The following is a 72089-nucleotide window of genomic DNA, read 5'->3' on the forward strand; positions in this document are numbered from 1 at the left end:
CAACTGGAAAAAAGGCCACTCTTGTACATGAATCTGATAAAGATCGGTTTCTTTTCTCTTTTGCGCCTGAAAAAGGCCACGCGCTTGTACATAGGATCTGAAAAAGATCTTTGTTTTTCCTCTTTTGCCCCTGAAAAAGGCCACCCGATTATACATCAATCTGAAAGAGATCACCTTTTTTCTTTAGAGCCTGAAAAAGGCCCAATATATAGTGATCTGGGAAAGATCAGGATTTTACTTCTTGGAGTTCTAATTCGACGGTTTGAGCAAGATCCAAATTTTACGAGCTTGAAAAAGGCTCTGGAAGAGATCTAACTTCATGCGATCTGAAAAATATGCATTACTTGGAGCTTGATGAAGGCCATTAATTCATTAGTTGATCTAAGAAAGATCTCATGCGATCTGAAAAAGATCCATTACTTGGAGCCTGATGAAGGCCATTAATTCATTAGTTCATCTGAGAAAGATCCCATGCGAGCTGAAAAAGATGCATTACTTGGAGCCTGATGAAGGCCATTAATTCATTAGTTGATCTGAGAAAGATCCCATGCGATCTAAAAAAGATGCATTACTTGGAGCCTGATGAAGGTCATTAATTCATTAGTTGATTTGAGAAAGATCTCATGCGACCTGAAAAAGATGCATTACTTGGAGCCTGAGGAAGGCCATTATTTCTTTAATTGATCTGAGAAAGATCTCATGCAATCTGAAAAAGAGGTATCGCTTGAAGCCTGAGGAAAGCCATTAATTTTTTAATAGGTCGGAAAAAGATATCACGCGATCTGAAAAAGGCAATCAAAATTAACCCACAATTCTGGTTACAAAAGGGGAATATACAAAAATCCAACACAATTGAGTTTAGTCCGAACAACAAAACAAGGAGTCCAACTCAAGACAACAAAATGACAGAAGAATAATCTGATCTAGCTTCTCAAAAATCTCAAAAAAGAATTAAAGTTTGTTCCTACTTCTGATTCTCTATCTCATCCAGCAAAACGGAGAATTCATCCTCTTGCTCAGGAGGGGCGGGCTCATCGGGGTAAGTTTGGAGTTTGCCATCAAGAGAGGGATTTAAGCGTCGTTGATTGAAACCCTCTACGAACGCACCTAAGGTGTCAAGTTGAGCCTTGCAGGTATTGAAGTCCTTGTTGAAAAAGTTTTATAGTTTTTATCTCAACTGCAACCTGGAATGCAGGAGCCTTCATGAAATATTGAACAACTTGTATTTGAGAACTGGCAAGCAAGCTCTGGTGTTATTCTATGCTTATGCGACCAGCTCGACCTTCTTCGACACCCTCTTGATGGCCAGCTTCATAACCTTCTTTTAGGCCCTCAATGCGACCATCTTCACGACCAACAGAGAACCCATCTTTCTTGCCTTCTACGAAAGCATCTTCTTTAGCCTCCTTGACTGCAAAAGCTGATAGTTGATTCTTGAGTTCCAATACTTCTGTGGTCAAAGCCTTCTCTTGGGTTTCCTTTTCATGCATCAATCAATTCATTGTAACTAATTAAATATATTCATTATAATATCAATTCATTGTATACAATTAATTATTATATTCATATACTCATGTTCAATTCATTGAAATTACTTAAATATACATGTTTACATTAATTCGTTGTACTTAAATAACTATTATAGCCAATTAAATATATTCATGCATGATAAATGAAACATATACTATATAAATCTCAATATGAAAATAAAATAATTCATAACACCCAACCATGTCTTCGCATCTAAAAGGCATCGCAAAATCATCCATGAATGATCAAATGCGTAAAGCATTACAAATTTCATATTTTAGCAAATTGCCATAATATTTATAATTGTAATATTCATGAATTATTAATTTAGAGTTTTAATGGAACCTAATATTTATAAGTGAATTTTTTAAAAAATTATTATCTTATTATCTTATCGAATTTGATGATTTTTTACAAAGGCAATCGGAAGATTTTATTATTTTAGAGAGTTTATTAATTTATAGAGTGTTAATTTATAGAGCTTTTACTGTATATGGCTAACAGAGTTTGGAGACAATTGCATTGGGCAAAGTCGCTATCGACGAAGAGTAGAAGCTACTGAAGGAGCCAAAGGAAATCTCAAACCCGCGTCAAAGTGCTGAAGGGAAAAAGCACAGAAACCAGAGGGGGGTTGGTGCATGCGATCGAAAGACCTAGGGATCATAATTTCATAATCATGTGGTATATAATAGCGCTCTCTTATCTTATGTATGGGGAGTTTGACAGCACTAACTATAGCCGCCCAGGGATTTCTTCTCATCCTATCCTGAAATTTCTCAAGGGTAGAGGGACCAGCAGGGTGGTTCGCAGGATGTTTCGATTTAAGGGAATTACTAGCTATTTTGGGAGGACTAGGAACCGCAGCAGGTAAAGGGGCATGGTTAGACCTAAGAGAGGTCGCAGATGACCCCAAACCGGAATTAGAACTAGAGCCAGAATTAGAACTGAAGCTAGAAGACATCGTACCTTGAGAAGATTGGGCTATCTCGAGATGCTGTGGATTGAGATCGGACGCTTGGAAGGTAGGTCGGATGCTTGAAGAAGACCGAGTAACTTAGGGTTTTGAATGATCAGCCTATTTATAGGAGGACGACTTGGAAAAACGCGCCTAAAATGAAGGGCCATGATGAGGACACGTGGAAGCAACTCTGACATGATCAACGGACACGATTGTTCACCTTCTTTAAAGAGCAATAAATTGAACTTTGAATAAGTGGGGGAGTAATGATGGGGAAAACCCCAGTTTTTATGCAGAATACCTAAAATACCTTTAATGAAGGGTATTTTTGTCATTTGGGAGCTCTGGATTCGTGCGCCAATGAAGACGGGTCGGGTAATCCATAATCCAAACCTGTTCCATGAATGAAGACCCCGATACATGGAGGACCGTTCGGTCGAGGATGTCTATTATTCTGATGGCGATACATGGCCAAACAACAGGATCCACATGGGTCTTATAAATATCCCAACACGCTCCATTTTGAGGTAACTGCTATATTCTTGTTTTCGACCTATATTCATCTGATCGCACATTTTCACCTCGAACACTACTAACTTGAGCGTCGGAGGGTCGTTGTCGGGGACGCACCCAATGAGCTTCACGTTCTTGTTTTGTTTTCAGGAGCCCATCACTCAATCTTGGTAGAGTAAGCATCCAATTGAGAGGTCAACCCTTGAGGTCGCAAATTTCGTGCAAGATCAATATGTAATAAATTAACTCATCAAATACCATAAATATATGAATTGATTAAGATTTTAGAAATTGGCAAAGTAATGTGTTGATGCATGACTCGCCACTTGGTAGAGTCAATTAGTGGCAAGCTACGTGTTTCCTTCCTCATTTCCTACTTTTTGTGTGTGTGTGTTTTAATTTTAGTTTTTCTTTTTTTTTTTTAACTTTTATCAAAATTATAAATTACACCTTTATTGTTTTTTAACCCTATATAATTCAATCCAAATATTTTATGAAGATTCATTAAGTCCAATTGAAAATTTAATATATTTAAACTATACCTTATAATTTATTTTCTAGCCAATTTGTAACTTTCTAACTGGTAATTTTATCCAAAATATCCAGAATTTAAATGAGTACAATTCCAGGTAAGTTTATCAATTTATTTTCTTTAAAAATATTTTGGTTCCGTAATATAATAATTTTTGCTATTAAAAAGTAAAATTTTATTGTTATGATAATTTATGTTGTGTTTTTTACACTATATTCAAGGTAAATTTCTTGCATATGATAATTTTTTTTATTCATAATTTAAATCACATGATGTTGCTAAACGTATTTTTAAAACTATTTGATAATATTTCTTTGTTTAACATGTTTTCATTGTGCTTTTTTCTTTTTTCTTTTTTCTTTTTGAGACATATTTGGTATAATATAACAGTTTCAATGGATTGAGTTATACGCACGCAACAAACTATATATAATTCAAGGTATATTATATTGCGTGATCTGAATTTTATCTGTTTTTACATTTGGGTGTCTAAACTTTTTTTGTGTCAACTTAGTATTCGAATTTCACAAAATTTGCACTTTATTATATATGATCTTTTTTTTGCTAATTTTTTCGCCGAGAACCCATCACATGCTGTGCATATGTCAAAACATCACATAACCCATATATATCACATATGCACTACATGTGATGCTTGTTTGACAAAAAAACGTTTGAAAAAATCTCTATTTATGTCCTTTGAAATATTTTTGTGTGTTTACATAGACGTATATTCTCGTTTTTGTTTACCTAATATGAAAGAGTATTTATTGAAATGAAGAGCAATAACCTTATATTGTTGCTCTTTTGAACCCAGTACTATTATTGGAGCAAAAACGTTGCAGCATTTTCCAGTGTATTTTATTTATGTAATTGTATTAGGGCAATGATTTTGTGATTAATATTATCTAGTTTCTGGTTAAACCTCTCTGAAAATAATAATCTGGTGTAGCAGGTTTCTATTGAGATTATGATGTTCAGGAATATATTTTTATATGTTTTAATCAGCTATTACATTTCTATTTTAATTTTAACGACCACAAACTTGAGAAGTTTTGCTGAACGATGCCCCCTCCTTGTTCCGACTTTTCCATTATCTTGTCTGTGCATCTTTTTCTCTGTGTGTGTGTGCGTGCGTGCGTGTGGGGTGTGTGTGTGTGTGTGTGTGTGTGTGTGCGCGCGTGTGGGGTGTGTGTGTTGGTGTGGGGGGGGGGGGGGGGGGGGGGGGGGGGGGGGGGGGGCCTACGCATGCATGCATGGGTGAGTTCTTACGTGTAAATTGCAAACATTTCTTGTGTGAGATTGTGACATCAATGTATTTTTTCAGAGTAAATTTTAGACACCTATGTATAATTTTAGGAAAAAAATGCAAGCGTCCCCATATCATATAGGAAATGAAAAAAAAAGAAAATTTAGTAAATTATCTTATTTTTTATTTTAAAATAAAATAAAAAATACTCTAAAAGGGTTTGGAGACTACAGTGTAATGCACATATCGTTATTGTGAATATGTTGTAAAAATTAAATTATCTTATTGTATTTTTTAAAATAAAATAAAAAATACTCTAAAAGGGTTTGGAGACTACAGTGTAATGCACATATCGTTATTGTGAATATGTTGACTTTTAAAAATTAAATTTTATTTTATATATAAATATATCTAGTATATATAATACATATTTATAATAATATACGTATATAAAAATTTTATAACTTTTTTTTATCCCCATCCACTCCCCACCACGGCCAGTCCACCTTTCCCTCCCCCTCTCCTCCGTCGCTGTTGTTGCCGTCTACCTCCTCCTCTTTCCCCGATTCCTACGCCGCCCCCTCCCTTTCGCCTAGTCGGTCTGCCTGGTCAAGAGTTTATATAAGAAGCTAATTTGTAGCAGACTCATTTATCATTTCCTCGAAAATTAAAGAGTATTGAATCTTACGAACAACTGCTGCAGAAGTTCGGTTTTCATTTTGCTAGCAAGAGAAAGCAGAAAAGGTCAGCAACATATTTGTTCACAATACGACAATGGGAGGATGAGTGGCTAAAAAGTTTTATGGGGAGATTTAACAACGAGACGCTAGAGGTCCAGGATTTGAGAATAGATATGATGGTAAGCATACTCATACATAGGCTGAAAAAGGACCACTTGCATCCGCCTTGGCACGCGACCCGCCTACAGATGTTGAACAACTCATGGCCCTGGCACAGAAATACATCGACGTAGAGGAGATGAACACCATAAAAGATGGGGAGTGGCAGAACCGAGCTCGAGACAGAAATTTTAATCGGAGCAGAGAAGTGAGAGGAGAAAATCAGTGAACAAGGTATGATAAGAAAAAAGAACCCTTGTATCAACCCAAGTATCACAAGTACACTCCCCTCGCGATGACCAGAACCAAAGCTCTGATGATGGTTGAAAAGTAAAATGTGCTCAAATGGCCAAGACATACCAGATTTACACCCGCCAATAAGTTCTCCAACAAATACTGCAGATTCCATCGAGAAAAAGGGCACGACACAGAGGAATAGAGTTCTGCTCACCAATTACCCTTTGAAGTATGTTATGTCGCGACCTGAAGCGTCGGGAAAATTAGTGAGATGGGCAATAGAGTTGGGAGAATATTATATAGATTATCAGGCTAGGGTTGCACAGAAGGCACAGGTGTTGGTGGATTTTATGATCGAATTAGCTGGAAACCCGATCAAGGAGCAGAATAATAAATGGATGTTGCACGTGGATGGGTCTTCTAACTCTAGTAAGGGGGAAGCAGGAATATGGATTCAAGGGCCCGAGGGGGTAGAGATCGAAGTCGCAGCAAAATTATCCTTTCCCATCACTAACAACGAAGCCGAATATGAAGCCCTGATTCTAGGATTAGAACTGGCGTACGAGGCAGGGGCCAGAAACTTGGAGGTCTTCATGGACTCGCAGTTGGTTGTGAAGCAAATAGAAGGGACCTACGAGATAAGGGAGAGCGAAATGACTTCATATCGGAAGGCAGCGAAGACATGGATGGATAAGTTTGACAATTGTGCAATCCAACAAATTTTGCACTGTGAAAATGATAAAGCGGACGCATTATCTAAGTTCGGAGCTACCATGGCAGGTATAAAGAATCGCATAATTACAACAATAATTCATGATGAGGTAGTGATCATCGAAGGTTTGAATGTAGAGATGGTATGTGAGTCTGAGTCTTGGAAGGATGAGATCATGTATTTAGAAAATGGCATCTTACCTGACGATCCCATTCTAGCAAAAAGGATAAAATTCAAGGCCGCACGCTTCACGATCATTTCAAGACAGTTATATAAAAGAACTATAGATGGTCCGTCGCTAAAATGCTTGAATAAAGAAAGAACTGAGTACGTGATGAAAGAAGTCCACGAGGGAAGCTGAGGAAACCATTCAAGAGCGAGATCGCTTGCCCAGAAGATCGTGAGGCGGGGATATTTTTGGCCGACAATTGTGAAAGACGCGAGAGAATTTGTGAAGAGATATGATAGCTTTCAAAGGTATGCGTCACTAATACATCAACCTGCAACCTCCATGGAGCCGATCAAGATCGCATGCCCCTTCGACCAGTGGAGTATAGATATCCTGGAACTATTTCCCCCAGCCCAAGCTCATAAAAAAATTATTATTGTAGCAGAGGAATATTTCTCAAAATAGGTAGAAGACGAAGTCGTGGCTAAGATATCGAAGAAGGAAGTGATCAATTTTATTTGGAAGAATATTATTTGCCGATTTGGGATACCTAGAGTATTGGTTTTGGATAATGGAACTCAATTTCAAGAAGAATTATGGAATGGTACAAGGAGCTGAAGATCGCGCAATATTTTACCGCTGTAGGCAATCCACAAGTAAATGGACAGACTGAGGTCACTAATCGAACTATCTTGCAGCATCTAAAAATGTGCATTGTGGCTAAGGGATTGTGGGTCGAGGAACTGCCAGGAGTTCTCTGGGCCTATCGAACAACCCCGCAAACTGCAACAGGTGAGACTCCATTTTGCTTAGTTTATGGAACTGAAGCCATTATCCCTACAGAAATAGGTGAGGAATCCCAAAGGGTTATGACGTACGACCCTGAGACCAACCAAGATGAAAGGAGTTTCGATCTAACCACAATTGAAGAGAGGAGGGACACGACGTATGCGAGGATAATGCATCATAAGGGAATAATGATGAATAACTACAACCGGAAGGTGAAACCAAGGTAGTTGCATGTGGGAGATCTCGTGCTAAAAAAAGTTGAAGTGTCTCGCCATGTGGGGAAGCTCGACCCCACATGGGAAGGACCATATAAAGTGATTGAAATTAAAAAGAGGGGCACTTATAAGTTGCAAAACATGCAAGGGCAGAACTTACTGTGACCTTGGAACATAAACAACTTGAAGAAGTTCGATGCCTGAAGATCGCTTTCTTTTCTCTATTGCGCCTGAAAAAGGCCACGTGTAAATGGATCTGAGAAAGATCGATTTCTTTTCTCTTTTGCGACTGAAAAAGGCCACTCTTGTACATGAATCTGATAAAGATCACTTTCTTTTCTCTTTTACGCCTGAAAAAGGCCACATGGTTGTAGATAGGATTTGAAAAAGATCGTTGTTTTTCCTCTTTTGTGCTTGAAAAAGACCACCCGATTGTACATCGATCTGAAAGATATCACCTTTTTCTTTAGAGCCTGAAAAGGGCCCAATATCTAGTGATCTGGGAAAGATCAGGATTTTACTTCTTGGAGTTCTAGTTCAACGGTTTGAGCAAGATCCAAATTTTACGAGCTTGAAAAAGGCTCTGGAAGAGATCTAACTTTATGCAATCTGAAAAAGATGCATTACTTTAAGCCTGATGAAGGCCATTAATTCATTAGTTGATCTGAGAAAGATCTCATGCGATCTGAAAGAGATGCATTATTTGGAGTCTGATGAAGGTCATTAATTCATTAGTTGATTTGAGAAAGATCTCATGCGACCTGAAAAAGATGCATTACTTGGAGCCTGAGGAAGGCCATTATTTCTTTAATTGATCAGAGAAAGATCTCATGCGATCTGAAAAAGATGTATCACTTGAAGGCTATTAATTCTTTAATAGGTCGGAAAAGACATCACGCGATCTGAAAAGGCATTCAAAATTAGCCCACAATTCTGGTTACAAAAGGGGAGTATACAAAAATCCAACACAATCGAGTTTAGTCCAAACAGCAAAATAAGGAGTCCAACTCAAGACGACAAAATGACAGAAGAATAATCTGATCTAACTTCTCAAAAATCTCAAAAAAGAATTAAAGATTGTTCCTACTTTTGATTCTCCATCTCGTCCAGTAGAACAGAGAATTTATCCTCTTTCTCAGGAGGGGGGGGGCTTATAGGGGTAAAGTTGGAGTTTTCCATCAAGCGAGGGATTTAAGCGTCGTTGATCGAAACCCCCTGCAAACGCACCTAAGGTGTTAAGTTTAGCCTTGCAGGTATTGAAGTCGTTGTTGAAAAAGTTTGCAGCTTTTATCTCAACTGCAACCTGGAATGCAGGAGCCTTCATGGAATCTCGAACAGCTTGTATTTAAGAACTGGCAAGCAAGCTCTGATGTTCTTCTATGATTATGCGACCAGCTTGACCTTCTTCGACACCCTCTTGATGGCCAGCTTCATAACCTTCTTTTAGGCCCTCAAAGTGATCGTCTTCTTTAGCTTTAGCAGCCTTGACCGCAAAAGCTGATAGCTGATTCTTGAGTTCCAGTACTTCTACAGTCAAAGCCTTCTCCTAGGTTTCCTTTTTAGTGAGTCGCGCTCGCAGATACCTGAGCTTTTTCTCAGCGATCATGTGATTTCACCGGTACCTCGTGCATTTTAAGGCCAAGCTATGGTCGAGGGTTACAACCTCCAAAGTCATATCAGATCGTAAGAACACAAGTCCAATTCAGGAAGATCACAAAAACTTATCTACCTGCATCATGGAATGAGTTGCATGTTCCTCCAAACGAGTGTGCGGAGTCGCCAACAAGGATGCCTGATCGCGAGGGAGAAGTCAGTTACTGTACAACTCCCAGGAATCTTGCCCAAGTTCCCCATGCAGCACTGAATTCCTCGCAGATATGTTCTAGTTCAGCACAAAACGCTCTTTCATGCAACTCAGAAGTTAGGTGATGGTCGCTCTTGAGTTCTTTGCGAGCCTCCTTCCACCAAGACATAATCTCTAAGCTCAGTCATTCCTAGGCTTGCTCGGCAGCCTCCTTAGCCATTCTGCTTTCAGATCAGGATTTATTGTCTTTGCTTGACTTGGACGATCCCGACCCTTTGTCGTGGTCCTTGTGCCTCTAGCGGTTTTTAAAGCTCGTGCCCTCACCGGCCTCTTCGGCAGGAGCTGAAACTCTAGAGGGCGAACTAGCAGGTAGACGGGGTTCAACAGGGCCAAGTGAAGGAAGGGTCTCATCTCTAAACTTAGATAGGATCAGTTTAGCTGGGATTAGCTGGACTGGGCTCCCAAGCAGGTGACGGGGTCGCAGATGTATCAGCAAGGGGTGCGACCTGACCGGCTTCGGAGCTGTTCTGCAGAGTGCAAAGACGTAGCGCGATCCGTGAAATCATAACCACTTCGCCTGCAAGAAAGGAGATATACAGGTTGGAAAGTGTAAATGAAAGAGGAAAAGAATAAAAGGCATCGTATATGCGAAGTGCAAAAAGGTCACTAAAGAGTCTTTGACGCGAAGGGGTGCTAGAGAAAGACGAACGAGCCACAAAACCTCTTCGATTAGAAGTCTCTTCGGATTATACCGATAGGCTATAAGCCTATTGATTTGATCGTCTTCCAGCCCCCCTCCACCTGTTTTTGGATCAGGTTTGTGTTTGCTCCATCACAACGGAAGGGCCACATTTGACCTGGGGGAGGTCGCACAAAAAGAAATTTCTCTCGCCAAGGCCCAACATTGGATTTCAGAGTATCCAAAAACCTACAATCCTTCCTAGCGGATAAATAAAAGAAACCCCTATCGCACGACCTCTTGGAGGTAGTGAAAGAATAGAACGATCAAAAATTATCAAAACTAGGTTCGAGATGAAGAACCTTCATTATTATTATGAAAAAAATTACAGTAATAGATCTATAAATTAATAACCTTGGGACTATGAAATTTTATTAATTTAGAGAGATATTAATTTATCGATAAATTAATATTTTATTAATTAAAAGAGAGACTTTTTAAATTCAACAAATTTTGTACATATGTATTGAAAATAAATGATTCATATATGTTTCATTGATTATATTCATGCATCAATCAATTCTTTGTAACTAATTAAATATATTCATGTATAATATCAATTTATTATATACAATTAACTATTATATTCATAGACGCATGTTCAATTTATTGAAATTACTTAAATATGCATGTTTACATTAATTCGTTGCACTTAAATAACTATTATAGCCAATTAAATATATTCATGCATGATGAATGAAACATATACTATATAAATCTCAATATGAAAATAAAGTAATTCATAACACCCAACCATGTCTTCTCATTTAAAAGGCATCGCAAAATCATCCATGAATGATCAAATGCGTAAAGCATTACAAACTTCATATTTTAGCAAATTACCATAATATTTATAGTTATAATATTCATGAATTATTAATTTAAAGTTTTAATCGGACCTAATATTTATAAAGGAATTTTTTGAAAAATTATTATCTTATTATCTTATCGAATTTGATGATTTTTTACAAAGGCCCAAGTCGGGACCGGAAGATTTTATTATTTTAGAAAGTTTATTAATTTATAAAGGTTTTACTGTATATGACAACCAGAGTTTGGAGACAATTGCATTGGGCAAAGTCGCAATCGATGAAGAATACTGGAGGAGCCAAAGGAAATCTCAAACCCACGTCATAGTGCTGAAGGGAAAAAGCACGATAACCAGAGGGGGGTTGGTGCATGCAATCAAAAGACCTAGGGATCATAATTTCATAATCATGTGTTATATAATAGCGGTCTCTTATCTTATGTATGGGGAGTTTGACAGCACTAACTATAGCCGCCCTGGGATTTCTACTCATCCTATCTTGAAATTTCTCAAGGGTAGAGGGACCAGCAGGGTGGTCCGCAGGACGTTTCGGTTTAAGGGATTTACTAGCTGTTTTGATAGGACTAGGAAACGTAGCAGGTAAAGGGGCATGGTCAGACCTAAGAGAGGTCGCAGACGACCCCGAATCGGAATTAGAACTAGAGCCAGAATTAGAACTGAAGCTAGAAGACATCGTACCTTGAGAAGATTGGGCTATCTCGAGATGCTGTGGATCGAGATCGGACACTTGGAAGGTAGGTCGAATGCTTGAAGAAGAGCGAGTAACTCAGGGTTTTGAATGATCAGCCTATTTATAGGAGGACGACTTGGAAAAACGCGCCTAAAATGAAGGGCCATGGTGAGGACACGTGGAAGCGACTCTAACATGATCAACGGACACGATTGTTCACCTTCTTCAAAGAGCAATAAATTGAACTTTGAATTAGTGGGGGAGTAATGATGGGGAAAACCCCAATTTTTATGCGGAGTACCTAAAATACCCTTAATGAAGGGTATTTTCATCATTTGGGAGCTCTGGATCCGCGCACCAATGAAGGCGGGTCGGGTAATCCATAATCCAAACCTGTTCCATGAATGAAGACCCCGACACATGGAGGATCGTCCGATCGAGGATGTCTATCATTTCGATGACGATACGTGGCCCAAACAACAGTATTTATATGGGCCTTATAAATATCCCAACACTCTACAGTTTGAGGTAACTGCATCATTCTTGTTTTCGACCTATATTCATCTGATCGTACATGTTCACCTCGAATACTACTAATTTGAGCGTCGGAGGGTCGTTGTCGGGGACGCACCCGACAAGCTTTACGTGCTTGTTTTGTTCTCAGGAACTCATCACTCGATCTTGATAGAGTAAGCATTCAACTGAGAGGTCAACCTTCAAGATCGCAAAGCTCGAGCAAGATCAGTACGTAAAAAATTATCTCATCAAATACCATAATATATGAATTTATTAAGATTTTAGAAATTGGCAAAGTAATGTGTTGATGCATGACTCGCCACTTGGTAGAGTCAATTAGTGGCAAGCTACGTGTTTCCTTCCTCATTTCCTACTTTTTGTGTGTGTGTGTTTTAATTTTAGTTTTTCTTTTTTTTTTTTAACTTTTATCAAAATTATAAATTACACCTTTATTGTTTTTTAACCCTATATAATTCAATCCAAATATTTTATGAAGATTCATTAAGTCCAATTGAAAATTTAATATATTTAAACTATACCTTATAATTTATTTTCTAGCCAATTTGTAACTTTCTAACTGGTAATTTTATCCAAAATATCCAGAATTTAAATGAGTACAATTCCAGGTAAGTTTATCAATTTATTTTCTTTAAAAATATTTTGGTTCCGTAATATAATAATTTTTGCTATTAAAAAGTAAAATTTTATTGTTATGATAATTTATGTTGTGTTTTTTACACTATATTCAAGGTAAATTTCTTGCATATGATAATTTTTTTTATTCATAATTTAAATCACATGATGTTGCTAAACGTATTTTTAAAACTATTTGATAATATTTCTTTGTTTAACATGTTTTCATTGTGCTTTTTTCTTTTTTCTTTTTTCTTTTTGAGACATATTTGGTATAATATAACAGTTTCAATGGATTGAGTTATACGCACGCAACAAACTATATATAATTCAAGGTATATTATATTGCGTGATCTGAATTTTATCTGTTTTTACATTTGGGTGTCTAAACTTTTTTTGTGTCAACTTAGTATTCGAATTTCACAAAATTTGCACTTTATTATATATGATCTTTTTTTTGCTAATTTTTTCGCCGAGAACCCATCACATGCTGTGCATATGTCAAAACATCACATAACCCATATATATCACATATGCACTACATGTGATGCTTGTTTGACAAAAAAACGTTTGAAAAAATAGTTATAAATGACAAAATACAAAATTTCGTAAAGTAAGATGGTAATTTAAATCAAAATGTAAAAACGATTATAGTTCAAATGATAAAATATAATTAATCCTATAATTTCTTATATTCCTATGATTATAACTTCTCGCAAAAGAATAATTATAATGTACGTAATGTCGATAAGAATTAAAAAGTTTTAAATTAAAATTAGAAAATAACAGTTACACATAGTATTGTAGTTACATCACTTACAAAAAGTGCCTCTTCTTAATCATTATTTATTGATGGGTGAATCTTTTTAAACTTACGCAGATTTAATTCTTCTTTAGATATGTTTCTCAACGGATCCTAAATGTTCGGGAAAAGTATTATTTTAATCCGTTAAATATGTCTAATTTTAATTTTAATTCGATAACTATGTCAATTTTTGTTTAGGTTCAGTAACTTACGAAATTACTTACTTTTAGTCCTTTGGGAGATTTTCGAACAATTTTACCCCTATAAGCGCATATGGACTAAAACTGCATTTCAAAAGTTGCATAGGGGGTAAAATTGTCCGAAAATCTGTCAGAGGACTAAAAGTAAACAATTTCGTAAGTTACTGGATCTAAACAAAAATGGACATAGTTATCGAACTAAAACTAAAATTAGACATATTTAGCGGACTAAAATAATACTTTTCCCTAAATATTCTATTTAATAATAGTTAGTTTGATGGGTAATTTTTTTTTTTTTTATCTAACAGTGACTTCCCTTTTTTTTAAAACTAAAATTTAAATTTGATCCACAAAAAAATCATTATAGCTCCCAGAAATAACTCTTCGATGTTGAATTCGAATTCTGATACGCAGAAATTTAATTAAAAAAAAAAAAAAACAAAGAGACAGATTGTATGTGTGTGTTAAGAAATCAAAAGTGCGTACCCATACAATGAAAGGAGGGGATGTGTGTAGTATTTGATCCAGCATAGTACGTTATATTATTATTTGGCCTTTCTTTCCTCCTGAGAAAATTTGAATTTTTTTTGTCATCTTATTTATTTATAAAAAAAATTTATACACGTGATATATATATATATATATATTAATGAAATAGAAATTGCAACGGAAATTAGAATAGAAAATTAATGGAAGTGGGATGATTTGGACGACATCTTCTAGAAGCATATAGGGAATTTGTAACCTAATATTCCTGAATTGTCCCTCCCCTAATTCTTGCTTTTATTCATATGCCTACCTTCCTCAAATAAAAGAATGATTTTATCAGGAAAAATTAATATTTTTGATTTCATAATTTGGATCTTTTTTTCTCCTGATTTCATTGGTTACAAGATTCTTGTTTTAGTTTTTAACTTCTAAAAGTAATATTTTTTGTACCATGACGTATTTTCATGAGATATTTTAAGGGAAAATATGTGGCTCAAAGTGCACAATGCTCGGGTCGGCCCAAGACAGGGGAATAGCCCAAAAAGTTCAGTCCAGAACTGACCAGCTAATATTCATGGCCGGTTTTGAGGCGGTCCTTGGCCTCTAAACAAGCTCCAAGCTCAGCATATGAACCGGCCTGATTAGAGCCTAGAACAAGCCCAAACTAGGCCGCATCAGGTCCGAATATGCTTGGTTTTTTTTTTTTTTTTATGATATTGAGGCTTTCTTATAAATAATTACCCAAATTTATAATTATCTTATAAAATAAATAATAATAAATTAAATCACACAAAATTTATATATAGAAAAATAATAGTTAAGAATGTATAATGAACTTTAAAAAAAAGGCTCAATAAGCCCGACCGAGCTAGTTCCAAGACCAGGTGGTCTTGGGCTACTGTACTGGGCTAGTCCCAGATATTGATTCTTGAGATGGGCCTAGGATTGGGCCGGTTCTAAGCGAGCTTGGACGAATCAGCTCATTTATTTATTAATTTAATCCGATCTTGAGTTGAGTTAGCCCAACTCAATTCACTGTACATAAAAATATATCATAAAGTAAAAAATTTATAAAATTAAAAAAAGAAAATCTATATTACTAGAGGAAAAATGTTATCAACTCGATCTTATTGCATCAAATTCTTATGTGACGAAAGCGACATTTAACACTACCTAAGTTGGTTGTCAAACATCAAAATGGTATATAATGACATCAGGGTTTACTCAGTCACATCATCCCGTGAACACATTCATCAACCCCAAATCAAAACCCTTCAAAATAACGTTTAAATATGAACTAAGCAACAACATCCACTAAAAAGAATAAATGGGATAATTATATTCCCTCTCTTGAAGTTTGGTGTAGTTATACGTAAATCTCTTGTATTTTGAAAAATTACATTAGCACCACGAATGTTTGTTTTCATCTGACAAATAAATCTTTTCATTGGTCAATATTAATTGAATTTATTGATATGAACCCAAAAAAATAAAAAATAAAAGAATGAGAATTGATATTTGCCCTTGATTGACTTATTACTAATTTGTTGCAGGTCAAATAATTTTTTTCGAACTAAAAATACCCTTACAAGAGTGAAAATATACCTCCTCACATGCATTAATGCTTGAAAACGTATGAGGGTAATTTGGACATAAAAAGATTTATTTGAATTGCAATAAATCAGTAATCAATCAATCGAGGGTGAATATAGATTTATTTCGATTTTTTTGTTAATATCAGCAAATTAAGTGAATTTTGACTAACAGAGGGACTTATTTGTTATATGAAAGCAAACTTCAAGGGTGCTCGATGCAATTTTTCGAACCACATGGAATATATATAGTTACATCAAATCTCATAGGAGGGGAGTGTAATTATCCCAAAATAAAATATGATTTTTTGCTACAGTTAATTACTATAACTAAAAAAAGAAAATCGTTAATCAACCACGGCTTCACAACAACTATTAACCGTTGTTTCTGCAAGTATGGCCAAACATTAGCTAATGTTCTGACTATGGCTAAAAATAATGGCGAATATTAATTAATCATGGTAAAAATTTAACATTTTCCTTTGATATTATTTAATCTTGTTTAATAATATTGATATACCACGACTTTTAAGCCGTCATCATTTATAATGTAGCGAAACTCAATTGTTGTGTAATGATCTCACATCCCATGATGAAATAATTTGATTCGACCAATAAAAAGAGAACAACTACTAAAATTTCCACACACTACACACACTAGGCAAAACAAAAGGGCTTTGACTTTTAGGGCAGGAAGAGTACCTGGAGTTGCATCAAACTGTCCAAATTCATGGGAAGAATCCAACGATTCTAAAAGGTTTTCTAACAGCAGTACACCAATCTTCACAATTTTTGTGACGACAATTTAGCCACACTTAGTGGGAAAAGCACTTTCCACAGTGCACGTAGGAAAAACACAAAACCGGAAAGCAGAGACAGAATTAATGTTTGCGTGACGTAAATTTTTTTCTTATTTATCAAGAAAAAAACACACACACACACACTAGCATATGAAAAGGAATGTCACTTCCAGAATCAGCCAATCATCCCATTTGTTCCACCACAATTATGGTAGCTTTACACAAAATATACTTATATATATAGATAGAGAGAGTTAAATACAGTATTAGTACTGTCATTTAGGTTATCTAACGCTTCCGTCCTTTAATTTTTTAGAGTAGTATGCTGGTCCTATATATTTTTAATTTTCATCAATTCAGTGATTTTTTTGCCGAACTTCATCTTTGTCGTCGGAAAAATGCATATGTTTTTGAGGGTTTTTTTTTATTGGCCCATTTCTGTCAGTATGTTTGTACTTTAATTTTTTAGAATAGAATTTTGATCATACATCTTTTTAATTTTTGTATTTTTAGTCCAATTTTTGTCGGTGGAATTGAACTCCAGCAAACAAAATGACTAAAATACTACTTTAGAAAGTTAAATGACGAAAATGCTAACGAGGCCGAAATATATTTAATTATATATATATGTGTGTGTATGCGTGTCAAATCTAATATACGATGATGATGATGATCTTATCTTGTTTTTGTTCCAAAGTGGATAAATCTGTGCATTATATATATATAGTGCTGATTAGGAGATTGGGTATCTTTTTTTGACATTATAATTGGGAATATTTATATAAGAGTAATTAGGTGGGGGGGGGGGGGGGGGGGGGGCCTACGCATGCATGCATGGGTGAGTTCTTACGTGTAAATTGCAAACATTTCTTGTGTGAGATTGTGACATCAATGTATTTTTTCAGAGTAAATTTTAGACACCTATGTATAATTTTAGGAAAAAAATGCAAGCGTCCCCATATCATATAGGAAATGAAAAAAAAAGAAAATTTAGTAAATTATCTTATTGTATTTTTTAAAATAAAATAAAAAATACTCTAAAAGGGTTTGGAGACTACAGTGTAATGCACATGTCGTTATTGTGAATATGTTGACTTTTAAAAATTAAATTTTATTTTATATATAAATATATCTAGTATATATAATACATATTTATAATAATATATGTATATAAAAATTTTATAACTTTTTTTTATCCCCATCCACTCCCCACCACGGCCAGTCCACCTTTCCCTCCCCCTCTCCTCCGTCGCTGCTGCTGCCGTCTACCTCCTCCTCTTTCCCCGATTCCTATGCCGCCCCCTCCCTTTCGCCTGGTCGGTCTGCCTGGCCAAGAGTTTATATAAGAAGCTAATTTGTAGCAGACTCATTTATCATTTCCTCGAAAATTAAAGAACTCCAATCAAGAGATAATTTTCCACCGAACCCAGACGTGGATTGAGCCTTATTCTAATGCCTGGGGGCTCGCCTATAAATTGCCAGCCCCCATCAGAATAAAGGCAATGGGAATTTCACTCTCAATTTCTCTCAATTGCTAACTTTTATCACTTTATCTCATTATTTTGTACTCCAATTAGACCCAAAAAGATTTCTAACCCGTATCATATAACATATATGTATATATAGTTGCAGAATTTGTCTTCAACATGAGGTACAAAGACACACGTATACTAACCCTAGCACAGAATGATCGATGATCTCAACAGATATTCTACGAATGAGAGGGTATTTAGCTACAAATTTATTCAGAGCATCTTATAGTTAGCTTCTACATCTTATAAAATATTTTAAAATTTTAAAAGTATTTGAATAAATAAGATTTTAGAACTTATAATTTCTCAAAGTGTTTGGAATAATAAGTTCTTTATATTGCATTAATGAACAAATAAAGCTATCAAACTGTTAGAATTTAAAATTTGCAAATTACAAAAAATTCTACTAATGGGGGAAAAAGAAAACCCATCAGCTAGCTTTTTTTTGTTTTTAAAAAAAGTTTATAAAATTTTAATCTTATTTTGAGATCATATAATGATAGTTTAATAGTATAAGATGCCAAACAACCCCTAACATATTGCCAAATTTGAAACAGAAATCAATATCATTAATTTATCACATGTTGGAGGGCAAAATGATTTATTATTACTATCATTCTGTTTTTTGTTATTTGTGTTTTTGTTTTCTGTAAAATGCTGTAATTTCAGAAAATGCAACTCCTAACGGTATACGACTATAAATATTATGACTTTTTGTTGTGGTTAGAATGGTTAATAATAATTAACTATGATTCTGCAAAGATTATTAGTTATTATTTTTATAAGTGAGGTGAAAATATTAATTATAATTAAAAATTATGATGAATATTTTTATAATGGAAAAATATGACGAATATTGATTAATCGCAGTCAAAATTCATATCGTTTCATTGTTGGTATATTTGTTATAATTTTTAAATTATAGTAATTTATAATATTTAGAATAATTCACTTTTTAAAAGTGTGTGCATTTATTGTATCGATTTCATTTTTTCATAACTTGTTTTATTTATTTATTAACTTGGGGGGTGCATGAGTAGTGATCATGGTCGACAATGGTTATGGAAATTTTTTTAATTTGGATCGAATTTGGTTCTACCTAAATGAATTATAGGATAAATATAATATATTTATCTTATAATTGATGTAAAATTCAATAAAAATGACTATATGGGGCTCTAGAATAAAATCGGGTAGAGTCGAACATTTAGATTTTAATATTATAAAAATCTCATCACAAGAAATATAAAATCTAACCATAATTAATTGTTATGATTAAAAATAAATAATCATAAAAAATAGTATTGATCAAGCAGTTGTTGGCTGTAATTTTGCAACTGTGACTAAAATATTTGTCGTAGCTAAGAGTCATGACAAATATTTTTGTCATGATTTAAATATTTTTTTCACAATGAACAATAAGCTAAGCTTTAAGTCATTTACCATGACTTTTAACCTGTAGCCATTGAAATGTAGGCAATAATAAATTTTCTTTTAGTGACATTATAAATGACATTTACGGGTAATTGTAGGCGCACACATGTTAGAATATGTGCAAATACACGTATCATAATCTGATGCATCATGATCGATGGTTTGTAAATCATATAATCGAGTTTGATTAAATCAGATGAGAATCGAAACCAATAAAGAGACACAAATCTTCATTAATCATATTCATATAATTCGAGAATTTACTGATCTTTATGCAAACCACTAATGATTGAGATAATTACACCCATCTCCCCTGAGGTTTCATATAATTACACATAAATTTCTCGTGGTTTGAAAAATTACTCCACCCTTGGTGTTTACTTTCGTCTAACAAATAAGTCAATCCATCAGTCAAAATTCACCGAAATTATTAATATTAACAAATCTATATTTACCTTGGGGTAACTTATTATTATTTTATTATAAGTCAAATAAATATTTTATGGCTAAGTTACCCCTATACATCTTCAGATGTTAATGCATGTGAGGATGTATATTTTCACAGTCAATTGGAAAAAAATATTTGACCTACAATAAATTAGTAATAAGTCAATTGGGGGTAAATATCAATTTTTCTTTAGATTTTTTGCTACTATGAATAAATTCAGTAAATTTTAACTAACGAAACAATTTATTTATCATACTAAAGCAAATCTCACGAGTACTAACTATAATTTTTTAAATCACAAAGAACTTATATATAATTATACTATATTTTATAAAAAGAGAGTAGTTATCCGTTAATGATTTAACCCCTATTTCAATTATGAATTTGCCACGTCCAAGGTCGAAAATCGATTCAAATTCCACCTGAAATTAATAGCAATAATGATCCACCATTTTTACGTGCCTAAGTTATAACTTTGAGACCAAAAAGTGGTCCAAATCAACGTATACATTAGGGGGGGGTGGAGTACTTTAATGAAAACAATTCTAACACGCACGATCATCATGTCCTCATCATATGACTAAAACCATGTATATATATACAAATTGAACTACTGAAAACAAGTCATCATACACTACCATAAAAGTGGCCAATTTCCCCAATGACGTCCGCATTAAGTAATTATTGTTGACTATCATGAATTTATTCTTAGACTCTTTAAGAAATCTTCTGACTTCAATGAAATGATTCTTATAGAGAAAATTGAAAATTACTATTAAGTTTAAGAAAGAGGTAATTGCATTTTAAGTAGCACGGTATAGGGTTATTGCAACTCAGGTATCACTCTTTATAAGATAGTCAATTTTGATATTGTACTTTAGAGAGACTTGCATTTTTGGTACTTCACTTTCATTTTGGTCTCTAAATTTTCTAAAAGTATCAATTTAGTCCCCATAATATTTTTTTTCAACAGAACTATTCCTTACTATTCAGTCGATCAGGCCCAACATGCTTTCGAAATAAAATTAAGTATCCATAAATTTATAACTTATTTGATCGTTTTGTCTCCGGGTATTCTAAGTTTTCGATTTTACAGACTTCCTCTAACCACACTACCGTAATGGATGGTTCGCAAGTTTTTGGCTCCTTCAGCAACAAACAGCATAACCCTATTTTGTTTCCCGTAGAGATACTCCACAATGGAGACTTAATAAATATTTTGGTGGATAGGTTGGACAAAAACCTTTACTTTATTTAAGAAATATAGGTATTACATAGATATTTTTCCTCTATGGGAGAAGACCACTGTTGAACCTCTCATATAGAAGACTATTCTTGTTGGGGAAACCCCCATAAAATTGAGAGCTTAAAAACTACAAAGATTAGGAAACTCAAAATATTATGCTTTGAAGAGTTGAAGGAAATTTTTGATGATCCTCATCTGCTTCATTGCTTTCTTATTTATAAACATCCGCGGACTCCAAACTTATTCCGTGATGACGTCATTGAGTTCGTCATCTCCTTGTCTTTTTCGGATAACGTCATTGCGTTCATCATCCTTGCATCCTTTCAAGTTGTCGGCCTTAATGGCTTGTCAGCCATGTGCTTGCTAGTTGGCTTTGACTATTGGCCTTTGTCGTCTTCTGCCGACAACTCACTTTTGAATTTTTACATTCTGCGGGTTTTACTTGGTCTTGTAAAAATCCTTTCTCTTATTCTTGTCTTGTTTTGGTTCGGGTTTCTTTTGGGTTACCCAAAATTTTCTTTGGAATAGGGGCTTTTCTTATTTTTCACAGCAAGGGCATATGTGGTTATGTCATTGCCCAACATGCAGCATGTTGCATGTCTTCATCTTCGTAGCCTCGGTTGCAGGCAGCTTGTTCTCTCGTATAAGTATTCTCTTTTTCTCACACATGTTTTCTGCAAATTTGGTGCTTTTCTCTATCATGGCGTTTAACAGGAATGATCCATTTAATTTGTGTGAAAATATTTTAAATGGATAATTAACTTTGTCCATCTCAGTAAGACAGACTCATAAACCACATGCTCTTCTGGTTGAGAAGTCATCCTTGCTGATAGCTGATACTAGGGAGCCTCGCTTGTGGCAGCTTTGATCTTGCTGAAAGCTACCATGTCTGGCCTCTGCAGCTTGATAAAATGGAATGCTGGATGAGACACTCTTCCTGCAGTTTCTGGAGCAGTTGATATGATTTTTAACTCCACAATATCTCCTCTTTTCAAGTGGAGGTTGTCTTGCCATGAATCATAGACCGCCTCACTAATCCATTCCAAAAGCTTTGAAATGTTTGAAAAACTTGGTGACATAGTATGAACTGAAGCTAGAGCTCCAAAATCATACTATTTTCGGGCATCTTCTAATTTGGATCCTTCTAACATCCAGACTCTGTTATACTTTTTAGATGTTCGATTATGGTCTTGCTTGAATTCACTCCTTTGCAAAAAATTAATATTTTTCACATTCGCCGGTAAACCTGCCAAGTAGAAAAAGAAAATATCAACTCGTTAATATTAACCTTAGAGGTGTCTGTCATCGATCTAAGGCTAATCTCTCCTTCTTTTACCTAAAGGTGCTGGGTTGATTTGTATCATCAAGACTTTACACTTCTCGTGATTCAATTATTGCCATTTCACCAAAGTCGGGGGATGGCCTTGTACTATCTGTACTTTAATCTGACATTACAAGTTTAGAGTCCTGTACTCTAAGTGCATGTTTAGAGTCATGCTCCTTCAACTCGTGAATCATACCCGAGGACGATGCCTTTAGAATTGGTTCTTGTAGGTCGTTCTATAGCGAGGTTGAAGACACCATGGTATTCTTTATTGCAACCTGGACAGTGTCAAGATAACCTCTTTGAATTTGTCTGCCTACCTGACATTCACTGCTAGCCGTCCAAACTTCTTGTCAAGCTTCTCAAGATTTTCTCTGATGTGCTTGAGCTTCAACATGATGGAGTTTGCTTCAGATGTCTCCATCTCTTGTTAGGAAATCCATTTCGTTTCTCCTTGCTGGTATTCTACCATGGATTTTGGTTGCTTGTAAGCTTTTCACCGTATTTTCTGGCAGCACCTTCTGAATCTGGTGAATTCTCCGTCATTCTTCTTGTTCCTCTTTGATAAGAAGTTCAGGATCCCACGTTGTGGCCTTATTTAGAATTTCTAAGATGAATTTTTTTCTCTATCTTTTCAAGATCTGAAAATACTCCTAGTTGTCATTCCATCATTCAGTGTTTTGAGATAATCTTTTTCCTTTTCTAGGATCTCCATAAAGAAATTTCATCTTCGATCTTTCAGAATTTAAAAGTATTCCCTATTGTAGCTCGAACTCTCATTCGGTTCCATTATCTTAAAGAGTCTCCTTCATTAGTGGATAAAATATCTAAATATAATATAAACACATTTATTTCTTCAATAGACCTAGGCTTTGATACCACTTTCAAACAATGGGATTAGATCTGCGAAAAATCAAACTTTTTGGGGCTGAAATGATATTTTCAAAAGTTAGGGCATGTAATTAAAAGTGTCAAATCAAAAATCAAGGTACTATAATCGCAACTTTCATAAACTACGGTATCAATCTTACCATATATTCAAAATTGTGGTACTAGATCTAGATATTCTTGAAAGTATGACACCTGAATCACAAACTGACCTATAGTATGGTACCATTTTTGCATTTAATCCCATTTAAAAAATAAAATATGTAAATTTTAAAATATTAAATATATGTAAGTGTAAATTTAATTTTTATTAAATAATTCAAAAAATTTAAAAACTCCAATATCAACTTTAGATATTTAGTTTTAAAAATAAATTAAAAACTATAAAATTGAATTAAGATTATTATAGTGATGGTAGAATAGTAAAAAATAAAATCGAATTTATTTAAAAAATAGTCAAAGAGCTCGAAATACCTCTCAAGGTACTTTTAATTTTTAGCTAAAAAACACACTTGTTAGCAGTTTCAAAAGCACAAGTTTCCAAATACCTTAAAAGTGCTTTTTTAGAACCAGAAATTGAAAAATATTTTTCCAAAGCTCCCACAAACACTCTCTTAAAAAATAATTGCAAAATTATTAAAAAAATTAAAATAATATAATTATATGTATAAGTAATTCTTGTAATATTTATGATTTTTTTATATTTTTTAGTATAATGTGTATTCACCTTTATAAATAGATGAACACTATAATATCGAATCATGAGAAAATAACATAACTTAGCCTTTTGAGCATTTGTCTTCTAGACATGGATTATATATATGGCCGAATTGTGGAAATCCTCCTCTTCCATAACATTGAGATTTTAATATTTCAAAATTTTGGGTTTTATTATTACAATAATTATTACTATTCATATATATATGGGACAATGAGTCACCTCTAACAAATTTTCATCCTAACGTATTCGACATTTCTCCTCTAAAACAATCTTGATAGTGTCTCCAAATCCAACTTTTAAATTGTAACAATGTTGATCAAGTCCAAACAAAATTAGAATTTGCTAGCTGTAACGCCCCGTATTTATTATATTAAATATTTATGTATCATTTTTAACAAATTACCATAATACCAAGGAGATTTAATATTTTTCACCTATTTTTTTTGGTTTAATGTTTATTTACGAAAAGTTTATTTGAGTTAATTTAAGATAAAGAAAAGATTATATGAAACTTGATTTTTTTAATTTTTAATCCAAACAAATGCTAGGACATTACTATTTTCTACTTCTATTTGGACCAAAATATAATTTTTTAGATTCTAATAACATTATTTAAAAGAATCAAGAAAGAGAAAAAGACAAAAATAAGAATTTAAAAAAAAAATAAAATAAAAAATTTATTCCGTGTGATATTCCAAGTGAGCATATTATCCCCTATGAAGAAAAAGTAGTAATTAACTCCCCTGTGTTAATTAAAGTGACACAATTTACCCCTCTGTCTAGGGAGGTAAATTGCTTTATTTTTAAAAAATACAAGAGGTAAATTGCTATTTTTTTTCATAGGGAATAATTTACTCATTTAAAATATCACAGAATAGCTTGCATTCCCAAAGAAAAAATAAAAAAGGACGAAAATCAAGAGAGAAATACCTCAACTTTCATTCTCCTTGTCATGGGTAGGAAGAATCCAAGCAACCTCCTTTTTGCTATTACACCTCAACTCCTATAGGCTGTATGTATGAATTTTGACCCTAAACCTTCTTTGATCCATTTTAGTAACCAAAAATAATATCAATAGGCGAACAAACAAGAAAGGGATGCAGAAGAGAAAATAAGGTTCTGAAATTTTTTCCTCTTTTATTTACCTTTGAGATGCAACGAATAATATGTGATAAATTCACCAGGATCCTGTCGGTGGAGTTAAATATAAGGGAGAACAAACCTCAAGGAGGACAACTGTAATTTTTGATCTAACAGAGATGTATTTATAATTATGTCAAATCTCAAGAGGTGTTGATGTAATTTACCCTTTTCAAAACATACGTAGTCCTAGATTTCAACTCATCCTTCGTCATTTGCAGTAATATAATTATAAGAATTAGTTATATAATTCGATGTTGTATTCAATATACAATTATTATTATATTAATTTAAATTTTTGAATGAATTTAATTAATTATTTAAGTTTGACACGGCTATGGCCATTTTTCTGGCTTTGCCACTGCTCTTGAGCTTTGACATATATTCTAGTTTTGCTCTATTTTTCGATGATATAGAGATACTAAATTTTAAATGATAGAAAAAAAATATGAAATTCGCCAAGTTGGAGTTTTGTCAGAGATGGCCCATCGTCCCAAATTGAAAAGGCATTCGTCATGCTTAAGCATTTTAAACTATAAAAAATGGTGAGTATTTATTTGAACGATTCATTTATCTCTCGTTTATTTTCTGGAGGTGACTCATTATCCCACATTAAAAAAGCATAAGTCAAATTTAGGCACTCTCGAGCTTAAAGTGCTTAAGCTTGACTTATACTTTTTTTAATATGAAATAATAAGCCACCTTAAATGCTTAAAGTTGATTTATATTTTTTCGATGTGGGACATTGAACCACCTTTAACATATATTAATTGGTTGTGAATATGGAATCTATATATGCTATTTATACTTCCATACTTTATTACAATTAGTGATGGGTGAATTTGGTGCCATGATCTTACATAACTACTTTCCATAGATTTTTTTTTTTTTTAAAAAAAAAAATTGTTATGATATTTTCTCTCTCGAATATTATACATTCGTCTTCTTTTATTATATTTGAAAAAAGGGATAATTACTCTCACATCCTTTAAAATTTAGTGTAATTACACTTAAATTCTTTGTGATTTGTAAAATTACATTTATCATTCCTAAAGTTTGCTTCTGTCTAATAAATAAGTTCGTCGATTAGTCAAAATTCATCGAAATTGCTGATATTAACAAAATAAAAAATTAAAAAAAACCTATATTTACCCCCAATTGACTTATTACTGACTTATTACAGATCAAATAAATCATTTTATGATCAAATTATCCTCATACATCTTTATGCATGTGAGAAGGTATATTTTCCCCGTTATAAGGGTACTTTAGTTCGAAAAAAATATTTGACCTAGGATAAGTCAGAAATAAGTCAAACGAGAGTAAATATCAATTTTTATTCAAATTTTTTTTCGTTAATATCAGCAAATTTACTGAATTTTGACTAACGGAGAAACTTATTTGTTGGATGAAAGTAAACTCTAGGGATGTTATATGTAATTTTTCAAACCACAGGGAAACTGCGTGTAATTATACCAAATCTCAGGAAATAAAAGTGTAATTATCCCTTTCATATATATATAAGAGTAAATGTTTGGTAGCTTCACTTAAAGAAAAAAACTAAAAAAGGAAATATTTTATTTTGAGAAACGATATTTGTTCATTATATTTCTACTTCAATGCAATAAAATAATTTCATTCCTTATCAAATACTTATATTTGTCTAATCAGATGAATTTTCCCCTGTCATTTTATATTTAAAAAAATCATTAATTGGGAGGTAAAAATATAACATTTTTAATTTTTTAGGGTTAACAAGAAAAGGATATTCAATTGTGGCAAAAATTACTAAAATTATACGTAAAATTTTACTTTTAATCCTATATGATAGAGGTTTAACATTTTTAGTTCTTTAATTTATGAAATTTTTAAAATGATTTTAAAATTGAGAAAACTCGACACATTTAGTCCTATATTTTATGAAATTTTTAAAATGGTCCCATAATTTAAATAACTTGACATATTTAATCCCATAAATCCTGTAAATCAGAGGACTAAATGTGTCAATTTTTTTTAATTTTGGGACCATTTTAAAATTTTCATAAAATAGAGATTAAAAGTGTTGAACCTCCTATACTAAAAGACTACAAATATAAATTTGCGTAAAAATATAAAAGATGCACCCTTTCGATTGAAACAAACAACTTTTGATTTGAACTATGCATCATTTTGAAAAGAAACACGCTTTATAAAATAAAAAAGTATTCGTGAATAAGATCACATTTATATTTATAATTAAAATTAATTATAAAAATAAATAAAACCCATCCCCTATTCCCTAGCACTGGCTTTATTTAATCAAATAAACGTGCCAAATGTCAAGTGTTTAAGTGTCAAGTACTGTTTGTATAAATAAATATAATGAAGGATTCGTACTTTTCCCTTTTTTTTTTTTTAATATTTATCAACTCAAAAAAGCTTATAAACTCTTTAAAACTATCTCGACTTTTCCATACGAGACAATGTTCAACGTATTCTTTGTAGTACGCAATTTAATACTTGAATGAATTTTAAAAAAATAAATCTAAAACTCGAACGCTATATTATTTGCTATTCTTTGCTTTTTTTTTTCATCTCAAATTTTCATATTATTATGAAAAAAAATTACAATTATTTTTTAAATAATTAAAAAATTTAACAATCTCGAAATTAAGAAAACATGAAAAGAGAAACATAAAAAAAAAAAAACTAATGATCGACGTATAATATTAATAGGATAAGAATAATTAATAAGGCATAATTCGATTGGCGAAACTAAGACTTCATAACTTTATGATCATCAGTTCAAATCCTATCAATCTGTGAGTATTTGGTTAATAGCCGCTTGTTTTACTTCAAATTTCTTTTCTGCTTCTTGAGTGCCGAAAGTCCGGAATTAAGGAACTAATTCCCTTTCGATTTAGAATTTAAATATACTTATTTTGATGCATCCGTTGCGTTCTTGTCAACTCCCGACTCATGTCGATTCTTCCAATACTTGGTTGATAATGATAATTAATATATCAACTATTGATGAACTATCCCACAATCATAAGATCATTGGTTGAAATCCCATCAATGTATAATTTACTTTACTAGTTAGTAGTTGTTAATTAATTATAAATATATTTAATATTGATAATTAATATATCAATTACTAATAATTAAAGCGGTTCATGGCGTAGTAGTAATCGATTTACTCAAATAAAAAAAATAAAATAAAATCAATGACTGGATATTGAGATTTTTCCAAGCTGTAGTACTGTGTGTGTGTGAGAGAGAGAGAGAGTGAGAGAGGAAGCAAATCTATAATGGCAAGTGGAGAGTGCAAAGGGTTATAAATGTCTCTAAAAGATTTGAAGAGTCATTAGTTGGAAAAAAGAAGCTGTATCAAACTTGTTAAACATTTTAATTTTTTGACTTTGAGCTGATCTGCAGCTTTATTCCTAATTTTCTAATTAAAAAAAAAAGATTATTAGGGTTTTTTATAGTTCAGTGGATTGAATGTGCTATATTACTTATATATATAATTAGATAGTAATTATAAAAATTAAAATTATAATATATGGATGTTGTAGTACTCTATTATTGGTCTCATTGTCAGTTATTTATTTAAATATATATTAATTCTGACGTGGAGTGCATGTTTTTTTATTGCGATTAACTATTTTTGGGATTCTGATACGTATCGCCTTTTTCTTTTTAAGAAACATTTATTAAATAGTTAATAATTTTTATTTTTTGAAAATAATTTAAATTAAATATTTTTTGTACTTACCAAAGAAAAAAATATAATGATGTTAACTTCATTTTATATATGTATATCATATTTTTCCGTTTATAAGTATAAAAATATACATGAGAATATTCAGTGAGGAACAAAATTTAAAACTTATGTAATTTGTTTTTGTTTATGTCTGCATTTTGTGTTCAAATTCCAATGGAACGGAGTCAGGTATAAATTGATAATTTTCAAAAGAAGCGTAAGCATAATTTTAATTTTTTTAAAATAATATAATTTAATATTTTCAAAAATAATTTAAGCATACTTAATTTTTTTAAAATTAAATATCAATAAATAGAAGAACTCATAATGAAGTAATTTTTGAATCGAAATGATATTTTTAATATTAAAAAATTTAATAATTATTTTAATGGGATTTCTAATATTTTTTTCCCATCAATTTCTTTTCTTTTTTTTTTAAAAAAATAAATATATTGTGAGGAGCAGTTTGCTTCCGTCACTTCACTTCCCGCGGAACGCCAACAATTATTTAAACTCCTGCATCTGTCTCACCCTCTTATGAAGCGCGTGTTACGCACTCTCCAATCAAATCTAATTACATTAAAATTATTTAATGTATTTTTCCAGAGAAAAACTTAGCTCTCACCATCCCTCGTCTTTTTATTAATATTTTTTCACTCCTAAGTTGAAAAATACTTGATAGTCAAATAATAAGACATGCTGACAAGTATTACTAAGATTTGAAAATGATTTGATTCGTGACCAAAATAGTTGGGAGAGAAAGCAGTTTTATTTGATTTGAAACAAGAAAAGACATGCTAACAAGTATGACCAACCCATGTGACCTATAATTTCAAAAAGTTCAAAATTAAAATAGGAACGCATTCTCAATGAAAATGGCTTGACCAAACAAAATCCCAACTACCCAAATAGTGAAAAGTAAAAATAATCTCATTGAAAACACAAACAAACGAGCTCTTATATTTTGACCACATTTAATCAATATTCGTCATGATTGTACTATATATAACACAAACTTTTGTTATAATTCTTTAACTGTAACTAATATTTTAGCATTGTTTATAAAAATAATGGATAATAGTCGCTGCACAGCCCGATTAATTAATATTCATTCAAAAATTATAATAATGAATTATAACGATTTCTTCTAATCAAAAGATTATATTAATAAAAGTTGTATCGTGAAAGATGCCAAGTGATAAGGACTCTAATTTTTTAGAAATAGCAATCCAATTAAAGTCATGTGGAAAATGCCCAATCTGTTTTTTATTGTAAATTAAATTAAATACAACACATGATTTGTATATTATAAAAAAAATAATTATAATCTTTTAATTAATATATGAATTAAAATATCAATATTACTACTTTTCTTGGCAGATATTAGGACTTGTTATATAGCCTGATATTATTATTTTTTTCTTTTATCAAAAAATTGACTAAACTATTTACTATTTAATAATGTAAATAGATATCTTGGAAGTAGAAAACAAAAATTCCACGTACGAAAAGACTTTTGTGATGTCAACAAATTCTTTAAATAAAATATGATGTTTATATGTTATTTAGTTGTTAGCAAGTAATTTATTTAATTATAATTACTATTATATGATGATTGCATGTCGTCTTACGTGTGTATAAATAAATAATATTTTACAATTTAATATATATTATAAATAAGAGTAGAATATATAGCCAATTCATTACATTAAAAAAAAGAAAAAGAAAGAAAAAAACAAATTTATCAGTTAATGTGAAATTTAAAAAGTCACATAAGTTTTTTTTTTTTTCGATAAATGTAAATTTCATTAAGTAAAGGGTAGATTCGTACAATACAGCAATATTCAAGGTGTGGTTTCTCCCTCGACCAAGGGATACGTCGTAATCGATAAAGCGCACTACTACTAACAGAGTGAGGTAATGTAACACTCAGTATTATTTGCCAAACGTCCTCTAAGATAAGAAAAGTTAGCGACTCAGCCGTCCGATAAGTCACATAAGTTAGTTATCTAATCCATTGAATGACATTTTTGACTTCACAAAATATTAGTACAACAGTATCAATAACCGTTATTTGTGAGTGTAGAGATTTTTTATTTTTATATGATTATTTTTAAAAAAATTATACATATTTCGTGTATATATTAAATAAAATAAAATATGCAAGAGGGCTACAATATATTTTTTTTCTTGATTTATGAAATATATAGGTCAATCAAGGGTGAGTATGAAGTTTCATTTAGTTTTTTTTTATTAATATCAATAAATTCGACAAATTTTAAGTAGTGGAGAAATCTTTTTATTAAAAGAAACAAACGTACTGCTAAATATAATTTTTTAAATTATAAAAAATTTACATATAATTATATTAAATATTAGAATAGGTGATATAATTAGCAGGAAAAAAAAAATTCCTATTAGGGGGACTTGTGGGTGAGGGTGGGGGTGGGGGGGTGTTGGGGGTTGTTGGGGCAAGGCAAATGAGCAAAGTGTAGTGAGAGTGACCTGGTGCGCATATTCAAACAAGCATTAAGCACTACATAAACACTGTTGCTTCCCTGCTCCTTTCTTAGTGGAAATCTTATATATATATATATATATATTTCTATAATAACTCTTGCTGATCATTTTACTGTAGCTTACGATAACGCCCACCTCCACACACACACACACACACACTACAACTCCAAACTATAATATCCCTTCACGCACACACACACATACCCCACACACTTGCATAATTGTAACATAATCTATATCATACTAATCTATAAGGCAACAGTTACAGTAAGCTTCTTGCTTTCTATTGGCCATATAAATAGAAATATTTTGAAAAAAGATGTGGCGTTCACATTCATATTCGATGCTTCTTCCTCACTGCAGCAAACCACGCATGGGAGATGGGTTTTGGAGCAGTGTAGTTTGCCTCTGGTAACTTTTCTTGGTTGAGGGCTGTCAACTGAGCGGGAAGCTTATTTCTCAAAGTGGGCTCTTTAGTTTCACCATTAAGGTCTCCATTTCGCTCTTTCTCTGTGTTTCTATGAATGGTTCTTGAAATGGTGAAATGGGTTAGTAAGAGTATCAAAGACTTGTATCAGTTTTATTGGTTTGATTTCTCCTATTTGTGTGGTCTTTTCCCCTTGTTCTTGTTTGAGAAGATCTTTTGGCGTTGCTCAGTTTAAGGGCTTTCTTCTCTTGATGATATGGTTGATCAAGATCAAGAATTCTTTAAGTTGGAAGAGGATCTATTGTTGCATATAGATACATAGAGCCAGACATGTTTGTGCATATATGTTTGTGTTTTTTTCCTTCCTTTTGCTGTTTTGTTTTACCTATTATGGAAAAAAAAGGTAAGATGTTGTTTTTCAGCTTGTTTTTTCTTTAATTATGTTGAGTATGTGCCAATGGTTCTGTTACTTGTTTTCTTTCAGTGTGCCTGTCCAAACAAATGTTCTTTGCTGTTCAATTTATGCTAGAAAAGTTCCGGTATGATGGCTCTTCATCAATCAGTGATGAACTTCTAACATAGCTGCAAAAGATGTGACCTTTCATATGGTTTGGTGGGATTATGGTTTAAGTGTGTTCTAACAGCAGACATATAGCATGATGTTTGAAACTCTTTTAATAGGATTTGCGGAGTCTTAACTGATATGAACCAGCATAGCTGTCAAATTTAAATTTGATTTCTGTCTCCTGCAATCGAGCAAATTAGTCACGGATACCTTTTCATCGACTCTTAACCGGTTACGCATAACTAGTATGGATCATAATCCTTTGGTGTTCGCAGTTGATTTCTTCTTAACTCCTGATGGATGATTGGATTGTGAATGCGACAGCTTATTTTTACATTTTTCGATGTGGCAAATATCTGTTGCTTGCAGAATCTCACAATTGGTATTGTGAAAGTCTTGGCCATGTTTAGTCATATTGCTTTGAAATTAAAAGATGATGCTCAATTTGACAGCTCTGTGAAGATGCTTTTGTTCCTTTGTTTATTGCAGTCCTCATACTACCATATTGGCTTTATCTCATCTCTTCTCATCTTCATTTGTTGAAAACTTCATTTGACCGAGCTACGAGAGCAAGTCCATTCAAGAATTCAGTTGTTAGATCCCTTTCACCGCAATCATGTTTCATCTCTGATCAAATGAAATAGGAATATATTCTGGAAAGAATACATGGACCAATCACGCAATTGATTGGACGTAAAATTCTTTGAGAAAGTTTGCTTTACGCCTAATTTGATGCTAATGTTGTTTTCTCCCACCTGCCAAACCAAAGCTTCAGGGGATCTGATTACATTAGGAACTCCACAGATAGCAGTTATACTCTTGAGTTTGGATTTTTGGTCTGAACTTGGGAGTCTGATTCGGTCCTGTTTCATGATTCCAATTCCTCGGGATTGCAAATTATGCCTAGTAGATTCTTAGTGAAGTTAGGTTATATCTCTCTTGTTCCATTTATTTGATTACAAATTGAGGTAAGAGCTAACTTAATTCCATTGACTAACAGTCAGAACAGAATGAATTCTGCATCCACCCACTTTGTTCCCTCTAGACGTATGGGCATATACGAGCCGATCCATCAACTGCCTATGTGGGGAGATTTCAAAGGAAACAACTTGCTGGATACCTCTTCACCGATGATGCTAGAGATTGAAGCTAAGTTAGACAACCAGGTGAAATACATTGTAATAACTATTCACGGATGTTAACTTGTTCCTTGGATAATTTGCCCAACTTGTTAACTGACTTGTTTTTTGTGCCTATCTAGTCAGAGGATACTTCTCATGGAACTGTTGGACCTTCCAACAAGTATGATCAAGAAGCAAGTAAACCAGATGATAAGGTGGATATGCGAAGGGAGTCTACTATCTATCTTGGCTTCATTAGATTAGCCAGCACTAGTTCTTGTTGCATGTGCCATGTTACGGGTATTCAGTTGTATCAGTCAAATTGTGATTTATAAAGATATGCAAAATCATCTTATTTAGTGAGAAAAAAGACAATCAAAATGCAGGCATTACAACATCATATGATGGTTTTAATGTAGTTGATGTTGTCTACTTATGCATGCATTGATCTACTATGGAACGTTCACATTAATATATAAAGGATGTCGCCTTGTCAATGCGTATAATCTTTTTGAATCCACTAATTTATGTCAAGTTCATTGACATCTTCCCACTTCTAAAATTCCTTTCATATTGTCAACCAAAAATGCCATCATTGTTATATCGTGACTGGTCTGGAGTTGGGGTTATAGGTACTCAGACGCTTGGCACAGAACCGTGAGGCTGCTCGTAAAAGTCGTTTGCGGAAAAAGGTACAACCAGACCATCAGAATGTTCTTGTTAATTATTTTCCGCCCTTACTAGAAAGCCATTAACATAGACCAGACAGCCTAGTTGCCTGATCTAAATTTTGTTCCACAGGCCTATGTTCAGCAATTAGAAAATTGTAAATTGAGACTTATTCAGTTAGAAGAAGAACTTCGGCGAGCCAGACAACAGGTAAATTTCTGTTAATAATGGTTTCTACTGCTCAAGTGATTCTGTTAATAATCAGAGCAACAGATTTCAAATGTTATCCCCTTTCGCTCTTAAAAAGAGACAGAGTCTTAAGACGAAATTTTCTGCTGCAGGGTCTGCACGTAGGTGGTATAGATACTAGCCAGCTTGGTTACTCTGGAAGTATAAACCCAGGTTTATAGGATCAGCGCAACCAGTTTCAGTTTCCTTGTTACAAAATGTGTTCCTAATCAAACTTTGCAATGATGTGTTTGGAATTATCTCCCGCTATCAAACTTGGCTTAGTTGTTTTAATACTTTATCTCATTCAATATTTTATTCTTCTCATAAGTTCTGGTTCCCTCTTTGAACATGCAGGAATTGCTACATTCGAGATGGAGTATGGACACTGGGTGGAGGAACAAAACAGACAAATCTCCGATCTGAGGAACGCTTTGCATTCTGATATTGGAGATATGGAGCTCCGCATTTTTGTTGAGGGTGGAATTAGGCATTATTTGGATCTCTTTACCATGAAAGCTACAGCTGCAAGTGCAGATGTCTTCTATATTATGTCAGGCTTGTGGAAAACACCGGCTGAACGCTTTTTCTTGTGGATTGGGGGCTTTCGGCCTTCAGAACTCCTAAAGGTGATGCACATTTTGTTCCAGACTTTAACATATACTGTCCCTATCCTTTTCTGATTGAGAAACGAGGGCGAAGAGCATTTTCTTGGAACGGTTTAGAAACTTACAACTGATACGCGTGGTTTCAAAGCATGATAGTTCAATAATATTGTTAAAAACTTGTTATCAAGATTGAATCCCCCCCAACTGCATTTTATTAAAAAATTAGTTTTGTCATAGTTTGCTGATCACAGTTCAATGCATATATCTTCAATTTTACATATTATTACACATCCATGCATAGAGAGTTAGCTGAATCATACTGTTTTACTATCCTTCTCAGCCACCTCAAGAATGAAGCTGAACAAGCCTTGTCACAATATATATTTCCTAGTCAAGTCATCGCATGTTTCTCATATTTGTTATCCTAAATGTGGAATGTCATTAATAACTGTAGGTGCATATGTTTAAAACAGGTTCTCTTGCCGCATCTAGAGCCCTTGTCAGAACAACAACGTTTGGACGTGTGCAATCTCACACAATCCTGTCAGCAAGCCGAAGATGCTTTGTCACAGGGAATGGAAAAACTCCAGCATATTTTAGCCGAAACCATAGCTACCGCTCAACTTGGCGAAAGGAATTATCTTACTCAAATTCGTGGTGCAATAGACAAGTTGGATGCTCTAGTCCGGTTTGTAGTTCAGGTAAATCTTTCTTTGCTTTCTCTTTTTATCTCATGCAAAGGTTCATAGTTAGAGCAATGATCAAGAACTTTCTGAGCAATGTCGTTTGGAGAAAAGTCTAAAAAGTTTTTGAATTTTATAAGCTCATTTACTAAAAAGGTTATCTAACACTTTACAACATCAATAAAAGCCATCTAGTCTTACACTTATAAAACCAGAATCTCAAGGTCTTTTTGTTTTGTTTTGTTTTTTAATTATCCCTTTTCCTCTTAGCAGGCTGATCATCTTCGGCAAGAGACCCTGCAGCAGATCTCTCGTATTCTTACAACCCGCCAAGCAGCTCGAGGCCTGCTTGCCCTGGGAGAGTACATGAAACGACTTCGTGCACTAAGTTCGTGTTGGTCTTCGCGTCCTCGTGAGCAACCCTGAGCGGATGCATCAGCTCCACTCTCATTTTAGTTAAACTATCAGTGTGGTAAGAACTCAACACAAACCTCAGCTGTCTGCCCATTTTTGAGCTGCTTCCTATGATTGAGAATTTGTACATATGATCAATTAGCTGTCTGAAGAGGAAGTCTGCAGATACTTTTTCAGTTATCTTGTATTCTTTTTCAGTTTTTGTGCTGATTGTGCCTTTCATTGTCTGCTGAGGCATCATTCTGTATGTCTAGTTTTATTATTCTATTTTGACTGTAAATTTTTCAGGCTTGATTGTCTCTTGTATGCGACGGTCCTTAATATATGTTGCGATGGCAATGAGAAATGTCATTTATAGGTATGGAGGGTAAATTACACCTTTTTTTTTCCTATACTTAACGCCAAAATTGATTTTGGTCCCTGAACATTTGGATGCACGATTTTGGTCCTTAATTTTTGTGAAACGTTACGATTTTGGTCCTTAATTTTTGTGAAACGTTACGATTTTGGTCCTTAATTTTGGTGAAACGTTACGATTTTGGTTCAGTCAATTAAATTGATGTCAATTTTAACAGAATTTGGAACACGGACCGCTAGGCTCCATGTTGCTTTGGAGGGTGCTTTTTTGGTACTCTTTGTTTGATTTTGGTGTGTTTTTGACGTGTGGGTTTTTGCTGAGCAAAATGTTTGTACCGAAACTAAAACCTGTTCGAAATGTAAAATGGACGCCTAAATAAAAGATCACTCCTTACTTGAAACAATGTTCAATACAATTTCCATGATTAACAAAATGAATGGCATAAATACGATTTTGGTTCTTATACTTACCCACTTATACGGTTTTGGTTTTGGTTCTCAAACTTTCATACTTAATATTATTAGTTTTCATATTATTATATTTTTAACACTTTTTGTCCCTACCATTAGATTAGGCGTTAGTATGGAGGGAAAAGGCATTGGAAGGAGGAAAAAAAACACCCTTTTCCTGCCTTGGAGCTTGTTGTCTTCATTAAATTGGTTATAAGCTCCATTTCCACCATTTTCTTCAAGCTTGGAAGACTGATTTGACAGAGAAGTAACAAAAGAATTATATTGTTTGGATTCATTTTCTGATTGTTTTGTTGTGTTTTGTGGAGATAGAGAGAGAAAAACAAAAATAAATAAGTGTGTGTTAGAGATAGTGTGTATGATTGAATTTGTTTTTGAAGATAATTTAAAATAAGTATTGTATGTTTAATTTTGTGTTTTGAGAGACAAAAAATACTATTTATTGTCAAATCATGTATTTTTTTTATATATTTATGTATATATGTATATATATGTGTATGTGTAGAGTGGTAACCTCAAGACCCTAATCAACTATTACAATAATGTGGAGTACGAAACTCCTTAAAATACAAACTGATATTACAAATATAATGAATAATAAAGAATAAAGAAAGAACAAATCTTAAGCTTTTACAGATCTGCAGATTACAGCTCAGGAATAGCCAGATCCAATAGCACTGTTCACAAAGAACGTTTCAGCCCACGATTGCTCCACCTCCAACCCGAAACCACAAAGGTCTCACAGTCCTCTTAATCTCTCGTCACAAAGGTTCACAGAGAGCTTGCTCGTTCACTCTGAACGTCTTCAGAAAAGAGAGATAAGAGAGTTCGTTGTTTTTTTTTTTTCGGTATCTAGATCGAAAAGGATATCACCCTTTTAAAGGGGTTGAAATATCCCATATAAGGAATGCCTCAACAGCTTTCCAATTGCCATTGAATTGGCTAAGGAAAGTTGTCATGATATCCGGTGAAGGAGAGGAAACAAAATCAAAGAGATTTGAGAGAGAGAGTGAAGAAAGAAGTAGTCGGCACTCAAGGAGAAGAAAAGGGGAAAATGAGATCAAAGGGTTTGCTGAATAGTATATAAGGGATAAGTCATGGGTTGGGTTTTAGGGTCGAACCAGTAGGTCTTACTGGGTTTGGAGCAGTGGGTCTCTAATGATGGGCTTACTTTGTTAAATGGACTTTGGGCTATAAGTTATAACATGCTCCACCTTGGACCAAAGACTCAAGGTCATAGGTCAGGAGTCTTTTAGGATCTGGCTAATTCATCATTGCCATAGAAAGCTTCCAGGTACCTGCAATGACACGAAAACTAACATTTCCACCAATCGTGTCAGTTAGGGAAAAGGTTTAGTATTTTCAAACACAGAAGAAACTTTTCAGCAGGCAAGCATTTTGTACCCATATCAGTTGGGTTATAGTCAGTTTTGATTTTCTCAAGTTTTATAAGTTCTTTACTCACAATATTACGAATAAAATGATATCTAACATCTATATACTTGGTCCTATCATGGAACACAGGATTTTTACATAATTGTATTGAAGACTGATTGTCAGAAAATATAGTGAGTTTGTTTTTAAGAAAACCAATTTCTTTTATCAAACCTTCCAACCATATTGCCTCTTTAAAGGCTTCAATGGTAGCTATGTACTCGGCTTTAGTTATGGATAATGCAACTATGTGTTGTAATTGAGACTTCCAACTAATGCATGAACCACACAAAGAGAATATGTAAGAAGTAGTAGATTTTCTACTATCCCTATCATTTGCATAATTCGAATCCATGTAACCAATCAAATGAATGTTATAAGAGAATTTCGAGAAAGTAATACAGATATCAATAGAACCACGAAGGTATCTAAGAAGCTATTTCAGGGCCTCCCAATGTGGAGGGCCAGGGTTAGACATATACCTGTTTAGATAACTGATGGCATAAGTAATATCGGGTCGAGAACAAATCATAAGAAATATTAAAGAGCCGATAACATTCGAATAAGGTACTTTACTCATTTTATCCTTTTCAAAATCGTATTTAGGGCATTGATCCCTGTATAGTTGGAGATGAGCAGCAAGAGGGACAGAGACAGGTTTGCTATTTTCCATAGAAATTTTTTTCAAGATAGACAGAATATAAGTCCTTCAATTTAGAAGAATTTTCGACTTTTTTCTGTCCTAGTAATATCCATTCCAAGGATCCTTTTCGCATTACCAAGATTTTTTATTTCAAAAGTCTTACACAAATCCTTTTGCAAATCATCAATCAATTTAAGATTAGGACTAGAGATAAGCATGTCATCCAGATATAATACTAAGAAAATAGGACAGTTATCAATATAATTGAAATAAAGACAATGGTCATATTCACTTCTTTTAAAGTTAAAAGAAAGCATAAAAAGATCAAACTTTTTATTCCATTGTCGGGGGGGCTGTTTCAAACCATAGAGGGATTTTTTCAAGTGCCACACATAATCAAATTTTGTTTTATCAATGAAGCCAAAAGATTGATGCATATAGATATTCTCATCTAAGTCCCCATGAAGAAATGCAGTTTTCACATCCATTTGTTTTAACTCCCAATTATAATGAGCAGTAAGAGCAAGTACAATGCGAACAGTAGTGTATTTCACAACGCGAGAAAAATTTTTATTGTAGTCAATACCCTCTTTTCGTGTGAATCCTTTAGCTATTAACCTAGTTTTATATGTTATGGGATTCTCTTGTTTAACCTTGAAGATCCATTTACAATATACTATAGAGCATTTAGAAGGTTTAGGTAGTAAGATCCATGTTTTATTATCCCTAAGGGATTTCATTTCTTTCTCCATGGCAGTAAGCCAATTTTTCGATTTTGTGGCTTCTTCTACGCTCGTAGGTTCAGGAATTTTAGTGTTTAAAACAACTTGGTAATCTCTAAGTATTTTGAAGACATCCTAGTTTGTCTCCTACTCCTATCTCTAGCTAATTGATAGTCATCAAGGTTTGTTTCTATGTTCGTGTTTTTCGGGTGTTCTAAGTGTTGTTCTTCTAGGTGTTTAGAAATTTGTGCTTCTATCTCCCCCCTCTTGTTGGTTATCCTCTATGTTATCCTCCATCTTATTAAATGTGGTGTCGTTTTGAGCTATGTCTAAAGTTTTAAGGCAAGGCATCTCATTTTTATTGAATATGACATCTCTATTTATTAACACCTTAAAACCCAGCTAGCTTTGTACCCATAGCCTATACCCTTTGACACCCTCGGGATAACCGATAAACACACATGTCATAGATCGGGGTTCTTATCAGAATTTTGATGCACAAATGCAGAACATCCGAAAACACGTAAAGATGAAACATCAGGTTGTTTGCCATACCACACAGTATCAAGTGATTTACCAAGTAAAGGCACGGACGGAGATACGTTGATTAAATGAACAACAATTAATGGCTTCACCCCAAAAAGATTTTTGTAGTCCAGAACTTACTAAAAGACATCTTACTTTTTCAAGAAAAGTGCGATTCATGCGTTCGGCCACGCCGTTTTGCTGTGGGGTATAGGGGTTGATTTTGTGTCTTTTTAAGCCAAACTTTTCACATAAATCAGAAAAATTTTGGTTACGAATTAAAGACCATTGTCGGTTCTAAGAGTTTTGAGCTTTCTACCAGTTTGGTTTTCCACCAAAATTTTTCATTTTTTAAACTTTTCAAAAATTTCTGATTTATATTTTAATAAGAAGACAAAAACTTTCCTTGAAAAATTGTCAACTATAGACAAGAAATAATGATTACCACCATGGGTGGGTTCCTTAGAGGGACCTAAACATCAACATGCACATAGTCAAGAATGCAGGATGACACAGAGGGATTTGGGGAAGGTTTAGCAGGAAAATGCACACGATGCTGTTTACCTAACACACAGTCATCACAGAATTTCAAATCATCAAGTTTATCATGTAGAATTCCTTCCCTTTTTAAAAACTCAAGTCTTTTTTACTAATGTGACCAAAACGTTTATGCCATAACGATGTCTTATCACATTAATTCACAGTCGCAACAAGAGCATCATAAGTCACAGAAAACAAATAAAGATTTCTCTTCTTTTCAGCCTTAAAAATGACCAGGGAACCCTTCATAATTTTCATTTGCCCCTTATCCCATCTCCTTTCTAAACCCTCTTTCTCAAGTGCAACACAAGATATGATATTATGACTAAGATCAGGCACATACCGAACATTTTCCAAAATCAGTTTATGACCATCTTTAAAATTAAGAAAAATGTCACCAAAACCCATTATCTCACATCGCTTTTCATTCGCCATAGAAATAAAACCACAACTTTCACTTTTGAAATTAGAAAAAATTTCTTTAAAAGGGATCATATGAAACGTGCAACCAGAGTCAAGTAACCATTCATGTTTGTTCACAGAAAGCACAAAGTTCACTTCACATACCACAAAAACTTCACCATTTTCTTCCGAAACATTATTAGCGTGTTCCTTTTCATCGAATTATCTTTCCTTATTATCTCTTTTAGGCTTTCTACAATCTTTTATGTAGTGTCCCTTAATTCCACAATTAAAGCAACGTCGTTCTCTAGTCTTGTCATCTCTATAGTGGTTGTCTCTAGGTCTAGACTTACTCCTACTAGAACTCCTGTTTTTACTCCTACTTCTGTTATTAAATCTAGATCTAGAATTTCTAAACTTAGACCTACCTCTTACGAAATTGACCTCATGTTGGTTTTGGGTTGGTTTATTAGTCCTTAGGTCCATTTCTTGCTTTTTAAGCCATTAACAACTGTTTCTAGGTTAACACTATCCCTACTATATTTGATAGCAGCCTTGACATCAGAATAGGAATCAGGAATAGCATTCAATAAGACAATAGGACAATATTCATCAATGTTTTTATCTCCTGTCAATTTAATGTCTTGTATCAGTTTAGTGAAATCATCTAGGTTATCTTCTATGTTCTTAGACAAGTCCAATTTATACTTAAAGAACTTTTCAAGCAAAAAGAGTTTACTAGGCAAAGAGGTTTCTGTGCATAAATCTTCTAATTTTTTCCAAAGTTCTTTAGCAGAATTTTGTTTACCAACTTTTCGAAGCACAGAATTAGACAAATTCAGTATAACCGAAGAATATGCATACTCGTCATTTTCCAATATTTTTTCTTCAAAAATGTTATCAAAATGTTTGCCATCTATGGCCTTGAAAACCTTTTATTGGATCAAAATTCCTTTCATTTTTTGTTGCCAGATCGAAAAATCACTTTTGCCATCGTGAAGATTATAACCAGCCATTTAAAAGGATTTTGAGAAATCGGTTTTTAACAGAAAATCTGAATTTTCAAAGAGAAATTTAGAACACTGATTTTTAGCACGATTTCGTGGTAACAAAATTCACAGAAATTATATATAAAAAATGGACAAATAAATTTCAACAAAGAATGTTTTGATAGTAATATCACTAAGTTTTAACACAAAAATATATATCACAGTTTTCAACAATTATGCAACAAAATAATTTGCAGATAAAAACAGAATGTATATATATATCAAGGATGATATTAGTAGATGTCAAAAATAGATCACAAAAAAATAGTATTCAAGGTTTAAGTCACAAATATCATGAAAATAGAGGTATGTGGATTTCAATCACAAAACCAAAGTTATCTCATAAATGAATATCATAATTCACAATATCACTCAAATACCAACAATTATAGGAACATCAGAAATATTTAAATCACACAGATTGTAATATCTCAGATATCTTTTAATATTTGCAGCGGATTAATGAGAATAAATTACCCGGATTCCGAAGACGAACATATCGCATAAATAGATATTACAAAGATATAGTAATAGAACAAATCGCAAAAATAACTATCACAGAGATATAATATCAAAAGAACCGAGGCTTCCAGCCTAAGTCCCGACTAGATACCCGACGTCCTCAGGGACCGACCAAGTGGGAGTTTAGGGGGATTTACCGCGGCTAAATAGTAACAGTAATATCGACAGAAAGAAAATTGCAGAAATAAAATAGGTGGGGCTTGAGAAGAGTTACCACCACCAGGAGTTGGATTTCAGAGACGAGGCTTTGATACTACTGTAGAGCGACAACCTCAAGACCCTAATCAACTATTACAATAATGTGGAGTACGAAACTCCTTAAAATACAAACCGATATTACAAATATAATGAATCATAAAGAATAAAGAAAGAACAAATCTTAAGCTTTTATAGATCTGCAGATTACGCTTCAGGAATAGCCAGATACAGTAGCACTGTTCACAAAGAACGTTTTCGCCCACGGTTGCTCCACCTCCAATCGGAAACCACAAAGGTCTCACAGTCCTCTCAATCTCTCATCACAAAGGTTCATAGAGAGCTTGCTCGTTCACTCAGAACGTTTTCAGAAAAGAGAGATAAGAGAGTTCGTTGCTTTTTTTTTTTCGGTATCTAGGTCGAAAAGGAGAGCACCCTTTTAAAGGGGTTGAAATGTCCCGTATAAGGAACGCCTCAATAGCTTTCCAATAGCCATTGAATTGACTAAGGAAAGCTGTCATGATATCCGGTGAAGGAGAGGAAACAAAATCAAAGAGATTTGAGAGAGAGAGTGAAGAAAGAAGTAGTCGGCGCTCAAGGATAAGAAAATGGGAAAATGAGATCAAAGGATTTGCTTAATAGTATATAAGGAAAAAGTCATGGGTCGGGTTTTAGGGTTGCACCAGTGGGTCTTATCGGGTTTGGAGCAGTGGGCCTCCAATGATAGCGCTTACTTTGTTAAATGGACTTTGGGCTATAAGTTATAACAATATGTATTTATGCTAAAATAATTAAAAATACCCAAATAAGGTGTTTTTAAATGATAATAAATATTGAGTATATGTTTTGACTCGTCCCAAGAATAATTTAAAAATGAAAACAAACATAGTGAACGAGTTCAAGCTCTCGCAACAAATTTTCTTCTCATTCTCAAGAACATTTGTTTTTGTTGATTTGAGACAGAATGAGTGATGACACAGTATAAGAGTTGGGGGAAGAGTGCTTATCAACAGTGGGAAGGAAGCTTGACTGAAAAAATGTGTTCAACTTGAGTAGTAAAAAAGAGGGAAGCTCGTAAAAAAGGATAAATTCCATAAAATTCCCGAGTATTTTAATTTTCTAGCTAAAGAATTCCTTGTGTTAGTTTTATAAACAAAAAACTCCCTGTATTTTTTAAAATAATGCACACCTGCCCCGTTCGTTTGTTAGAGTTAACGACATTAAATTTTCAAGAAGTTGACCATTATACTCTTGTTATGATAGCCATTGATATTCAATAGAAAAGAATGAATAGTTCAAATTTTAAATTATTTTAAACATATATTTTATATTACATATATATATATACATATTACAAGGTGGCGGCGATGACGTCCACTTCTATGGACGGAAGCACCTATCTCTGGATCTGGGCGACCTCGATGTTGCCCATGCAAGCAAACGGGCGACCTCGCCATCAGAAGTGGCAGAAGTGGAGGCGGTGTGGAAGATGATAAGTTTTTAGTTTTATTTTAATTTTTCATAAATCTTTAATATAAATATATACTTATTAAACAAAATTTGAATCTAAAAATAAGTAAAAATAATTTAGTTTTTCAAAATTTCAAATAATAAAAGAACCATTAAAATTTTTATTTTAAAACATGGTAATTTTGATTAAATATTATTTATAAATAATATAACTTAAAAACATTTTATATACTTTTTTAGTATTTTCATATTATAATTAATGTACTCTATAAATAAATATAATTTATGAAAACCTGTTTAAGTTAAATAATAATATAATTTAGTTAGTAATATATACTTGTTATAATTGATTTTTATTTTATTCGTATAAATATTTAAAAATTTAAAAAGTTAATTTTAGTATATTAAATTTTGTGTTGTGATTATTAATTTCAAATTTTAAATTAAAAATTATATGTATTTTAGGAATTTTAATATTTAGTTAATATATTTTATAAATAAATATAATTTATTGAATATATCAAAACTAAATAATAAGTAAAAGTAATCAATAATATGTAATTATTAAAAGGGTAAATTACATCAACACCTCGTGAGATTTGACATAATTACAAATACTTTCCTGTTACGTTAAAAATTACATTTACCCTCCTCGAGGTTTGTTCCTTCTTACATTTAACTCCACCAGTAGGGTACCGGTGAATTTATCACATGTTATTTTCAAAATACCCCTGATAAAAAGTTTGACTATATTTGACCAACTTTTCATTTGGATCAAATTGTAATGTTCTAAAATATTGAGGGGGTTAAATGTTATGATTTCACATACTTTGTACTTAAATATAATTTTATTTTATTGTTAAATTAGTCATTTGTGCATTAAATATTGTCGGGATTATTTTATATATTAGGGTGAATTACGTCCCCACCCTCTAAAGTTTAATATAATTATAAATACATCATTGTTAGATAGAAAATTACATACACACTTTTCTTTTACCAGATAAATGAAGGGTATTTTTGTATTGCACACTTATTTTCTACCTAATAAGAATGTACTTGTAATTATACTAAATTTCAGGGGGAGTGGATGTAATTCTCCCTAATATATAAGATAATTCCTGCAATATTTAATTGAAAAAAAATGGCTAATTTAGCAAATAAAAAATTATATTTAAGTACAAAATATATGAGATCATAACATTTAACGCCCTTAATTTTTTAAAACATTACAATTTGATCCAAATGAAAAGTTGGTCAAATTTTTTAATAATTTTTTTTTTGAAATTAACATGTGATAAATTCACCAGAACCCTACTGATTGAGTTAAATATATGACAAAACAAACCTCAAGAAGGGTAAATGTAATTTTTGATCTAATAGGGATGTATTCGTAATTATGTCAAATCTCAGGGAGTGTTGATATAATTTTACACTTATTAAAGTGATGGTCTTTGCAAAATAAGAGTGGGAAAGCATTTCCACACTTAAATGTCTAACAAAGGGGGTAAAATGGACATTTGTTAACTAAAAATAATAGTAAAAACGCCAAAAATGATGCCAATTCACACAAATAACGGGTGTTCACCAGTCTATGGTAAAATCTAATAAAGAGAGAGTATTTGGCTGCCTTTTAAATAATACAAAGGACTTTTTATTTATAAACACAATGCATGAGGATTTCACGTTATTTTTCTAAAAATACAGTGGGTTGTTATGCAATTTACCCATAAAAAACGTGAGTAAAGTCCAAAAGTTCCAGTGGGACTTAATAAGAACCAAAGTAGTAGTGAGCAAAAGTTAAGAGGATGAGAACACTAAGAAACTGAGGTGAGGGGAATTAGGATGATGAATGAAGCTGAAAAAGAGTTGTGTTGGGAAATGAAAGTTGGTTGTGTTGAAGTGAGAAAATTTAGTGTGGGGGAACTTTTTTTACTTAAATGTATAAAACCTTGCAATGTTTTAGAAAGTCCACTGAAGACCTACTTTTATTTTAAAAATAAGCAAAAAATCTCTTTCTATTTTCTTAAACGTGGCTCAATCGCCCTTCTTGTTAAATTTAATTAACGACAATAAGTTTTTTTATAAAATGACCGTTATACCCTTACTTAATATATATTATTTCTTATTTTAATGATCGTTGGATCTTCTTTAATTAAATAATAATCTTCATATCTAATCAATAAATCTTAACCGTTAGATTTTAAAAAGTGAAAAATTTGCAGTCAATAAATTATTTAACTTATATTTTATATAAGTAATTTAAAATTATAAAAAAAATTATTATTATTATATCTATACTATATAAAAAAAGGACCCTCTACACTCACAAATGGTGGTCAATGACACCGCCGTACTAATTTTTTGTAAATTCAAAAATACCCTTCAACTAATAATACAACTAATTTATTTTCAAATTTCATAATAATTGATAAATTAATTTTCTTTTCTTTTCTTTTCTTTCTTTCTTATTTATTATTGCATGCAAAAAATGTGTACTACAATAGCTAGTATAAAAAAATAACCCCCCTCCCGCTACCTACCCCCCCAAACAACGCCACCCCCACCCCCACCCCCCGCACCAGTCCCCACCCTTGCACCACCCCCGCCAATGGGGGAACGGCAATGCCGGCCCAGTAATAGGAGTGAGGGAGTGGGGGGCCGTCCCCCAGATAAAGAAAGAGGGCAATGGCGTTGTCGTCGCCCTTCTGTGCGGCCGGCGTCCTAATTTTTTTAATTAATTTAATTATATTTATTTTAGTTAATTAAGAAATAATTTTAGATAGTTATAATAATTATTATACTTAAATTAATTTAAATATATATTTTAATCAATTAAAAGTAATTTTATATAATTATAATAATTATTGTGTTTAAATTAATATATGACTTATAATGATTACAATTACTTAATATTTATAGCCACGTACATATCTAAATTTGCAAAAATAAACTTTAGTATATTAGCCTTTGTAATATAATTTTTTATTTTGATATTTAATATAAATATATTTCAAAATAAAAGAATTCATATTTTTAGAAGAGAGAAAATACAAATAATAATTTCAAAAAATGTTAATTTAACTATAGTAATTCTAGATACAATATAGGGGTATTTTAATCCATTAAAGACAAAAAAGTATCAAAATGTGCAAAAAAAAAAAAAAAAATCAAGTCCAAATGCATTTCTAACAAAGGAGAGCTTTGTACTGAATTTATTAAAACACATGGGGGGTTTTAGCTTTTTTAGAAAAATACAAGGGGATAAAATAGAATTCAGCCTTTTTTCCCCCTCAAATGCTTTTTCCATCCATACAATGACTAATCTAACGGCAGGGACCAAAAGTGTTAAAAACATAAAAAATTAAGAACTAATAGTGTCAAGCCTAAAAGTTTGGGATCCAAAATTAAAATAAGTGATTAAATATAAGGACCAAAATTGTATATATCCCCTAGAATAAGCACCTAAAATCTAACTTAACCGTAAAAAGTAGGATAGCTCACCGTAATTATTGAAATATAGAGCAAGCTTACCCCTCCTCACCGCCACCCTCACACAACTTCGCACCGTCAAAATTTTTGGACTAATTCTCCAAACATGGAAGCCGCAAGTAAATTTCGAGTGTTTAATGTTTGTGGGTGCAATTTTTAGTAGAAATAAGTGAAGACAAGAGAAAAGAAGTGAGTGGGGAAGATGGCTTAAATGAGTTCACCCACTTAGGGGTGACGCGGTGTCACGGGCTGCCCATTCACTAGGCCCCGTGACGCGCACTTCGGCCACTCAACCGTTCTACATGGCCGACCACTCAGCCTTCATCGACAGACGCTGGACAACCAACTAGTCTTAGAGTCCTAGGTGTAGGCCTTTTATTGCTTTGTTACTGCTTTGTTATTTACTTTATGTTGTTTAGATTCCTCAAGGGGACGTTACGCCTCTTGAGTTGCAAATTTCAGCTTTCCTAGTGTCTAGTGTAGACGATAGGATTTATTTTTTTAAGCCTATTACAGGGGGGGGGGGGAATGAGTTCAAGAAGCTTGGTTTAGTGACGTGTTGGAGTCCCCCTCAAGGCGAACCCCTTGCTCTAGCATCGTTGATCATTGTATACGCATTTTCAGTTCAATGCAATTTGGTTTTCTGAATCCGCGTGCGCAATTTATTGTTTTGTGATTTGTTCCTCCCGACTCTGATATATTCGGCGCGTTGCATTAGTGCCGAGCGGAGGTATTGGCGGACGTAGTCAGCGGACTACTAGCCACACGACGCGCTGTGTGATAGGCGCCTCGTGAGAGGTGGTATCAGAGCCTCGTTGCCGATATGGCTCCGAGGCGCACCGCTACTGCTGCGAAGGCCGATATCGGGGCAAGATCCGGAAAGCCCGCGACATGCTGCAGCTTCATCCAGCGAGAGAGCTGAGAACCCGGAGGACGGACACTCCCGGTTGGCGGAATTGGAAGAGAAGGTCTCTTCCCTAGAATCTGAGATCACGGTGCTGAATTCGGAGTTGGACGAATGTCGGCACGTGATTCAGGAGATGGCTGGCGTATTCGGAAATGACAGCATTGCCGATATGCGGCGTGACATGGAGCAGATGTCCATTCAGATTGGATTCCTCCAGCGTGCAGTGGGTAGCACGCCTATGGTTGCTCACGACCCCGGTGCTAGGCTTCGAATACTAGAACCGAAGGCCTATAGCGGTGAGCGTGATGCGAAGGAGGTCGAGAACTTCCTCTTCGACATGGAACAGTACTTCCTTGCGGCAGACGTGCGGGACGAGGCAAGGAAGGTTGCGACTGCGACCATGTACCTGACTGGTGACGCAAAGCTGTGGTGGCGGGCCCAGTTTGCGGAAATCCAGGCTCATCAAATACAGCTCGACACGTGGGCTCTTCTACGGGAGGCGATCAGAGAGCAGTTCTTCCCCGAGAATGTGGAGTACAATGCCAGGAGGGCATTGCGAAAGCTTGAACATACAGGTTCCGTGCAGGAATATGTCAAAGCTTTCTCAGTGCTGATGTTGAACATCCGAGACATGTCGGAGGCAGACAAGCTGTTCACTTTCATGGAAGGTTTGAAACAGTGGGGAGAAACGATTTGCAGAGGCAACGAGTGACCGATTTGAGTTCGGTTATTATAACGGCCGAACGCTTGGCAGATTTCAACCTGGAGACTCAGAAGGATAGGCAAGCGACGCCTAGTCCTGAGCGGAGTAAGTGGATTGGGATGAAATCGTTCAGAAATAATTTCAGCAGAGGTGGGGGAGACCAGAGGCCCCACTCTCAGAATGGTTCACAGGGCGGTTCAGACAGGAACAGGCCCCAGGAGAACAGGCAGGGAGCACCCGAGAGGAGGAGAGGGTGTTTGATCTGCGATTGTCCGCATATGTATCGGGATTGCCCGAAGAGACAGGTGTTGAATGCATTGGCAACGACCTTTACCGACAAGGTGTCGTCCTCAAAGAGTGTGGAGCCACAAGCAGAGGCAGGTGGTGAGAATGGCACGGAGGAAGATGAGGACAACTTGGGGGCCGTAAACCAATGGTGCAACACATTCTCTACGGTGGCGGTGAAGAGAGTGGTGCCACCCATTGCGAAAAAGACCATCCCGGCTCTTACTATGGAGCAGCCGGAGAAGAAAGAAGAAGAAGTTCAGCCCCGGATTCCTAGGAAGAAAGGGTTGATGTTCGTTGATGTGAAGATTCATGGCAAGCCGATTCGAGCCATGATCGACACTGGAGCCTCTCACAACTACCTTGCGAGCGCCGAAGTGGCGAGACTCGGGCTCGTGCTGGAGAAGGGAGTTGGGCGTGTGAAGGCGATCAACTCGGCTGCACAACCCATTGCCGGTGTAGCCAAGTCTGTGCTGATTAAGGTTGGTGCTTATGAGGGCAAGACCAATCTTTCTGTTTTGGCAATGGACGACTTCAAGCTTATCCTTGGGCTTGAATTTCTACGGGATACACGCACTGCTGTCTTACCTCATGTCAATTCGCTGATGATGTTGGGAGCAAAGCCGTATGTCATTCCTACCTTGGCCGGACGTACAGGAGAGAAGAACTTGTCGGCCATGCAGTTTGAGAAGGGGCGCAAGCAGGATGAGATCTCCTACTTGGGTACCCTTTGTTTTGAAGAGATGGAAGAGGTGTCAGGGCCCACCCCGGGCGGTAGTAAGGAACTGTTAGGGGAGTCTAAAGACGTGATGCCAAACGAGCTGCCTCGGAAGCTACCACCGAAGAGGGCAGTGGATCACGAGATCGAGTCGGTGCCTGGCACGAGACCGCCCGCTAGGGCACCGTACAGAATACCGCAACCTAAGCTTGTGGAGCTTAGGAAGCAGTCAGCAGATGCCTTGAGCCGCAGGGCGGACTTGGCGAACTTGGAGTCGATAGCAGCGCTCTCTTCTAGCGCGGCTGCTATCTCTACGAAGGATCAGGTGCGGGAGTTACTACCGAGAGATCCCGCGGCGCGACGCCTGATCCGACTTGTCGAGCAGGGCAAGGCTCCACACTTTTGGATCGAGGATGGATTGCTGATGACCAAGGGAAACCGCGTATACGTTCCGAGAGGCGGGGACCTACGGAAATCACTTCTTTCCGAATGCCACGACACACGTTGGGCGGGACACCAAGGACAGGACCGCACGTTTGCTTCGGTGGAGGGCCTATATCATTGGCCACAGATGCGGGACGATGTCGAGACGCATGTCCGCACTTGTTTGATTTGTCAGCAGGACAAGGCAGACCATCAGAAGAAGGCCGGTCTGCTGCAACCACTTCCCATCCCAAAGCGTCCATGGGAGAGCGTCTCCATGGATTACATCTCTGGATTGCCTAAGGTCGAGAACTTAGGCTCTATCATCGTCGTGGTAGATCGTTTGTCAAAATATGCTACATTTATCGCAGCACCCAAACACGTTACAGCAGAAGGGACAGCTCATCTCTTTTTCAAGCACATCGTTAAGCATTGGGGACTGCCCAAAGATATTGTCAGTGATCGTGACTCCCGATTCACTGGCGTCTTCCGGACCGAGTTGTTCAAGCTTCTCGGGTCCACACGTTCCATGAGCTCGAGTTATCATCCACAGTCCGATGGTCAGACAGAACGCTTTAATTCTATGTTGGAGGACTACCTTCGGCACTTTGTGCGAGGTACGCAGAAGGATTGGGTGAAGCTCTTGGATGTCGCTCAGCTATATTTCAATGTTCAAGAGAGCTCTTCCACCACCAACAAGAGCGCTTTTGAAATCATTACTGGGCAGCAGCCGCTCCTTCCTCACACTCTTGACATCCCACAAAGTGTGAGATCCCCTCTTGCTCGAAGTTTCTCCCAGGAGTGGAAGAAGAATGTTGATATCGTTAGAAGTTGCTTGGAGACAGCTCAGAAGCGGATGAAGAAGTATGCAGATCAGAATCGCCGCTTCATTGAGTTCAATGCGGGAGACCTGGTGCTGGTGAAGGTCCCGAATCCGAAATTGTCAAAGTCATCAAGGTGGAGAGATCCTCGGTTGATGCAGAAATATGTTGGTCCTTTGTCTGTCCTTAGGCGCATTGGGACGGTGGCGTACAAGGTGGAGTTGCCGCCGTGGTGGAAGATCCACAACGTTTTCCATGTCAGCCAATTGAAGAAGTATTCAGCAGACAAGGAAGACGATACCCGCAATCAACCCAGCCGCCCACAACTCGAATTGAAGAAGACGAAGGAGAAGGTGGCTGAAGCAATCCTAGATCACCGAGTGACGAGTACCGCGAAGAAAGACCACACAGAGTACTTGGTGAAATGGAGGGGATGCAGCAGCGAGGAGAACACTTGGGAGCGAGTGACAAATCTAAAAGCGTTTCTACCTCTTGTCGAAGCGTACCATGCTTCCGTAGCGCCAGGGACGTCGCTATCTCAGGTGGGGGAGAATGTCACGGGCTGCCCATTCACTAGGCCTCGTGACGCGCACTTCGGCCACTCAACCGTTCTACATGGCCGACCACTCAGCCTTCATCGACAGACGCTGGACAACCAACTAGTCTTAGAGTCCTAGGTGTAGGCCTTTTATTGCTGTGTTACTGCTTTGTTATTTACTTTATGTTGTTTAGATTCCTCAAGGGGACGTTACGCCTCTTGAGTTGCAAATTTCAGCTTTCCTAGTGTCTAGTGTAGACAATAGGATTTATTTTTTTAAGCCTATTATAGGGGGGAATGAGTTCAAGAAGCTTGGTTTAGTGACGTGTTGGAGTCCCCCTCAAGGCGAACCCCTTGCTCTAGCATCGTTGATCATTGTATACGCATTTTCAGTTCAATGCAATTTGATTTTCTGAATCCGCGTGCGCAATTTACTATTTTATGATTTGTTCCTCCCGACTCTGATATATTCGGCGCGCTGCATTAGTGCCGAGCGGAGGTATTGGCGGACGTAGTCAGCGGACTACTAGTCACACGACGCGCTGTGTGATAGGCGCCTCGTGAGACGCGGGTATTTCGGTCAACAGGCGCCTCATTATGGCAAGGATCCGCCAGATGTGATTATTGGACAAGATATGCGGCTCTAATCTAGGAGGATTAGATGGCATACGATCAATGAGCGTGATCAAAGGGGAACTGATTGCATAAAAACCCACATAAACAAGCAGTTACCATAAATACAGTTTTCTTATAAATAAGAGGAAGTAATTCATTAACAAGGTAATGTAATTCTGATCTTACAAAATTGATTATTCTTATTCTCTTATCCTAGTCTGATTTAGGCATCGGAGTGTCGTTGTCGGGGACGAACCCGACTAGCCTAACAACCTTTTGTAGTTCTCAGGTACTATTGGTCTGTTAGACGACACCCACCAGGAGATAACGATCAAGGTCGAAATCATCAATTTTTAGAGGCGCATCAATTGGCGCCGTCTATGGAAAAGATTTCTCATACAGCTTGAGAGACATGGAAGGAGATTTAGGAGGAATACACCAGGATTGGAAGCGACAATGGGAACCGCGAAAAGAACTATTCAGTTAACGAGGATTGGGTTGCAACAATTGATGGAGGAAGCAGGATGAAATGCTATCGTAGCCTACGAACGCAGAACCACCACCCCCATCGAAAAGAAAGCCACCAAAAGAAAGCTATTTGGAGAAGGAGATCGGGAGAAGACGTCCAGAACAAGTAGTAAGGCAGCGGATAAAAGTCGACGCCCACCTTCTGAGGTCGGGTCGAGCAGTCGAGAAAAAAACCATCTCAGGGGACCCGCCATTTTGCGAGCCGAAGTGGATAGCGTGTCGAAACAACTTGCCCAGCTCGGCAAACAGATAGACGAGCTCAAGAAACGAGGCAAATTGGTCGCCCAACACCGGAACTCGCCTTTCCGCAACCAGACTCTGACGGAGATCGTAAGCCCGAATTTTAGAATGCCAGACTTGCCCAAATACGAAGGGCCCAAAGACCCGTAGGAGCATTTGGTAGCTTTTGATTTGGTAATGAATCTCTATGGGCAGTCAGATCCGATCAATGCGAAGCTTTTTGTCACAACTTTGACAGGAAAAGCTCAAGAGTGGTTTACCAACCTACTACCTGGAAGTATCGAATCCCATGAACTTAGTACAAAAGTTTACTTTTCACTTTGCCACTAAGAGGAAACAAAAGCGATCTGCCACACACTTGTTTACCATAAGGCAACAAGAATGAGACTTTGAAAAGCTTTATGGGGAGGTTTAATAACGAGACACTGGAGGTGCAAGACTTGAGGATAGACATGATGGTTAGCATCCTCATCCACGGCTTGAAGAAGGGACCTCTCGCATCAGCATTAGCAAGAGACCCACCGACAGACATAGAACAATTGATGAACCTGTCTCAGCAATATATAGATGAAGAAGAGATGAACGTAATGAAGGACGGAGAGTGGAAAACAGATGCAGAACAAGGAAGGGAGCGAGGTCGCTATTACAAAGAGGAGGATAAGCGACCAAAACACGACAGAGACAAAGAGCCGCCCTACCAACCCAAGTACCACAAATACACTCCACTGAATATGACGTGAGCAAAGGCATTGCTGATGGTGGAGAAAAAGGATGTTCTAAAATGGCCTAAGCATACGAGATTTACTCCTGCAAAAAAATTTTCTAACAAATATTGTCGTTTCCACAAGGAGAAGGGTCATAACATGGAGGACTGTTACCAACTCAAGGACGAGATCGAGAGGCTGGTGCACTAAGGCTACTTTATAAATCAAGTATCTAGGAACCATAATGAGGGAGATTGACGCAGCAAGTCGAGGAGTCCAGATAGAGGGCCTAGAGGCGAAGGAAGAAGAGACCTGCAGGTAAGGGAAAACGTGCCTGCGAAAGGCATCATCCATACCATAGCAGGTGGGTCAACAGACGGGTATTCGTGGAGATAGAGGAAAAAGTTCGAAAGAAAGAGGTGTTCGCTCGAAAATAGGCAAATCTTGAACGTAGCACCTAAACCGAAAATTACCTTCGGGCACTTTGATGCAAGAGAGAGGATGGGAGAAGATAACGATCCTATGGTTATCAAAATGGATATCACCAACTTCACTGTCCACAAGGTACTAGTAGACAACGGAAACTCGACAGACATCATATTGATGGAGGTATTAGTAAAGATGGGGATAGACAATGCAAACCCACTAGTGAAGGCTCCACTGGTCGGGTTCGGTGGGAGTGAGGTCGAATCTTTGGGACGATCGAACTTCCAGTGTCTATAGGCGAGGAACCAAGAAGGAGGACGTTAATGGTAAAGTTTCTAGTTGTTGATACATTGTTTGCCTATAATCTTATATTGGATAGACCTGGCCTTAATTTTTTCAGGGCGATAGTGTCTACCTATCATCTGAAGATGAAATTCCCAACTCCCAATAGAGTTGGTGAGGTGATGTGCGACCAGGCAGAGGCCAAGAGATGTTATAATCTGTCGTTGAAAAGAGGAGAGAATGTTGAAAGAAAAAGAAAATTCTCTGAAGCAGGCGAGAACGGGTGGAAAGATAGAATGGAGAGAATAGAGCCAATTGAGGAGCATAGGGAGATCAAATTAGTGTAAGGAGATCCAACTCGCACGACCAAAATTGGATCGAGAATGAAAAAGTGGTTGGAGACGATGATGATAGCTTTCGTTCGTAGCAATGCGGACATGTTCACCTGGAGCCCTTCAGATTTCAAAGGGATAAGTCCCGAAGTAATAGTCCACAGGCTCAATATTGACCCGACCATACGACCAGTGCAGCAGAAAAAAAGGACGTTCGGGCTGGAAAAGAATCGCGTTATCAGTGATGAGGTTGACAAGTTGTTAAGAGCAGGATACATTTCAGAGATTCAATATACAGATTGGCTATCAAATGTGGTGGTAGTACCTAAGTCTTCCGGAAAATGGAGAATGTGTACTGATTTTACCGATTTAAACAAAGCATGTCCGAAGGACCCATACCCACTACCAAGGATTGATTGTTAGTAGATTTGATGGCAGGCTACGAACTTTTCTCAATGATGGATGCCTACCAGGGATATCATCATATCTCAATGGCAAAGGAAAATCGGAGCAAAACATCATTTGTGAAAGAGCAAGGTATTTTTTGCTACAACGTTATGCCTTTTGGACTAAAAAATATAGGTGCGACCTACCAGAGGCTCATGAATAAGATATTTAAAGACCAAAATCGGAAGAACGATGGAGGTCTATGTAGATGATATGCTGGTCAAAAGTCTACAACCAGAAGCCCACTTGTTAAACTTAAGAGCGACCTTTGACATTATGAGAGCATATGGGATGAAACTCAACCTAAGCAAGTGTACATTTGGCGTTGGAGGTGGCAAATTCCTGGGGTACATGGTGAGTAGTCAAGGGATAGAAGCTAATCCGGAAAAGATAGAGGCGATCCTGCAGCTGAAATCACCGACCTTAGTCAAGGACGTCCAAAAACTCATCGAAATTGGTGAGGAGACTTAGAGGATAGTGAGCTATGATGCAGCGACCAACGAGGAGCAAAGAGCATTCGACCTCACCACGGTGGAAGAAAAAAGAGACGCAACGTACGCAACAATACTCCACCACAAGGGATTGATGCGGAAGAATTACAATAAAAAGCTGAGGCCAAGGGAATTACAAGTCGGCGATCTAGTCCTATAAAAGGTTGAAGTCTCAAAACATGTGAGAAAGTTGGACCCAGCATGGGAAGGACCTTACAAAATAATTGAGATAAGGAGAAAGGGATCATACAAATTAGAAGACGCAAACGGGCAGGTCCTCCCTTGACCATGGAATATACACAACTTGAGAAAATTCTACGCCTGAGAACCTGAAAAAAGGTCACGAATAATGTAATGATTTGAAAAGATCCTAGTTCTCATGACCTGAAAAAAGGTTGCAATTGTGTAGACAATCTGAAAAAGATCCCTTTTTTTTTTAAAAAAGAAAAAAAAACCTGAAAAAGGTCGCAATAATGTAAACGATCTTATAAAGATCCCCTGAATAAACCTGGAAAAGGTAGAAGTAATAAAGATCTGAAAAAGATCTACCATCAATTTTTGCCTATGGAAGGATGAGATAAATAATCTGAAAAAGATTTGTTTTATAATGACTTGTAAACATTGAAGCGCTATTTGCGACATCTGAGAAAGATCGCCATTTCATCTGAAAAAGAATCTGAAAAGAGACGATTATGAGTTTGGAATGGATTCATACGAGATCCGAGAATTGCTTAGGCAAAGATCCAAGTTGCGAGTACAGAACAAAACATGAATGACATCAAAATACGACGCTATAAGTTCAAAATAATTACAAATGATGAATATTCTTCGATCTCATCCAGTAGGATCGCAAACTCATCTTCAGTGGATGATGGAACCTCTTCATCGGGAAAGGGCTGGAGCTTGCCGTCAAGGCCAGGATTTAGTTGTGATACGTCGAAACCAGGAGCAAACCCTCCTAAAGTGGTCGTTTGGCTCTTACACCTGTCAAACCCTTGCATCAGATAGTCTGTAGCCTTGATCTCCAGGGCTGATTCAAAAACGGGAGCTTTCATGAAGTCGCGGGCACCTTGGATGCGAGCATAAAAGTCATCTGACTTAAGAAAATCATCTCGACCTTTAATCGCTCCCGCGACCTTCCCAGCAGTATGACCAACAGAAATTCTTCTTCTTTCCCCGATTCCATCACCTTGGCAACCTTGGAAATCAATTTTTCTTCCAACTCTTTATTACGAGCTTCCAGGACGACTCGTTAATTTTCAAGATCCCGTTCGCAAGCTGAGATTCTACTTCACAATTCATGGTTCCTACGCTCTGCTATGATCTGTATCCTTCGAAACCCAACACACTTCAGGGAAAGCCCGCGAACGAAGTTGGCAGCCTGAAGAGAGGTTGTCGGTAAAAGGAAGAGGAAGTGAATCAAAGTACAAATGATCGAAACGAACCTGGACTAAAGAATGGCACAGTGTTCTTCAAGGCGGGTGAAAGAAGTTTGAAGCAGGGTTGCTTGATCGCGAGGAAGACAGCTCGCATTATAGAATTTCCAGGAATCCTGGCCCGATTGGGTACCAAGGACTGTGCTGTTGGAGGAGATTTTCCAGTTTGGAGCTAACTTTTCACCCTCTAGTTGAGCTGTTAAATGATGGGGAGTTTGCAAATCCTCACGAGCTTTCTTCCAACATTCGGCGACGTCGTTCAGAAGTTCCATGTTCCTCATTTCTTCTACTCTGGCAGATTCTAATGGATAATTCGCTCTAAGGGACTGGGATCGACTTCTTGAAATAGATCGAATGAGACTCTTACCCCTCTTCCTGCGACGACTCAGCAGGGCCCCAGGACTGGACTCAGCAGTTGGGGACCGGATCAAGTCCCTGGACCGTGTGTCCTCGCTTTCGACCACAATAGGAATATCATCCCTTGGGATACCCTCGGGAATAGAGGAATTCTCCACCATAGGTCGAGTTGAAACGGCTGGGGAGGGTGCGGCCTGCGCAGCGGGAGAAGATACTTGTGCTATTGCAGCCCTGGCTTGTGGCGCTCTAATCCTTTGAGTAATGCGAGCTTGGGTAATCATATCGTCTGCAAAAGGGGATTTCTATTAAAATATAATTATTTATGACAGAGTTAGAAATTAAAATAGATGAATCTTTCACCTAAGGAACCCTCTATTGGAAGGGGTGCCGGAGTAAGATGCGCGAGCCTGAGGACTTCTTCTACCAATATCTTCTTCGGATCATACCGGTAGGAAGTAAGATTGTTTATTTGGTCTCCTTCCAACCCCCCTCCTTTGACCACAGGTTTTGATTTTTCTACAACCCAATCACATTTGAAAGGCCACTCTTGACCTAGAGGGGGTCGGATGAAGATAAACTTCTCTTTCCAAGGGCCTACATTAGAGGTTAAGGGATCTAAATATCTACAGTCTCTACGTGCGGACAGATAAAAGAAGCTCGTATCAGCTGATCTACCATAGGTGGTAAAAGAATACAAGGACCAGAAGTTATCAAAATTAGGTTCGAAACGATGAACTCTCATAATAATTATAAAGAGTATTATTTGACGAATAGAATTAGGGGATAACTACATAGGGCATAATTCAAGGCACCTGAATATCTGGGCCACATAGGGGGATAAAGGGAGCTATAGCCCAGCATCAAAATGATGAAGCGAGAAGGCGCAGAAACCCTTAGGTGGGCGATGCATACGATCGAACGACGTAGGAATAACAACCTCGAAGCTGTTGGGAATATAATATTTCTCTTTTATGCGATGAATTTGTTGGTTTACAGTGCTAACTATACTAGCCCAGGGAGTACGCTCAAACATAGCTTGGTATTTTTCATAAGTAGGGTTATCATATGAGGAAGACGCCTCAGCTCGCCTATCGCGACGCGACCTAACCCATGAAGGACCCTCGTTGGGAACGGGGGATCCTACTCTATTGGAAAGAGTAGCAGAATTCGTATCAGAAGTAGAGTGGGAAGAACACATAGTACCTTGAATGTCGAGAGCGAGATTGAGCTGTGGGTATTGTGATCGATACAAGAGAAGCAGCGACCTTGATAGTATAAGAGTAGCAAAGACTTTGTTTGAATAAGATCCTTATATATAGAGAAATAGGCGGGATATCAAAGAAAGGAAGAACCATACCGGGGATGACACGCATCGGTGCATTGCCCAAGGTAACCACAATCGGGCAACACATGTCTCGCTTGAATCGAGGCAACTGCATTAGATAGATGGCTTTTTGACTTCTATATGCGTGAAAGGTCACACACACAGAACTGGGGGACTAATGATGAGGGAAAAATATAGACAAACTTACCCCCACTGAGCGTAACGCAGGTATTTCGGTCAACAGGCGCCTCATTATGGCAAGGATCTGCTAGATTTCATTATTGGACAAGATATGTGGCTCTAATCTGGGAGGATTAGATGGCCTACGATCAGTGAGCGTGATCAAAGGGGAACTGATTGCATAAAAACCCACATAAACGAGCAATTACCATAAATACAGTTTTCTTATAAATAAGAGGAAGTAAGTCATTAACAAGGTAATGTAATTCTGATCTTACAAAATTGATTATTCTTATTCTCTTATCCTAGTCTGACATAGGCATCGGAGTGTCGCCGTCGGTGACGAACCCGACTAGCCTAACAACCTTTTGTGGTTCTCAGGTACTATTGGTCCGCTAGACGACACCCACCAGGGGATAACCATCGAGGTCGAATTCATCATTTTTTAGAGGCGGATCAAACGGTTAATGACACTGCCGTATTATTTTTTTGTGAAGTAAAAAATGCCCTTCATAATAAAATAACTAACTTATTCAACTTTTTAAGATTTACATTATTGATAAATTATTATTTTTTCTTTTTTTTTATTAATATAATATACTGGTTTATATTATTTACTATAATTTATAATATATTTTATATCATTAAAGATTATTTATTATATCCACGTAAAAACAACGTGCCATAATGATAATTTTAAAAAGATTAAGTACCAAAATTGTACCTTAGGTAGAAAGCAAAAGTTTTATTTCCCCAAGGTGTGGAGGTGCTATTTGAGACATTGACCAACTTGATAACTGTATCTACACCGCCACCCACAGACTAATTATACTAAATCTAGTCTTTATTGAGGCAAACATTATAAGTTAGCTATTGTGAGCTCATAATAGACCCACATAAAATGACGAACTCTACATGAATTGCAGGCTTTCGATTCCTGCAAATCATACCCTAAATTTTGATGGAATTTCGATATTAGACTTATACATGAAGGGATGAGACTTGAGAGTTCCTGGACTTGCCAAGAACTTTTGCAGACAGCATTTGCAGCTCCAGTCGAGGTTTTGCATCGTCCCTAGTTCTGATTCACTCTCAGAAGGGCCTAAAAGCATGCTTATTTATGTCACTTTCACCAAAAACCTAGTCTTCCATATACAAGCCAAAGAGTCCACTTTCAGGCATGCAAACGTCAGACGCTGAAGGAGTACATAGAAACCACCTTTCGTCGTTGTGCAAGCACTTGTAATACAAGACTTCATTCTTAATCATACTGTTAAACCTGTTGAAATCTACCACATATTTTTCACTAAAGTTGATAGACATTATTGAGTCATAGTACGGATATTTTCTATCGGCTCCCTCTCAATGGGAGAATGACCGTTTAGAAGTCGATCAAGAGTTTTTCAACACATTCATCCTCCAAAGTTAAAACTACTACTTTTAGGGTAGTTTTCTTACAACTTTGAAATGGCATAGTCCAATGCATCAACCAAGAAATCTGCAAACACAGAAAGAATGTATAGCTCAGACGTTACTCCTAGGAGCATCGAACATAAACTATGAAGATAGAAATTCAAGCTATAAAGGCACATAACATTTTACCTGCATCTGTTTTGGTAAAACACATGGGGGGTTTTATTCTGAAAACATTCCCATGAAGTCCGCCTTTGCCAACCAAAATGCCGAGTTCTACAATCACGAAGACTTGCCCGATTAGTATGTGAAAAATAATATAAAGGAACAAATGAACGAAGTTCATTTTTATGTTATTTTTCAGATGGCTATACGTACCTCTAAGGCTTTCAAACAACACTGCGGTTTCTGCCTTGGCTGGTGTCTTCTGTTTTCTGTCGGTCACTAGTTCTACCCCAACCATTAGGCCCCTGCCTCGTACGTCGCCAATTACTAGAAAAAGAGAGGAGTTTTGATCAAAGTTCTGAACTCAATACCGCAAGCAAAAAGAATATTTTTAGGAGATGAATTGGGACAACTAGGAATTTTCATATTGTCTCTGTCAGACAAGGAGGATTGCAAGTTGCCTACAAGAACTATGAAGAAATCAACAAATTCTTAGTCAAAGAGGATTTTGAAACATTTCGAAAAAATGGGAAAGATGGCCTGTTTTAGAGAGTAAGTCAGCATGACTTTGAATATAACTGAGAAAATCTTGTTAAAAGTTGGTCAAGGAGAATTACTGTCGTGTTTATGCTGAAGATTTGTTAGACGCTCAATCATGTGGGAGCCAACCTCAGCACAATGCACTTGACGTTTCTCTTTGTCAAGAACTCTGAGCACTGCTAGTCCACCAGCAGAGCACACGGGGTTTCCTCCAAAAGTGTTGAATTGTATTTTCTGAGCCAACACGCTTGCTATCTCGGGAGTCGTCACAACAGCTCCGAGTGGCAAGCCGTTTCCAATACCCTGAGTATCAAGATTTCAGTAGTTGGTCAAATGGTTCTTGCAAGATGTGAAAAACAGTTACTAGAATTAATTGAGCTCTTAGAATGTGTTTGAAATGATGGATTTGGAGCTAAGTCCAATCCATATAGCAAACCCATTGAGCTATTTTCGGAGTCAATCTAGTGGGATTTCAGATCCATCTAATATAATTCAAAATCTTTTTCTTAAATCTGAATCTTTTCTTCCAAATGTAGTCTTAAAGATTATGAAAGGAAAAAGAGGGATTCTAACAGACACCTTAGCCATGGTGACTATGTCGGGAATGACTTCTTGTGTTTCAAAACCCCAGTAGTGGCTTCCCGTGCGACCAAAGCCAGTTTGCACCTCATCAGCGATGCATACACCACCAGCTTTACGAACAATGTCGTAAACCAATTTCAAGTATCCTGGGGCTAACTCGACTGCTCCTCCAACTCCCTGTTGTTAGATAAGAGCTAAGAACTAAGGCCCGAAATCAAGAAGTGTACATTAAATTCCATAATTTTTATGCAAGATGTAAGAGTTATTCAAATTTAACAATGAAAATACAAATTTGCAACAAACCTGAATTGTCTCAGCAATAAATCCAGCAACTCTTCCGGAAGTACCATGCTCAATGTGATCCTGAACATCTTCAGCATAAAGCTTCGCATCTGATCCGAACACTCCACGGTACGGGTTTGGATTCAGAACATGATGAATTTCACCCTGAGTTGTTTCACAGCAACAAATGAAAACGAGCACAACTCTTTGAGTAGCCAATACAAAAATGTTTTAATGCAAGCTAAGTCGATGGAGAACAAGAACATATTGAGTTACTGCAAGTGTGCGAATGATTTAGTAATTTACAGATATGAGGTAAATTAATAGGAAAAACATGCAATAAAAATGCTGAAAAACTAATAAAAGAACACAGGCACTCATGCGAGTACTCAAGAATAATACCAAGTTAAATAGGAAGCGTGGATACGAAGATAAACCTGAGGAATTGGGTATTTCCATGTGTTTAGAGCAGTCAGTCCAATTGTACTAGAACTTCCACCATGATACGCATTTCTTAAGGCAATCATACCTAGGTTGCCACTGTACAATCTTGCCATCAACATAGCTAGCTCATTAGCCTCTGTCCCAGAATTTACAAAATACACAACCTGCACAACCAAGAACGATCAAGTAAAAACAATTCAACGAACATGTCCTGTCCGACACATGACCATAGTGGTACAGAAATTTTAGGATATGAGCTATAAAACATCAAGAATACCACAGAGTGTCAATGTGAAATGGCCCTTTTCCTAACATTTAGCGAAACAAACATTGGTTTAACCTTTTGAGATTACTGCTGTTAAGAGTTGTGAATGTTTGATCAATAAGTGCCAAAATATAAGAACTACTAGTTCTGGCACAGTGGTTAGACACTAGTGCATTACATGAGTGGTAATAACTTAGATCTGCAGTTTTATTAGCAAAACTGATGAGCAGGGCAACCTTTAGATTTCCTGGCATTTTAGATGCTAGACCTTCTGCAAAATCGGCTATTGCATGGTGTAAGTATATGGTGGTTGCATGTTGAAGAAGCTTGCTTTGTTCTGTTATAGCACTCAACACATCGGGATGGCAGTGACCACAAGACACTGTAACAATTCCTGCAAATGCGTCAAGATAACGCCTTCCGTTCTCATCGAACAAATACTGCATTTTCCCTTCAACGATATTGAGCTGTTTCAAACACAGAATAGGAACACAAAATATTATAAATATGAGTAAAAAAAATGTGAAAGCGTGAAAAAGATAGTAACAGAGAATGAATTCTGAGTTTCCTCTGTCATTCCTGGATTGACAGCAGCAAGCAAGGTTCACAAGAGATCATATCTAAGCATCCACGCAAAAATTTCTAACAAAAAAATGTGCTTTTCTACACAAATTCTTGCAATCTGATAAAGAGCATTGAATTGAATATTTGCTAAATTTTCACAAAAGAAAGTTTAAAACTAAATCAAGAAAAATTCATTAAATATATCTCTAAACCATCTAATGAAAAACTTATGAACTCCCAAGAAAATTCCCAATTTCATAAAAAGAGAAACTTAAAAATTAAATACACAAATAGAAAAGAAAAATCTTGATTGAACACAAGCTACACACACACACACACATATATATCATATCCACACACACTAAGAAGAGGAATCTTGAACTGATATATCACATAAAACACGAGTGTTAAAATACTAAATCAAGTTTTTTCAATCAGCCAAAATATGAAAATACTGCATACATAAAAGAGAAAAGAGACGACCAAGTCCCTCAAACTATACTAACATACCAAAAGCAAAACACTTATACACACACATACACCACGGAAACGTATTTTGCATGTATATATACGTATAGAAGATGGAGGCGTACTGGCTTCTGGTAGTAATGGAAAATAGAGGGGCCCAAATACTTCTTGCGCTTCCCGAAAACTTCATCTGCTAATGGCCCCTTGTACGGCTTCGGCTCGTAGTCGAAAGCTGGCAGCTCCGGCGCAGCCAAAGCCGAGAAGCCGCGCTCCGAACCCAAACTGCTACTGCAATACCCCCATGTCCGATTCTTGATCAATGCTCTCAGAAAACTTCTATTCGTAAGCTTCCTCTCCAACCCCATAGCACAAGATTCAACGCTGGAATACACAGAGTTCCACACGGCAGTGCGTGTGTCTGCGTGTAAGTATTATAGTGAATTTTGGAGAAACAGCAACACGAGATTCTATGCAGAAATTCGCAGAGTTGCACACTAGAGTGTGTGTGTATTGCAGGAAATTTTGGAGAAATGGTAACGTGGGATTCTGTGGATTTAGCAGTTCGCGCAGTAAAGGAAAAGATTCCAACTGGGGTGTTTGGATTCGTGGGTTTTTGGCACCACATCATATTTTTTTATGGTATCCGACGTGTGATTTGGGTCGGATTTGTTGGGATGAGTAGATTGTAAATATTTTAAAGGCAGTTCAATAATTAGTTGATTTTGTTAATTTTTACTTAATAAATTAATTAAAATACTCTATTAGATTATAAATTATAATTTTATTTATTATACAAATTTTTTCTAAAGTTTTTAATGACTAAGCGAGTAATATTTTTTATAATTGTTTTTAAAAAAATTTGATCCAACTCATACAGTTCTTTTATATTCTTAATTTTTTTTTAAAAAAAAGAATATAATAAACATAAAATTAACAATTCCAAACCTCAATTCAAAAGTTATAAAATTTAATGAAACATCGTGGGATATTTATAATATCTCAAATAATAAAAGAACATCCATAACAATGTTAAACATTAGGGAAGCTCGTTGTGATTTTTTCTATATGAAAAGGTTTAGGCACGTTATATGAGAAGGTCTAAGATCGGTTCTCTAATCTATATTATAATGAAAAGTGCAATATTTTCTTTCACCCAAATCACGTATGTCCTCATGCAGTATGAGCCCTCTTGGGCCAGCTCTTAATTCGAGCGCCCACACATGAATCCTAACTTTGAGCATCACCGAACTTCCCGCAATCCACTCGGTCCTCAAACCCCAATTCACGCACGTCCTCGTGCAATATAGGGTGGTTTTGCCAGTTGTACTTTAATCACTCACACATGAATTTTACTTTTGAATGTCGATAGAAATTTGTCTAATATTATTTGGTAATGATCTAACGTTCATTTTTAGAAGATAGATTATTAAAAAAAAATACAATTTTATACAAAAAAGAGTGAGAGTACACTTTTCTAACCCGCATGAAATGGAAAATGTGACATTATGCTCATACGAGATATGGTGGGTAGGCCTTTCTTTCTTTGCAATTTCGGGAAAAAGGATTCTTTTTTCCCTTTAAGTGCATTTCAATTAAAGTAGTGGTATGTCTCGTACCATAATTCTCAATCATTATTTTTTAGAAATAATAATAGGGTAAATTGCAATATATCTATATGTGTTATAAAAAATAGACAAATAATCCCTTTATGAAAAATAAAATAGTAATTTATCCTCCTGTATTTTTCAAAATGTAACAATCTATGTTTAAGGAAGTAAATTGCTTTATTTTTTAAAACACAGGAGAGTAAATTGATCTTTATTTTTCATAGAAGGGTAATTTGCTTATTTCTAATATTATATGAGGAAAAATTGCTATTTACCGAATAATAATATAAAAATATATCACACTTTATCTAACTTTTTCTTTTTTTCTTGGATGATGATTCGGTTGTGGTTTACATAATTTCAAGTTGATGATTAAAGTGTTTTTGGCTGATTTTTATGAATTATTGATCAGGTATGAAACATAAACTGCCGTACATTGTGTTACACTGGAATTAATAAGTTTCATTATTAATATAAATAAAATTTTTATTATTTATTTTTTTTACATTCAAATACATTAAAAAAAAGATTTTTCACATGCGAGTGTATTTGAAAATCACTAAATTTTTTGAAGTGGTAATTATTTTTATGCCTCCATCATATACTTGTTCAAGCCCAAAATCTCGACAAAGCCGAAGTCCAAGCCCAAGCCTAGGAGACGGGCTACAATCCATTAAGCCCAATAAGCCCAAAACCCTACTAGCCTAGTAGCAAAGGTCCAGGCAACAAGTGCTCTAGTCTCTTCCGTCGCTCAAACTGACAAGGCAAGGCCCGTAAAGGAGGCCCAACCAATAAACCCAAATATCAAACAATAAGATTGCCACATTATCTTAATTTTACACATAAAGGGCTATATCACTCTAAAATATTGCCAGATAAGCCGCATATATCATCCGGACCTAGCTGACAAAGCAGCAAGAAACGAAGTTTCTTTCTTTTCGGGTTGATTAGATAAGACTCATTCAAACGGTTATAAGTCCCAGCAAATAACTCCAAATTAGATACGGAGAGTATCATTTTAAAGACAACATCGTGGGGAGATTCTATTGATATACAGGTTTCCCTAACTAACTTCTCTATAAATAGAGGTTTTATGACAATCAACATATAAGTGACTTCTATATTCACACTTTCTCTGTCAGACAACAAGTCTACATGTTCCTTGTTGATTTTTTGAACCTTCTACCCACATTTTAGCTATCTTTTTCATACTCAAGCACTCTATATCAATTATTTTGGTATTATCTCGCGTTTATTCAAATTTTTACTTTTTTATTCTTCTTAATTTAGCTACTGACTTAAGCATTGGAATGCATGCTGCTTTATTATAAGGTTAGTCTCTATAAATCTTAGGACTTTTGTGAAAATCTTTCGACTATTGTAGTTAGGCGTGTTCAGTTCGGTTAACCAAAAATTCAGTTTACTGATTTTAAAAATCGAAAACCAAATCGAACAGTATCGGTCTGGTTCGGTTTAAATCAAACTTGATTCTATTTTTTTTATTAAAAAATAGAAACAAATTTTTTTAAAAATAATATATATATAAATAAATTATTATAGTATTTTTTAATTTTATTCAAAAATACATGTTTCAAAATATAAAATCTTTCATTCTTTAGGTTATCTAATATGAAAGAGTTGAGTATATAGAACCTCTCCAGATAAAAAATAAAATATATCGTTAAAAGAATATTTACGAATACAATTCAAAATTTTAATCAAGTATTTCATCAAACACCTTTAATAAAAGATTTGTAAATTAAATTTCTTCTACTTATAAAGAAAGAAAAATTACCTGAGCAAAGTCTGACGTTTCTCTTCTGCTGTGAAGAAGAAGAACGAAGTCGCGGGAGAAAGAGTTGCTGACTCGCTGGTGGGTGTGGCTGCCACTGCCCAGAAGGATAATTGGAGTGGTGCAGTTTTCTCATTCTGTCATTTTTTTCTTTTTAGTTTTTAGTTTATATTATAATATTAATATATAAATATAATATAATATATAATAATATATTTTAATATAATTAATAAAATAAATAAATATATATATATATATATATTAGTTTTCGATTGAATTCGGTCACCGGACGATGACGGAAAAATCGAACCAAAAATTGATTTTTTTTAAAAAGAAAAACAAACTGAATTTTTCTGTTCGGTTTTTGCTTCTAACCGAATTTTTGATTCGATTCGGTTCGATTTGGCCGGTTTAACCAAACTGTGACGGAACAAATCGAACCAAAAATCGATTTTTTTTTTTGAAAAAACAAACTGAATTTTTCTGTTTGGTTTTTGGTTCTAACCGAATTTTCGGTTCGATTCGATTTGGCCGGTTTAACCGAACCGTGAACATCCCGGTACATACCACTATTATTACATCGATATTTCAATAAAGTAAGCAATGAATCAGTTTGATTAATATCTCAATGTAACTGAATATAATGAAATAAATTACAATAAACTCACAAAACTCACATACAGTAAGTATCCAACATAGACTACTTTTCTATTCAATTATTAAAGTATGAATGAGCTAAAAAATTTCTTCCATTCTTAAAGAAAAAACCTTATAACTGTGTTAATTTTAGTTATATTTGTGTAAATGAAAGAAGTGGATTGGCCTGGAAAGCACAATGGAAGCACAAAAAATAGAATTATCGAATTAAAGCATATTAATACCCAATCAAGGGGTGTACCCTTGATCTTTTGGGGCATTTGGTGTACAATAAACAAAAAGCGGGCCATGAAGGAAAGCAAGAAAAAATGAGAGGCATGGAATTGTAAAGAGAATTTTACCCTCAGTGTTTTTTTTAAACTGACTACAAGCGTTGTTCCCTTTTCAACCAATCTTTCTTCACGAGGTTTCAACCTTGAAATCCTCTAAATCAATCCACTATAATCACATAGGGAGTCCTTATTAAGTGCTAGCAAAATTAGGAAAAAAAAGAAAAAAAATCAAGAACATGTTATTAGTTAACGACCTCGATTTCTCTTTGTTCCTTCTTTGATTCGATGAATCAAATGAAAAGTATGGAGAGAGATGATACAATGGTTGAATTTGAGAGAGAGGGGCCAAAATTTATGTGTTAGGTGTGGGTGAAAGATAAGAGAGTTTGTTAATATTTTTGACCTAGCAAAAAAAGTTACTGTATAAGATCTAAGCTTATCCAATCTCTCTTCTCACAAACTCTAGCTAAAATTTTGAGTCTTTCAAGGTCTAATTTTGTGTACCCCTGTCCTAAAATCAGTTAACATGTCATTTGACCTGGATAAGGTCAAATCGAGTCATGAACTTGGTTTAAGGTGGACTAGACTCCAAGAAAATAAGCCCGTGTCGAATAGACCTAAATTAAATTCAATTTAATTTTAAATCCATCACTTTAAGTCCTTTAATTCAATTAAAAGACCCAAGCATATTCTCTCATTTAATTTATAAATCCAATCCATAAATTAAATCAAGCCAAACTAAATTAATTCAACTAATTTAAAAGGCTTAAAATAAAAAATTAATTAATTCAATTAATTAATTTTTAGGAATATCCAACCCATGAATTTTTATATAAATGATCTCCGACATTTATTCTATCTAAGAAATTAATTTAATCCAATTAAATTAATCTCTACATTCTGAAATTAATTCCATTATAGTAAACATTTAGGCACCCGAATTCATATGAGTAAGGTCCTTCCATCGACCGTCTCCCGGGCTTAGTCTAGGGTATGAAATCGGACTTTAATTTTCATCTTAGACTAGACATCTGTACTTAATAACTCGAGACCTCTCATTTCCCTACTGAATTTTCACAGGAAAAACTATCCCACTAATTCAGTCTCGTGGGCACATATTCCAAAAAAAACATATCTCAAAGCATATAGGAGATGCTACTGTCATAATACTGTCAGGAGACAGATTCTTTCTTGGAATGCACCGTTTTTACTACGCATTCAGACTGCAGTAGATAAGATTTATAATAATTGTATCTTTAAACACAATCATTGTTCGCATGATTTAAGCTACAACCACCATGTGCATGTGACGCCATGGTTCTCTCGCAACCGGGAATTTCAATCATACCGATCAAGCCTTAAGAGGCTTGCATATGACGATTTTTGTGAGTCAACTTAATCAGTTGAATATCTTGCCAATCAATCCACTAAGTATCGCATAGACGACCTACTTCTCTTGCCAATGAAACACGGTTGCAACATAAATTCAAGCCTTTGTTGGACACTCAATGCCCTATCTCGAGGTTCTCGACTTAGAACGTTTCAAATCAATCCATAAAAATTGGATTCATAGCTGTCAACCAATGCAGAGCCCAATATCTTGGACTTAACCATTTGGTTTGTAGGCTTTGTTGTGCAGTTAAGAAAGCATTTACATAATAAAGTAAACACAACAAAGAATCATGTCATTGATTGAATATTAATTTATTCAAAGCATAAATATTACATTATATCAAAATTGTCAAAATAGATTAAAAAAAGTCCAATTTAATTGACTTTTTTATCACCCATTCTAACAATAAATTAATAGTATTATTATCTAACTTAATTTGAAAAATATATTATTTGAAAATATTGAACTTAGAACAACCTTGTAACAAAGTTATTAAAAAAGTTCTTTTAATTGTTTAAATCCGATTCTGAAATTACTAATTATAAACTCATGTAATCAATTTTCTAACTACATCTCTTGGTTACATCTAATTTAAATATAAGTTGAGTAATATATTATTATTATTTATGTTGAGTAATATATGATTATTATGTTTACATGAGTTTAAAATTTTCATTATTCACCTAAGATAATTGCAATATATAAGCATAAAAAGATATAAAAAAGTTATTTTTTTGTTTAAAAAAGGACTAATTTTGTAAGTTTAACAAACTTAAGAGATTAAAGTGATAAAATCAAATTTATTAATCATTTTACCCTCCAAAGAGTCAAAATCCACCATTTTTTTGCTGAAAAATGGTTAGAGGGACTAAATCGAGATAAAAACTAAAGTCTAAGAATGCTAAAGTCAATAAATGAACTTGAGGGACTAAAGTGATTTTAAACGAAAATTTAAAAGACCAAATGTAAGATTTACCTTTTATATAAATATGAAAATTTATGAATTCAAGGTTTTAAACAAATATAAAAAAACTCCTCGCTTGCACGCCTTGTGGCAAACTAGACTGAAAATTCTTTATATAAAAAAAAATAAGAGTCACGCTCTTGAAGCCCTAAGAAATAGGCTTAATCGGTTCGAATCCGAAGTTTTATATATAAGTCTAGAAGTTTTCATAGTATTTAAAAATATTTTTGAAAGAGTTTTTGTGAGCTTTTCACCGCACTATTAAGATGAATCTTCACACTCCATTTGAAGAGTCAAATGCGTAAATATTGAGTTGGAGTTTATTTTTAAAAATAAAATTTCAATTTTAGTATTCTCATCAAAATTTTCTCATGAAAATATTTTACTTGTTTATACATTATCTAAGGATGGAGAAAGAAAATAAAAATCAATTGAAAAATTAAAAAATATGTCTCATGCACAACACACATGTATTTTACTAGGTAGAAGAAAACTAAATAGTGAACCACAAATAGAAACATATGTTCTCTTAATCTTCATATGATATATACTCGTTAGGGCTCGTCTAA

General features: G+C 35.3%; 2 protein-coding genes across 3 annotated transcripts; one reads left to right on the forward strand and one right to left on the reverse strand.

The window, feature by feature from the left end:
• LOC105171237 (transcription factor TGA1) lies at positions 31959 to 36858 on the forward strand. 2 transcript variants are annotated; one of them, XM_011092274.2, is made up of 10 exons: positions 31959 to 32085; positions 32182 to 32308; positions 33811 to 33976; positions 34072 to 34146; positions 34564 to 34623; positions 34733 to 34810; positions 34942 to 35002; positions 35186 to 35457; positions 35910 to 36137; positions 36393 to 36858. In XM_011092274.2, the coding sequence occupies exons 3-10, from the start codon at positions 33821 to 33823 to the stop codon at positions 36543 to 36545; spliced, it is 1083 nt and encodes a 360-aa protein (XP_011090576.1). In that variant the 5' UTR covers positions 31959 to 32085; positions 32182 to 32308; positions 33811 to 33820; the 3' UTR covers positions 36546 to 36858. The 2 variants fall into 2 exon arrangements, with proteins under 2 accessions (XP_011090576.1, XP_011090575.1); XM_011092273.2 differs by lacking the exon at positions 31959 to 32085 and having other exon boundaries at positions 32122 to 32308.
• Positions 61318 to 65417, reverse strand: LOC105171238 (alanine--glyoxylate aminotransferase 2 homolog 1, mitochondrial). The gene is made up of 9 exons (XM_011092275.2): positions 64961 to 65417; positions 64040 to 64270; positions 63532 to 63702; positions 63116 to 63259; positions 62810 to 62989; positions 62308 to 62533; positions 61904 to 62017; positions 61715 to 61801; positions 61318 to 61610 (listed from the first exon to the last, which is right to left on the reverse strand). The coding sequence occupies exons 1-9, from the start codon at positions 65198 to 65200 to the stop codon at positions 61567 to 61569; spliced, it is 1437 nt and encodes a 478-aa protein (XP_011090577.1). The 5' UTR covers positions 65201 to 65417; the 3' UTR covers positions 61318 to 61566.

This window comes from Sesamum indicum, linkage group LG9 (assembly GCF_000512975.1).
Source record: "Sesamum indicum cultivar Zhongzhi No. 13 linkage group LG9, S_indicum_v1.0, whole genome shotgun sequence".
NCBI classification, from domain to species: Eukaryota; Viridiplantae; Streptophyta; class Magnoliopsida; order Lamiales; family Pedaliaceae; genus Sesamum; species Sesamum indicum.

Excerpts from the sequence above, each read along its gene's own strand:
- LOC105171237 (XM_011092274.2), top strand. The coding sequence starts at position 33,821 with ATGAATTCTGCATCCACCCACTTTGTTCCCTCTAGACGTATGGGCATA. Across the intron at positions 34,811-34,941 it reads TTCGGCGAGCCAGACAACAG|GGTCTGCACGTAGGTGGTAT; the intron begins GTAAATTTCTGT and ends TTTCTGCTGCAG. Across the intron at positions 35,003-35,185 it reads CTCTGGAAGTATAAACCCAG|GAATTGCTACATTCGAGATG; the intron begins GTTTATAGGATC and ends TTGAACATGCAG.
- LOC105171238 (XM_011092275.2), bottom strand. The coding sequence starts at position 65,200 with ATGGGGTTGGAGAGGAAGCTTACGAATAGAAGTTTTCTGAGAGCATTG. Across the intron at positions 62,990-63,115 it reads TTATTGCTGAGACAATTCAG|GGAGTTGGAGGAGCAGTCGA; the intron begins GTTTGTTGCAAA and ends ATCTAACAACAG. Across the intron at positions 61,802-61,903 it reads GTTGTTTGAAAGCCTTAGAG|AACTCGGCATTTTGGTTGGC; the intron begins GTACGTATAGCC and ends TCGTGATTGTAG.